The sequence below is a fragment of the Mus caroli genome, chromosome 4 (genome assembly GCF_900094665.2).
Source record: "Mus caroli chromosome 4, CAROLI_EIJ_v1.1, whole genome shotgun sequence".
NCBI classification, from domain to species: domain Eukaryota; kingdom Metazoa; phylum Chordata; class Mammalia; order Rodentia; family Muridae; genus Mus; species Mus caroli.
In genome coordinates this window covers 87,155,987-87,206,941 of record NC_034573.1, presented here as the reverse complement: position 1 = coordinate 87,206,941, position 50,955 = coordinate 87,155,987, and the positions used below count along the sequence as shown (strand labels likewise).

Below are 50,955 nucleotides of genomic sequence, written 5' to 3'. Positions count from 1 at the left end.
GATCTCTCTTCTTCTCTCCCCTTCCATCCCTTTTTCTAAGCTCTCCCAGGGCATTTTTTCCCTTATATTTCATTTCCTCGGGCTCAAGGCCCGTGGAAAGGCCTTTATTCTTCAGTGCATCTTGTTTCCTCTCAGCTCTTACTCTCTGTCTCTGGTAGACTGTCTTGAATTTTTTCCAAAACTTTCTGCCCCGCTTCAATCATTTGCTGACAATCCTCGTCTGCTAAGCACGATCTTACCAGTTTCCACAATGGCATGGTCCCTGCTTTAAGTTTGCCGTTCTGCTGTTCCCTAACTAGATCTCCTTTCAGTTTGTCCCATGAGGTGACAGTTAATGACCCTGAGCAAGCATACCATGGTGCCACATGGTCTATCTCCCTGACAAATCCCTCTATAGTCTTAGTGGCGATTTTCAAGCCACACTGCTTCAAGACCGACCGTAAGGCCATTACTACACAGTGGGAGATTCCCATACTGGTTGCTGTCCAGGCCTGACCGTGACTGAGAACCAGTCAGCAGTTCCAGCGGTGGAAGCAAAACGAAACCGAAAGGGAAGGAACAATCGCCGTGAAAACAATCAAAAGGGTGTCAAAAGGGCTTTTAATATTCTTTCTTTTTCTGCATTTGGTGTTTTTATTATTATTATTATTATCATCATTATTTTGGTTTTTCAAGACTGGGTTTCTCTGTATAGCTCTGGCTGTCCTGGAACTCACTTTGTAGACCAGGCTGGCCTTGAACTCAGAAATCCGCCTGCCTCTGTCTCCTGAGTGCTAGGATTAAAGGCGTGTGCCACCACGTCTGGCTGGTGTTTTTATTATTATGTGACAGAAGAAATTTCTTTTCTGGTCCAATCTATTTGGAGTTCTATAGGCTTCTTGTATGTTTATGGGTATCTCTTTCTTTAGGTTAGGGAAGTTGTTTTCTATAATTCCGTTGAAGATATTTACTGGCCCTTTAAGGTAGGAATCTTCACTCTCTTCTACACCTATTATCCTTAGGTTTGGTCTTCTCATTGTGTCCTGGATCGTGGGTTAGGAGCTTTTTGCATTTTGCTTTTTCTTTGACTACTGTGTCAATGTCTTCTATGGTATCTTCTGCACCTGAGATTCTCTCTTCTCTCTCTTGTATTCTTTTGGTGATGCTTGCGTCTATGACTCCTGATCTCTTTCCTAGGTTTTCTAACTCCAGGGTTGCCTCTCTTTGTGATTTCTTTATTATTTCTATTTCCATTTTTAGATCTTGGATGGTTTTGTTCAATTCCTTCACCTGTTTGATTGTGTTTTCCTGTAATTCTTTAAGGGATTTTTGTGTTTCCTCTTTAAGGGCTTCTACCTGTTTACCTGTATTCTCCTGTATTCCTCTAAGGGAGTTATTTATGCCTATCTTAAAGTCCTCTATCATCATCATGAGAAGTGATTTTAGACCAAAATCTTGCTTTTCTGGTGTTTTGGTGTATCCAGGGCTTGCTGTGGTGGGAGAACTGGGTTCTGATGATGCTAGGTAGCCTTGGTTTCTGTTGCTTATGTTCTTGCCTTTGCCTCTCACCATGTGGTTATCTCTGGTGCTAGCTTGTCTTGCTGTCTTTGACTGTGGCTTGTCCCTCCTGTAAGCCTATGTGTCAGCACTCCTGGGAGACCAGTTCTCTCTGGGAGAAATTTGGGTATGGAGAGCTGTGGCACAGGGTCAGCTCCGGGGTGCAGAAGGAAACCCCACACACTTCTTATATATGTATCCTGTGTTACTAGTTCTTTGATATAGTCCCAGCTTCATTTCCTAAAACAATTTCTTTCTTGAAGGATATTCTTTAATATATATTTAAAAAGATTTATCTATTCATTATGAATACATCATATAGCTTTCTGCCTTCATGTATGCCTGAAGGCCAAAAGAGGGCACCACATCTCATTATAGATGGCTGTGAGCCCCCATGTGGTTTCTGGGAATGGTACTCAGGATCTCTGAAGAGCAGACAACGGCTGAGCCATCTCTCCAGTCCATATATATATATTGGTCTTTTCGAGACAGGGTTTCTCTGTATAGCCCTGGCTGTCCTGGAACTCACTTTGTAGACCAGGCTGGCCTCAAACTCAGAAATCTGCCTGCCTCTACCTCCCAAGTGCTGGGATTAAAGGCGTGAACCACTGGCCTGGGAACAAGAACTTCGTTTGACCCTACAGCAAGCTGGAGAGTGTCCTTGAGATGGTTGGACTCAAACTGCTGTCTCCTTACAACTTTCCCTGAGATGACTGGACTCAGACAATTGTCTCCTTCTAAGTTGTCTCTGAGATGGCTGGACTCAAATAGCTGTCTCCTTACAACAGAAGCTCCCCCAGGACCTGGGACCTTGAATTTAGTTTACCCCTATGATTAAATGGAGCCTGAAAAGGACAAGGTAGTACTTAATAAAAAAAAAAAAAAAAAAAAAAAAAAAAAAACAAGTTTATTTTGCGGGGCGTGGTGGCGCACGCCTTTAATCCCAGCACTTGGGAGGCAGAGGCAGGTGGTTTTCTGAGTTCGAGGCCAGCCTGGTCTACACATTGAGTTCCAGGATAGCCAGGGCTATACAGAGAAACCCTGTCTCAAAAAAATCAAAACAAAACAACAACAAAACAAGCTTATTTTGCTTGTTCCCAACACACTTACCTGTCCAACACAGCTCCGTGTGAGACACTGTGCTGAACGCAGGCAGTGTAAGGACTACCAGACAGGCTTTGTCCTTAAAGAAGTCACAGTCTGGTCGAGAAGACAATGAGTCAAGGATTCTAACTGTATGAGAGACAGATTTGAGGGCAGAGAAATGCAGAAGCAAGACTCTGGTTTCTTGGAAAACCGTTAAGTTCTTTGCTTCACAGATTCCCAACAATGATTTGTATGTATATGGCAAACACTCAGGGCAGAGTTTAAAAGATCAATCTACCAAGCTCTCTGTTTGAACAATCACGTCAGTTTTATGAGTCTATTTACTTATCCAAAAGATAAAATCCGTGAAACCTGCATCCATTCCACTGGGTGAGTCTAATAATTCACCGTGGCGGGCGGGGCGGGTAGGCGTGTGTGTGTGTGTGTGAGTGTGCGCGAAAATGAACCAGAGACAATGGATGCCACAAAGCAGGGTCTCTCGCCTGAATGGAAAGATATCTGCTGTGAGTAAGCCCACGTAAGACGTGAGAGAAGTGAGATAACCCATGCGGTCCTTGGGGAAGCAGCTTTCACGCAGTCTCCCGGTCTCACACTCCCGAGTCCCCCGGAAGTGCACCATACCAAGGTCCCGCCTCCGGCCCTGGGCCTGCCCCCGGCCCCGCCCCACCGCCTCTCGCGGGATCTCGCGAGTACGCCTGCGTCAGGTGCAGTCATGGAGGCGGAGGAGGCGGATGTGGATGTGGAAGGAGATGTAGCGGCGGCTGCACAGCTGGGGTGAGGCGCGGAGCTGGGTCCTGCGGGCCGGGCTGTGCTAGGCAAGGGTCGGAGGATGCGGTTGGCCGGGGGGTCCGTGTGGACGGCGTCGGGACCCGGGGTGCTCCCAGCCGGAAGTCGGCCGGATCCGGGCGTGGACCCAGTGCCCCTGGTTGGACTGTTTATCTCCACTTCCTGGGCTGCGATGGACAGTGTTTAATTCGGATTCCTACCTGCATTCGCGCTGTCTCAGGCGCCTCACAGCAACTTGAACACTGGCGTCTCGTCTACAGGACCTGACTTCGTAGACATTTAGTCCTGCGCCCGCTAGCGACCTGGTCCAGTCGTTTGATTCCTCCTTCTCAGAGCAAGTTGTTGAAAACTTGGGGGAAAGGCAGCTTACCCCAAAGGATGCAGATTTTAGAGTTGGACAAGTCATATTTGCCTTCTGCTTTTGCTCGTCCTGTTTACTGTCACTCTGACCGTGGTCAAGGCATTTGAGGCATTTCCAAGCAAGGCTCCGCTTGCTTGGAAACCAAGAATCACTTGTCGATCTTACTGTTGTAAGCATCGAATGAAATAATTACGAGAGATGTCTTAGCATATGGAAAATGCTCGGCAGATGTTTTCTTTGCTGTGTTAAGATAATGTAGTGAAGACCCGGTGAGGGATTTCATGCCAGTGCCTGCAGGACCAGCAGTGTGATTTTAAACTGAACCTGATTTGACACGTGCCTTTAGGAGGAAGCGGTATCCCTCCTTTTAAGTAATGGGGGCCAGATAGGACCTCACGTAGAAGCCAGGTACATTACCTGTAACTTGTCAGCGACTTCGTTAGAATTCTGCTGAAGTACATACTGTTACTAGTACTGCTCCATTTTCAGCCCATATAGTTCATTTGACAGGAGGCCTGCTCCACTGTAGACTGCCAGTCCTCCTCTATAAGGGACCAGAATAAGAAGCATTTTAAAATAGCCAGTGAGTTCTTAAAATGTGATGAAAATAAGGGGTTGTTAAGTTCATATAATTATTTTCTCAAATTCTCTTGGGCAGAGAAGTTCAAAAGTTACATGGATAGCCTGAGATAGCAATAACTCTTTACACCAGTATGATATATCAGACTTGAACAAGTGCTTGTGAGTTTGTGATGTTTGAGAATCGGTGAGCTCAGTGGGCGAGGGCAGTGTGGAGTTCATAAAGGAATTCACCTGGTGTTCAGTGACCATCACCTGAAAGCTTTGGCTCTGTGCCTCTCTCAAGGGTTCGTTTTAACTTTCCTGGTTGTGTTTAGTTTTTCGTCCCTTTTTCTTGTACCATTTTCTTGACACTTGAGACTACTGGTGGCATGTTGTAATGTTAACCTCATATGTTAGGTCTCAAAGAGACAAATGATTACCTGAGGTGCTGTATTACAGTGGACCTGGCCTCAGGTTCTTACAGCATCCTTCAGTCTTGCCTGTTGCAGGGTATGGCTGGCATACCCTGCCTCCTACCCTATTTTCTTTAGCCCTGAAGTTAGGCTGCTCTTCTCTATATAATCCAGCCATTTTGGCTCTCTGGCCCCTTTGGTCTGTCCTTTACTCTATTGGGCTGTCTCTTGGCCCAGGCAGCCTCTCTCTGTTGCAGCTTCTCTCTGCATTCTCTTTACATGGCCCAGTTCAGGGTCATATTCTCTCTGGATGTTCCCCACCACTGCGTATGCTCTCCCTTTTATCTATAATAAACTTTCTTCTCCGCCATACTTAGGAGCAGTCATGTCCTGTGTTTTCTTTCCTTCCCTTGCCTTTCCCCTTTTCCCCTTTCCCCCTTTTCCCCCTTTTCCTATTTCCTTTTCCCTTCCCTTCTCCTCCGCTCCCCTTCCTCTTCCTCTCCCCCTTCCCTCTGTCCCTCTTTCTTTCTTTCTTTCTTTCTTTCTTTCTTTCTTTCTTTCTTTCTTTCTTTCTTTCTTTCTTTCTTTCCATGCAGCATGCAAGCAGGAATAGGAAGGGTCCTCATGTCAGCCACTGCTTATGGAGCATCATTGACATTATGTGGAATGGTGCCCTGTAATGCTGGAGTTCAAATCATGTTGAGTTTAGTGTGCCAAGTGCCCCTTGAGGTATTGTGTTACAGGGGACAATAGCATTTAAGGAACTCTTGAAGATTTACCAGTTTTAAGCATTTACTGAAAGCTAGATATGAAAATCAAGCATTGCAATTTGGTTTTCTTTCAACTGTTATTTCTTCTCATCTTCCTTTTCTGAATGCTTTTGAACCCTCGTTGAGGAAATGTGTTTTGCCATAAGAGTTGTGCTCAGTGGCCATTCCTAGTGATATCTCCAAGCCTGGCATCTCTCCTAATTTCTGTCAAGTTGATGTTTTGCTACCCTGCCATTCTAATGTATAAACCTAACACTCAAATTCAACCTAACACTTGTTTTTATTTCCCTAAACCCTCACTGACCTGTGTCTGTGAGCTTCCGATCAGAACTCTAACTAGAACCTACCAGAACTTCTGTGTCTCACAAGTACCTCAGCATCACTGTATCAGCTTCCCTCTTTCAGATCTGTCTCTGAACTGTCCCTAGTTCAGTGCATGATGGCAGCATCCACACAGTCTCCAGGCATAGACCTGAACTCTCTCCTTTTTCCTTCTGTCATCTTTCTACCCCCCACCCCCAAAATCTGGTCACTTATTAAGTGTCCTTTCAGACAGCACTCTTCTTGCTCATACTGCCTTTTTTATAGATATAAATTATTGCTGTGTTTCTCTAGTAGTTTTATAATTATGTTCTCTACATCCAAATCTGATTATGTTATTACCTTCTGTTTCCAATAGGCTTTGATAAGGCTGGCCAGGAATTTGCCATATATTGGACTCCTGATCCTCCTGACTCTATCTCCTAAGTTCTGGTATTACAACTAAGTACTACCATGGTGGGTAGTTTTGTGATAAAGTCTTCATTCTTTACTACAGTCCTCTGTCCATTACCCATTTGTCTTTATTCATTCACCCAACTGTTGATTACATTCTGTGTCATCCCCTGAGTGTATATAGCAGTTGTGAAAATGAAGTCCCTGCTGTCATGAAACTATTAATTCTTGTTGGGTAGAACAGACATTAAACTTTATGTCTGTGTTCAATGAAGGTAAATAGACAAGGGTGAAGGAAGATGAGAAGCTGGCTTGCTAGCTTTTTCTCCTGCAATGACCCAGGTGTGAAACAAAGAGTTCCAGGACAGTGAAAGAAAAGGGGCAGATTCAGAATTGTGTCTTGCACCGCTAGGGAGATTGATGTTACAAGGGCTAAGAGAGGATACAGTGGAAACCTGACAGGTTTGAGAGGAAAGGTTATTTTAAGCTTAGCCATGTGGTCCTTAAGGAGATTCAGGTAGGTGTTCCGATGCATTTATTAAGTGTGAATGTTGCAAGTCCTCACTATGATAGACCACATGAAAATGTTTCTGCAGTGAACTTGAAATGATAGTAGGCTCTTGCACTCTTAGCAGACTTAACTGTAGTGTTTGTGTGTGTGTGTGTGTGTGTGTCTGTCTGTCTGTCTGTCTGTTGTGCTGCATTATAGTTCTCTCCTCATAGGCTGACAGGGCAGAGCAGGTATTGTTGTGTTCAAATCTTTGTTAAGGAAAGAAAGTGCTTTGTATCAATAACTGGCCAGGCCCTGTCTTATGTGATCTGTAGCTGAAAATGGATGCAATATCATTTATTTTTTGTATATTTTGTATTGCAGAAATGATGAAAGTACAGCATCAGTTTTTCAAGATCACTATCTTGATTCAACGTGGAGAAGGGAAAATGGCTGTCTTGTAAGTAAGCTAAGTCAGGTGACAAAACATTGCAGCTAGTTGCCCAGAGTGCCTCTTCTCCCTCTCCCTTTTATTATTTTGTTTGTTTGTTTGTTTTAACTAAGGCATAATTCTCCAAAACCACAGAGGTAATATATGGAGACACTTCCTTTAAAAATAGAGGAACCTGCCAGGCAGTGGTGGTGCATGCCTTTAATCCCAGCACTTGGGAGGCCGAGGAAGGTGGATTTCTGAGTTTGAGGACAGCCAGGGCTACACAGAGAAACCCTGTCTTGAAAAACCAAACCAAACCAAACAAACAAACAAAAATAGAGGAACCTGCCAGGCAGTGGTAGTGCACACCTTTAATCTCTGCACTTGGGAGGCGGAGGCAGGCGGATTTCTGAGTTCAAGGCCAGCCTGGTCTACAGTGTGAGTTCCAGGACAGCCAGGGCTATACAGAGAAACCCTGTTTTGAAAAACAAAAACAAAAAAACAAAAATAGAGGAACCTTTTTTTCTTCAACAATGACAAAATGATCTCTTGAGAAGTAAATTTAGATCCAGCTGATTTAGGGACAGAACTTTAGCACTTCACATTTGTCAACTTTGATTTCAAATGGAAGATGGATACACATCCTAGAGTTCATGTCTTCATGTAGCAGTAACTGCATGTTCACTTGCCATGCCAGACAGTAGGGTAGGTTAAAGCACTCCAAGTGCTGTCAAGACACACGTGGCTCTGCTAGTGTGGAATTCATAGATAAAACCCAGTTGGGCAGTACCTTGGCAAACAAACCATTTGTAGATTGTCGATTGAGGGAATCCTTAAGGGAAAGTCAATAAAGGACACTTGAGGAGGTGACATTTAACTTGAAATAAAATGGAAAAATGAATGGTTACATGAATTATAAAAATTAACATGCTAAGCAGAAGAAATAGTGAGTGCAAAAAGCACTGGCTTATGCTGACAAGTTTACATTTTAGAAGTGAACCAAGTCATTGAAGCATAGAGCCTTCAGTACAGACCAGTGGATTTGTGTTTGTCAGATAGGCTTTGGCTACTGTGGTAAAGAAAGGACTAGAGGGAGCCGTGTGTGGGGGCGCACGCCTATAATCCCAGCACTTGGGAGGCAGAGGCAGGAGGATTTCTGAGTTTGAGGCCAGTCTGGTCTACAAAGTGAGTTCCAGGACAACTAGGGCTACACAGAGAAACCCTGTCTCAGAGGAAAAAAAAAGGACTAGAGGGAATTAGAGCAGAAACAGAGGGACTGGTTAGGACCCATTTGTCATAATCCAAGCAAGGTTTTAAATAGTGGCTTAGCCCTGCATGTTCCAGAAGAGGTATAAGGGGACCAGTTTGAATTATACTTTAAAGGTATAGCTGTTCAGTAGATTGCATTTGGGGATGGAAGAGAAAGGAAAGAATCCACAGTGATTCCTGGCTGGTTAAATGGTAAGTGGTGGTTGACAGTGCTCTCTGCAAAGTTAGAAAGCCAGATGAGATACTGAATTCTGTTTTGCATGTTTCATTTGAGAAGCCAAATAGATATTCAAAGGTATTGTGTGGGTAGTGACTATAATAACATGGATCTTAAAGAAATTGGAGTTGGAAATTACATAGCTTTAAGAAGTGAAATGAGTATGATTATTTACTCAGGTTCTGGTCGAAGAAAAACAGTCTTGAGTTTTGGAAACAGGTTAAATAAATGTTTAGCAAAATGCCTGAAGCCTAGGAGTTTTTTTGTGTACGGTGGCCGTTAGTACCGCATGAGCTTGGAAATCCAACAAGCTTTACCGCAAGGTTTCTTTGCTTCCATTTAACATGCCACCAGTGCTTCAGATACCTTTGTGGACTGTTTATGCCTGTCTCAGGGTGATTGTGAAAATCAAAATGTATCTGTATATTTATCTAGTGAGTTGTAGCTGTTATTGTTTGTATCATGTCTTTCACTCAATGAAGTAAGATAGCTTTTTAAGTAATAAAATATATAGAGAGAGTTACACATGCCATCCTTTTGTTTTTAAATAGCCTTGGACTCTGGATAGCAGCATCAGTGATGAGAACAGAGCTATCATTGAGAAAATGCTGTTGGAAGAAGAGTATCCTTCATCGATTATGAGAAGAGTAAAGGTTTTAGGGCTAAAAAAAGGAATTGGTGCAAACATTACAGAAGAGGCCACTGTAATTATTAGATAAAGATTGTTTGGCCACAGATTTTGATTGTGTGTAATTTCATGTCACTTATCTGTGCAAAAAGCATGGTTTACTGGGAATCTGAGACTGACACAACATTTCTGAGTTTTTGTTGTTCGCCAACTCTGCATGCAAAGTGTGCATAAATGCTTAGGAACGGTAGAATATTTAAGTCAGAATCTTAATTCTAAGTCTCCCTTTTCACAACAGTATAAGCTAAAACTGAGAAATACTTATCTATGCATGGCTCAAGAACATGTGGAAATTTTCACATTACACTGTGCAGCTTACAAATGTTATATGAGAAGAATTTTAATGAAAAACAAAATAGACTGATTTTTATCTCAGAGTTTGTAGGTCCTTATCTGTGGCTCAGCAAAAAACTGTGTATCCTGCGTCAGTTTAACTTCGAGGCGCAGTTTTCTTATATATATTTTTCTTTTATATGTATCTTATATATGATAGGCTTAAACAGGAATTTCTGATTTTTCTGGCCTTTAAAAATTGATTACTAACAAATACTGGCTTATTTTTGTCTTTTCCATATTCATTTTACAGATTTCTGTCCACTATTGTTGCTGCTGTTGTTGTTGTTATTATTATCTATGTGTGTTTTTGTTTGCATGTATGTCTGAATCTCTTGTTCCTGGTACCTATGGATACCATAAGAGGTTGTCAGATCTCTGTTGAGAGCTGCCATGTGGTTTCTGGAATCAAACTTAGGCCTTCTAGAATAGCAGTTAGTACTCTTAACCACAGGTCTATTCACTATCTAATCCAGAATTTCTGTTATGTATTCCCAACTGCTTCTGTTTGAAACTTTGAAAATTTTTTCCGTATTTTTAATTGCCATTGGTTAGCCCCTTTTACCAAATATTACAGTTTCTGCTTAGATTATTTATTTAAATGAGAGGCACATATAATCTCCAATTTTCTAGTACCCTCTTTTAAAATAAAGTGAAATAAATGAATTTTTATAGCATAAACTCTTTTATAGTATATCTTATTTAAAGTATTAGCTTATATGGAAACATTGTTTCTTTTTATGTGTGTGTGTGTGTGTGCGCGCAGGGGTATGTTTGTGTGCACATGTGTATGCAAAGTCAGAGGTTGACTGTGGTTGTTTTCTTTATTCACTATCCACATTCTTTTTTGAGGTGAGAATTCTTACGAATGTGAAGATGACTGATTTGGCTAGGCTAGCTAGCCAGTCAAATGCTCTTGGGAGCCACTGCCTGCTGCCCGTGCTAGGATTGTGTGTACACAAACTGTTGTACCTAGCTTTGGACATAGAGCCTAGGGATCCTAATTATATTCTCATGATTGTATAGCAGGCACTGATTGAGCCATTTCCCCAGCCCCAAATGAAAACATCAGTGTTTCATAGTAAGTCTTTGGAATCTACAGTACATTTTATTTTAGCACTAAATATCAGTTAATGCTAGTTGTGTTCCAAATGCTTGATCCACACATGTGACTAGTAGCCGCCATATTGAACAGTGCAATTCTAAGTTATTGAACAGGTAGTCGCTTGTTCACTTCCAAATGTAGAAATAAGTAGAGTAAGAGTTACTCATAAGCATTTGAGAATAGAGAGAAATATATGTGTTTGTGTGTATGTCTCTAGTACATAGCCTAATGTATGACATGTAGTTGATATTTGTTAAATGAAGAATAGTTCAGACTTAGGGAAAAAGCTTTGTAGCAGGTTAGTTCCAGCATCTCCGAAGGGAGTTTCTTGGTAAATTTGATGTTACTTGTATTAATGTGTAGAAGAACTTGGTTCCTAAATTACCCTACACAACACATTCATCATTTTACTACTTGTATTTTAGAAATGAAAAGGATTGATGCTATTCTTTCTTGGCCACTTGTGGGAGGGAAGAGAAGGGAAACCAGCATTGCTGTGGTGCTGACTGTGCAGGAACTGTGTGATGTGTTTGCTGTGTTATTCCTACTGACACTATGGAAAGCACGAGCTTGCAGCCCTGGACAAGCTTGCAGCAGGATAGCTTTTGATTACATTTGATGTCTTTTACAAGTCTGTCTGCTTGATGTCACATAAGAATTATATGGCTTTAATATTGTTTAAGTTTCCTTAATAATATATAGGTATTATTTATCTAATAAATCACTTCCAGGAAAATTCTGGGTTAATCAAAAGGAGGATAATAAAAAATACACGAACAGGTAAAAATCAGTTTATAGTTCCATTAAAAGCTTTGAATTGCAGTTTTAGAAACTTACCAGTTTCCTGTTTTCTGTTTTTCATGTGCAGCCTGCAGAAATCATCAAAAACCATGTATGTATCTATATTTTTTAAAAACTTTTTATTTTAATGATGTGTGTTCCCTTTTATCTCTGTATGGTTATGTGTATGAGTGCAGGTGCCCATGGAGACCAGAGGTGTCCAGTCCATTGGAACTGGAGTTACAGGCAGTTGTTGTATCATGATATGTGTGCTGGCAACGGAATACTGTAACTACTGAGCCTCCAATCCCTTTTAAAACTTTTTTAGTTCAATTGAAAATTACAAGAAAAATTTTAAAAATAGATATGGTCAGTGGAAAAGCCCCCTTGATTCAAGAGAGGATTTTTTTTTTAAAAGATGGCTTTGGCTTTTATGCCATCTTTTATTTGCCAGGCTTTTAAGAAATGTCTTATCAGCAGTTTATCACATAGAAAAGAAAGGCAGTTTCCTAAAGATTTATGTAGATGCTGCTGTGAATTATATTATGAATTGAATTGATTTATGTTCTGTTTGGTAATTTTAAATGTGTTATGTGCAGTTTTATTTGGATCTGTGACTTATAAATATTGCCTAAGAAAGAGGCCAGGCATGCTTCTAGTCCTAATAGTCGGAAGGTGGCATCAGGATTTCCCCAAGTTCAAGGCCATCTTGCTCTATACAGTCCCAGGCCAACTAGGGCTGCATAGCAACATTTGTCTAAAAACTTTCTAGAAAACTTAAAGGTTTCCAAATACTGTTTTTAATTGGAAAAAAGATGGTCATTATTCATAAGTGAGCACTGAGCAACCTCTGCTTTTATATTTTGCTGAACAGCAAAGTGAAGTTAGTGAGAAGATGGGGTGGCTTGTTGAAATTAGAGAGCTTCCTTCGTATGCTTTAATTTCTTGTGATACAGAATTTAAAAGCAGTAAATGAGATGCCATAGTTTTGTGATTTAAACTCTTAGATTTTGGGAATATATTACTGCCTGGTGTTTACTTTCAGTCTGAAGAGATCTACTTGCTATCAGGCTGACTTCTTTTGATGTCTTTTAGTGTTGTGTTCATTCAGATCCAGGGCTTGTATTGTTTGGGCTCCTGTCATTCTGATAGAGCTAGAGAACAGGGTAAAGCTTACTGTTTAGGCACCAGCTGCCTCAGCTGCCTCCTTCCCCTCCTTCTGTAAGACTAGGAAGTCGTGGTTTAACAGCAGTTCCCAGTCCCCTTTCACAGGAGTTGCCCAGAACCATCAGAAAACAGGTATTTACATTACGATTCATAACAGGAATAAAGTTATAGTTATGATGACATAACAATGAAATGATTTGATTGTTGAGGGTCACAACAACATGAGGAACTGTATTAAAGGGTCACAGCATTGGGAAGAACCACTGGTCTATAACCTTTAGCTGCATAAATATGGAATGTTCCATTTCATTTTTTTTTTTTTTTTTTTTTTTTTTTGCAATTCCTCTTTTCCTTCAGGGTACATTCTCCTGCAAAACCAGCCAGTTATTCAGTAAAGTGGACAGTAGAAGAGAAAGAGCTGTTTGAACAAGGACTGGTAAATAGAGAAAATTTTAACTTACTGTAAAATTATTCTAGAAGCAAATAAAAAAAAATTGTATATTTGAATAGGAGCTGGATTCTTCCTTTTTTATCTGTTTGTCCTTGTGCATAATCCATACTTTTCACACAGATCTTTGAAGGCCAGAAACATTTTTTTGTTATGCTTCAGTGAAATCTCTTTCAATATAGAAGTTTAGAAGTATAAAAAGTGTATGTGTTGTGGTTCAGCTCTTGAAAATACTTCATAACATGGAAAACATTTAATAAAATAACCATTAACTTTTAAACTATCAAGAGTAGATTGTATATTTTTCTTTTAGGGTACATGTAACTCAGAATTAACCTGAGATGATTTTGAGACTGTATATATATTATTTAGGTAGTATATAATATTTATGGAAGGTTTTTGAATAAAATTGAATTATTAACATAGAAATTATGAGAAGTAAAATATGTATTTTTTATTCAGTAGCATTAGAGCTATGTGGTGTTTTAATACAAATATGTAAACTATCTGGAGATTTTTCAAACTTTTCAACATGTGATTGAATCTAAAAGTCATTTCACTATAAACCCAGTGTAGTAGGTTTGCTACAGGACACTTACTAGGTATTGTGGAATACAAACTCTGAGTTTAAAAGTTGCAATTAGTGCAGAAGGTGTCCAGTTGATTCTGTAAAAAAAAATTATATATACACATATATACGTATATGCATACTATATAGCTATAGATAGATGGATAGATAGATGGATAGATAGGTAGGTATATATAACTTACCTCACTTCTGGACTGTTGTAAGTTTCCAGAACTCCAGAGTCAAAGAAATGTGGGCTTTGATTTTCAACACATGGTCTAATAGATCAGGTTTCATTTTGTGCTTTAGAAATATAGATACATTTTCTTTTAGTTGTTTTCTTTAATGTGGCAGCAGCTTGAAATATTACTAAGTAAGGTACTATAAAGCAAATTTGTTTCCGTTTTGGTAACAGGCTAAATTTGGCCGAAGGTGGACCAAAATCGCAACACTACTTAAAAGTCGCACAGTTTTACAAGTGAAGAGTTATGCCAGACAGTACTTTAAAAATAAGGTAAGCAGAGTACAGATGCATGCCCTAATTAATGACGACATTTAGGAGAGTCGGTGAGCATAATTACTTAATGCAAACTGTAAGTATAGTCTACATTGTTTTGGTTTTGATTTTGTTGTTGTTGAGACAGGCTCTTAATACTCAGCTCAGTCTAACCTAGAGCAATATTACAATCCTGCTGAGTGCTGAGATTGTAGGCATGAATCATCTCCTCCAGCTAAGTAGTCTTATTGCTAAGAGTTTCTATAGTTAAAGTAGTAAATACTCATATAATTTTATGTGTGTACGTGAGCATGCATGTATGGCGTGGCAGGGATATGGAGGTGGGAGGACTCGGAGTAGGTTCTCTCCTTCTGCCATGTGGATCCTGGAGACTGAACTCATGCTGTCAAGCTTGGCTTACCCACTAAGCCCTCTGTCTGGCCCACTAGCTCATTTGTTTGTTTTGTTTGCTAATTTTTAAAATCACTTTGGGGCAGCTGTGTGCAGGCTGCAGCCAAGTGCAGCGCACCTGTGCTAATATATGTGCTGTAGAGTTTCAGCAGCTCTTCCTTGTTCTGAGTGATGCTGCTGTAAAGTCTAGAAAGCAGTAGTATTCCTGGGAGGAAATGGTAAGCAGCCTTAACGCTTTCTCCGGAAAATACCAATTTTAGAAATATTTGCACTGTGAGTGAAACCTGTGGAAATTTTAGAATTTAGGAGATAGAAATACTTACCAATGTAATTATGAAATCTGTTTACAAACAAAAGGGTTTTTATTATTGTTATAAAGAACTGTCTGAAAAATGTATTAACCCTGTTCAGAAAGATGTATTCATGGTCAAGTTCCTTAATTTTTCAAATAATTTGTTCTGTATTTAGCTGTGTACATTTTTTTGAGTTAGGGTAGTTCATTTTTATCATACACACACACATGCACACATATATGAATGTTGTGCCTACATGAATCTGTTTACCACAGTGTATTCAGTGTCCTCAGAGGCCAGAAGGGGTTGGGCATTGAATCCTTAATTGGAGTTACAGGTGGCTATGAGTCTCTGTGTGGGTTCTAGAAACTGATCCTGTCCTCTGGAAAAGCAGCCAGTACTCTTTAATTGCTGAGCCAGCTCTCCAGACCACTGTATTCATTTAAGCTCTAGAAGCATAATTACATAAAAATTGGAAGTGCCTTAAGTGAGATCTTTTTTTCCAATGTAAATAATGTATTCTACTAGTTGTGCTTTATTCAGTATAGCAAAAAATTGGAATTATCCTAGTTGTTCATCACCAGATGACTGAATAATGAAACTTTGATATATATATATCAAATATATACATATACATATATGTGTGTATATATATATACATATGTATATCAAATATATATGTATGTGTGTGTATTTGTGTGTATATATTATTAAGCAAGACCACATTCTCTCAGAAAGAGGGTGTTGTCTCTCATATAGGCAATCTAGGAAATTGGGTACAACATAACATGTAGAAAAGAGCACAAGAAAACACCAAAATTCTGTCAAGTAGTCTTCATTTTTGGTGGTGGATAAGAGCATAATGTATTCAGTCGTGAAAGTGTAAAATCCAGTGTGAAGCTCCACAGCTTCAGGATGGCTGTTCTGACTATGTGGATGTTCACTGAAGTGTATAGACTTTGGGTCTGGTTAATTGGGTCTAACATTGAAACTTTGGTGTGTGATGTTTATTTTACTTGGCAAGTTTTTTTTTTTTTTTAAATGTTTATAAGATTTTTTTAAAATCAAGTGAAGGTATGTATGTCTGTTAACATGTACTTAGTTTAAAAAATATTTTATCTATTTTGTGTGTGTGTGTGTGTGTGTAAGGTGATTAAACTTTAAATCTTAATATTATGTGTGTGTGTGATTTTGATTCTTTATAAGGTAAAGTGGGATGTGGAGAAAGAAACACCAACTCAGAAGAGCAGCAGTGATCTTCAGGTTAAAAACAAAGATGACATGACGAAGGCGTGGGCAGCAGCCTGTTTAAGGGGGCGTGCTGATCCCTGTCTGAATGCTGTAAAGATTGAGAAGTTATCTGACGATGAAGACGTAGACATCACAGACGAGCTGGATGAGTTGACTTCTCAAACATCACAGAATTCTGGCAGCCATCTTACTTTAGATGTTCCTAATAGTAAAATGTATACGACCAATCAAGGAGAATTATGCCAAGAAGGTCCATTAGCTAAGTCTTCAGGAGAGTCTCTTCAGAATGTGAAGCAAGGTGAAGCAGAAGCATGTTCAAGCTCAGAAATTGCATCATGGGCTGAAAAACAAAAAAATACTGACAAAAACTCAGTTGAATTAAATGAGAAATACAATAAACTGGTTGAAGAATACACTCTACACAGAGGAGAAGTAACAGAGGAAGCCAAGCACTCGCCTTCTCCAGAGCCCTGTGAGAGGCAGGACTCAAGTGGAAATGAAATGCTTTTGCCTCCTTGCCAAATGGAGGAGGAAAACCATGAAGGAGAAGAGCTTAAGCCACCAGAACAAGAAGTTGAAATAGATAGAAATGTCATTCAAGAAGAAGAAAAGCAAGCGATTCCTGAGTTTTTTGAGGGGCGCCAAACCAAAACACCAGAACGCTATTTGAAAATTAGAAACTACATTTTGGATCAGTGGTAAGAATTACATTGTACATGTTCTGAAAACTTGATACTCTAAAGTATATTGATTCAGCCCATGCAGAATTGTGGATTTGCTAGAGATCCAAAGAGCTTTTGCGTGTCTTCCTTCAGTAGTCATGATTTAAAGTTTCTCATAATGGACCTCTTAAAAACTTGGGTAAGCATGGTCATCCATTGCTATCCCAGCACATCATCCCACTGTAGAGTGGAAGCCTGGCAAGAAGGGAGTGACCATATTTTTTAGGTGGCAGCAGTTTCTTGGGGCAGTGTTGGGAAGCTTTAACTATAGAACATATTGTCCTGGGAAAGGAGAGACTTTCCAGTTTTCACATGTATTTCAGAATAAATAAGGACAAACTTAGAGACAGGAATATAGTTAAACATGGCTATAGTGCAGAAATTGTCTGAAATAGCTCTTCAGTACTTGCAACTTTGTGGAATGAGCACAATTACTTATTAAACCAAAACCCTACCCTCCTTATTCATTAGCCTAAATACCCCGAAAGTAACTGGACTTGTTCCTGATAGCTTAGTAAGCCTCCTTTAAGCATCCATAGTTGCTATTACTGTTGTAGAGAGCTTTCTAGTTCTTTGGGTGGGAATTCTGTGTTGTCCTTTATTTTCTCCTCTATCAAAGGTTTCTCTGTCCTGTTTCAGTGGCTTTCTGCTAGAAAGATTAATATGCACATTGTTAAATAACTCATTTTACTTAGATAACATTAATTTACTTGGCTTTTAAAGCCAGCCATGTTCTTTAAAAAAAAAAAAAAAGTTTGCTCCTGCTTTTCCTCATCAGCGCTAAAGAACCATCTTGTAGCTAAGGATGTCGTTAGAGTAAGGAATACATAAGAGAAACAACTGACGTTTACCTAGTGCTTTGTGGTTTACAGAAAGCTGCCCTGGATCATCTCCTCTGAGTCCTCACAACAGTCCTGTGAAACAGCAAATGGGATCTTTGCTGTTTGAAACAGATTAGCACAATTCTCAGATAGAGGTTTAGGGTACCTGCCTTCGATCTTTCAACCAGCCACTGACCCACGAACTGTGTCAGTCCAACTCATTCTGTTATTCCACATTGCCTAGTTGATAGCTTTTAAAGAGAAAGTATAAAGTACAGAACAATATATAGGTGGTAATTTTTTTTTTTAAAAGGGAAGATAAAGTTTTAAAAACAAAGAGACCTACCAGACCTTTCTTTTCCATGAGAACAGGTACAATTGGTTTTATTTAGGGGTTGTGTTTTTATTAAAGTGTTAATAAACTGTTAATAACATAATTTGACCTTATTCTACTACATACCATACATTATATTTAAACTGACTTTAGTTCCCTTGACTTTCCTTACAAATGAAAACCAAGTACAGAGAGGATGAAGACCTGTTTACAGGTCCCATGAGGTGTGAGGGCAGCTTCAGCTTCAGTGTTGGTTCAGTAAGCTCTTTAAAAGAGCTGTAACTCCAGCCTTACCTTCTACTCCTTCAGAGCTTCTGGGGTGCTGGCTCATTGGCTCTTTGGTTCTGCTCAGGGAAGGTGATGTGTGTGGCGATGCTCCTCCCTGTTCTAGCATCCTGTATTTGTTTTTGTCATACAACTTAATACCACTGAAAATGCTACCATTTTGTGAATTGTCACCTACCATAGTCCTTTAAGAAGGCAGGGAATGTGAAGATGGTTCTGTCTGTTTTATCAAGTGCCCACTGCTTAAGATAGTGCTTAGAAGACAGAAGGCATTTTGTTGTTGGAGGAAGAAGATTGAGTGTCTTTGGTGAACAGACATATTTACTATCTAAGTCATGAGTAGGTCTGTTGATTAGAGAAGACAGATGTAGGCAAAGCCGGTTCTCAGACACCTGACATCCTTTAGGAGCTGTGCTCTTTTCTACATTCCTGTCATGTTTGCATAGTTTGTGTGCTTTCATGAAACACTGAAGTCTCAGCTTTTCTGTGGAAGTTATAATATTTTCTATCACAATTATTTTCACCTTCTATGGACCTTGCAGATTTATGGATTTTAATTTTGTAGGTTTAGCAAGGCCTTCCCCAAGCACCCCGATCTAAAGTAAAGTAGTCTATGCCTGTTTGTTTCACTGTCTCCATTTAGGCTTCTCTTTCTGCTTAGAGCTATTGTTTGATAACAAAAATAGATATTATGCCTGTATGTATTGATAATCTCCATTGGAATTTAAGGTCTTTGAAAGTAGGAACTTTTCATTGCTCTTCTCCCAGACTCTTGTTCCTACAGCAGTGTCTGGGACATGGAACAGATACTTACAGAATAAAATGTGAACAAGTCATGTCTGTGCAGTCAGTTAAGACCTGGTCAGTGTCTGCATCTGGATCTCACCACTTCTTCATGTTAAGTAGGTGCTGTAGTGATTCTGGCCAGCTTGTGTGCTCCCTTCTTAGATGAGATTGGTAAAGTCGTTCTCATAGAATTGTGAAAGTTGAGCCTGTCTACCTAACAGTGCAGCATTTGGCTGATCAGTAATTGATTTCTAATATTGTAAAGTTCTCTGTTCCTGTTCAAAGTACATTAAGTAAATAAGATTATTGTATGAATCTTTAATTTCATTGGCAGTTTCTTGATTTCCTTTGGAATACCCTAGAATATGTGTATTTGTTTTCCTTTGTAGAGTAAGTTCTTACAATTAAAAATAAATATACAATACTTAAGTATTTTTTGAGAGAGCTAATAGTTAACAGCATTGGCAAAGTTGGGAAAACCTTGGGACTAAGAGTGTAACTCAGTGTTAGACCAGCTGCCCATCAGCAGGAGGCCAGTACTGTAAAAATGGAATGGTAGGGGGTGTCTCAGTACTAAGTCTCCGAATTCCCAAAGTGCTCTTTTATTCACTGATGCAGATGTGAATTGGTTTTGTACAAAACAAGCTTCTAATTTCAAGGTTAGGGGATACCTGGGATCTGTGGGGCTTAGTTTGGGGGAAAGAATACTTGTAACACAATCATTCTTACAAATACTTGTAAGTTGTTGAATCCTTTAAAGATACTTTATATGTGAAAAAAAGGACACTTGGGTATTTATTTGTTACACAGTTAGGTGTTGAGTGAAGGTAAAATTTTAATATATTTCATATAATTAAAAGTTTTCCCCAGAAATCCTTTTTAAAATGTCTATTCATACAAAATAATTGTACTTCCATCTCTTAATTAGGGAAATATGCAAACCGAAATACTTAAATAAGACCTCAGTACGTCCTGGCCTGAAGAACTGTGGGGATGTTAATTGTATTGGACGGATTCATACATACCTCGAGTTGATAGGAGCAATCAATTTTGGATGTGGTAAAAATAAAAACCCAACATCTTTTACTTGGCATTTTATCCTTATAGCACCCATTAATTTTTATGATGGTTCAAATTCAAGTGGATTTAAGTACATGAAATTCAGAGAGAGAGAGAGAGTATAACATGAAATAAGTGTATCATTAAGATTTTGATGTTAAAGAGATTTCTGCTAATTAAACAGGTTCACTTTGAAGATACAATTTTAAAGGAAATTATTTTATCTTCATAATAGAAATAATTCATCAAAAGAATTCTTTGTCAAGTAAAAGTAAATAACTTCATGAGAAATCTAAGAATAGCATGTTTACTTTACAAAAATGAGTTGAGACGAGCATAACTGTTAAAAAAATTTAGATGTTGGGAACTTTTTTTGCACATATTCCAAGATCGAACAAAGTCTGATATTTGAAGTATATTTGTTGTAATATATTTTGAATAAGGATTACTCACCCTGTACTGTATTCCTGCTAGAACCTGTATATTTAGTTATAATAAAAGCACAACATATTTTTATGAGACTGGTGAAAAGGCTCAGTGGAATTTGCCCCTGAGCCTGGGACTTGAGTTTGATCACTGGGATCTACTTGGTAGGAGAGGACCTATTCCCAAAAATTGTCCTATGACGTCAACATGCATGCACCTACACACATGCACACACAATTGCTTTAATTAGTGAAAGTCTGTCATTCTTGATTTTTCTGATTCAAAGTTGATGAGTATACATATGTCAGTGTGAATTCTACCCCATCATTGAATTTACATGACAAAGCTCTGCAGTAAGCTGATGGTGATAGGAACCAGAGCTTTCCCTCCCCTGGTTTTGGAGTTGATCTAAGAGAGCTAACCAGAAAGTCTCTGACAGATGGATGATTTAGTTTTTTGTGTGTTGAGAATGCACAGTTTACCTTAGGGTTACTCTTTCATGTAAGTGGCTTTTGTGCCCCAAGCTCTGTGTAGAGACTAGCTTTATAGGTAACTAAGTTACTTTTAGATGCAGCCACAAAGAGATGACATACTGTTTTTTGTATTAAACTGCCAAAGTTAGCAAAATGAGCTAGGTGCTCATTTAACCAGAAGTTATACATACACATTACTTATTTTTTAGATAATTGCTTTCATTGAGCATAACAGCGCTATTTAAAAACGAAGTGGCACATCAAATCTATGATTGTGGGATAAGAATCATGGGGTTTCAGGTGTAGTCAGTATAGTATGTCTTCCTAATTAACAGATTGTACAGAATAATAGATTGTTTTATCTTTCCTGAATTCCAATAGAGCAGGCAGTATATAACAGGCCACAACCACTTGATAAAGTACGAGTGACCGACAGAAAAGATGCAGAAGCAGCATACCAGCTTGCCTGGCGCCTGCAGTCTATGGTAAGCAGCTGCTCATTGAGTGGCATCTGTGATCATCAAATTGAGTAGAGTCTATGGAATTTAAATGGTCATTGAGTGGAAGAACATGTTTTCTCTTGTGTTTCACCTTAGCCATTTAATTATGAAACAGAGACCAAACAAACTAGGAAACCCTTCAAATTAACTGGCAAAGTATGTAAAAACATGTTTTACCAAAGTGGTTTTGGGCTACTTGGTTTTGATTTATAAACCTAACATGTCAGGTGCTCCAGAGAAGGCACAATGGTTAAGAGTACTTGTTGCTGTTGCAGAAGACCCAAGTTTGGTTCAGCACCCACATCATGGAAACTACAGGTGTTTGTAACTCCAGTTCCAGAGGATCTAACATGCTCTTCTGGCTTCCTGGACATCAGGCATGCATGTAGTGCACTGACATACATGTAGGGAAAACAACCTAAACATCAAGAAAAGAGAAAAACAGAAAAGCACAGCACCATACACACTAGTTGGGTGTGCTGGCATGTGCATTTAATCTCTGCATTCAAAAGGGAGAGAGAGGCAGGCAGATTTGTGTGAGTTCAAGGGCAGCCTGATTATCTCAAAAACAAAATAACAGTTGTCCAGCAAGTTTCCTGTAAGCCAGTCACAATAAGATCTCATTAGTTTCACATTAAATTGGTGACAGATAAAATACAATTTCTACCCAGATTTGCTGTTTTTAAGAAAGGTTGTTTTCAAATGGCTCTTTGGATTGTACAAGTTACACACCTCTGGTCCATTTTACACACCTCAGGTACAATGTTAGCAAATCTAGCTAAGTCATAGAGTCTTACACATTTTGTGGCTTCTCAGTGTTTGTATTAATTTAGCACTGACCTTTCTAAAGCTGGGATAATCTTTTTTTTTTTTTTTTATTTTCACTACACCTTTTGCTATGTGTTCTTTTCTACCACAGATAAATGGAAGCAAATCCATTTGCTTTGTTCTTTGTGGTCTTAACATATTTTTATCTTGGTGTTTAGCTCTTAAGTGGTAATGGAAAGGAAAGTAAGAAGGAAATCAAATCAAATGCAGAAAATTGTTAGTGCCATGCTTTTTAAAGTGGTCCTTTGATGCCACCGCCTAGGTCTGCCTTGCCAGCTGCTGCTAGTGCCCAGGAGAATTTGGTTGGGTATCTAAGCAGAGAACTCACTGGTACACCTGGTCAGGAGAATACAGTTTATTGAGTTAATGATCAGACATTACTTAAGTAGTTATTGTTTAGATGTTGTGTGTTAAAGATTTTGCCAGGCTAATTTTGTTATGTTTGCCTTTATTTTTGTTCTTAATGTAGCGAACGAGGAGACGCAGGGTCCGAGATCCATGGGGAAACTGGTGTGATGCAAAAGACTTAGAAGGGCAAACATTTGAGGTAATTTGGCTATATTTGTGGTTCATCCATGAAACCTTGTTTCATTATTTTAATTCCTATATATTATGCTGATTTCATTGTTACTGTGTGTATGATCTTTCCTATGTTAATTAGTTTATTGAAAAATTACCATTAACCAAGCCAGAGGCAAATGGTAGAGTTAATTAGAAGTCTGACTTGTGCTGAGAATTTTGATTCTCAATCTCCACATTGTTGTCTCTTAAGTCAAGATGTGTAGCATGTAGTTACATAAGCACGCACGAGCAAACACACACACACACTAAACCGGCTAAGCACCAGCAATAGGCAATGGTGGTCTCACTCGCCACCATGGTTCCTGTGACTAGCCTGCAGAAAGCCAGCAACAGCTCGCTCTTCCCTTAGCCCCATTAAATGCTTGCGCTCTCTCTCTCTCTTTTTCTCTCTCTCAAATGATATTCTTTTGAATGATGTTTGATAACCAATTAGAATACTGTTCTAAATATTATACATACTGAATTCTATATATTAAGTGTTATTTCTACTAATAGAAGTTGGGATCCTGATAGGAAACATAGGCAACAAATATTGTACATCTATACACATGCATACGTGTGTACACATATAAAATTTGTTGTCAGTAATTAGTGTGGTAGAGTGGAAAGAAAGTATTTATTAGTTTTGTTATCTCAAGTAGCTACTTAACTGTACTAAATCTTAAATTTTAATTTATGAAGTAAGGATGATAGACCTCTGAAAGAATTTTAAAAGAACTGAGAGGAAGTATATTAAGATCTTAGTATTAGACATCCAGTAAAGCTGCTCAGACGAGGTACTCAAAAATGTTACCTTTCTCATGCCCCCTACCTGCCCCTAGCCTTACACCTGAACCCTTTTTTTTTTTTTTTTTTTTGATTTTTCGAGACAGGGTTTCTCTGTGTAGCCCTGGCTGTCCTGGCACTCACTTTATAGACCAGGCTGGCCTCGAACTCAAAAATCCGCCTGCCTCTGCCTCCCAAGTGCTGGGATTAAAGGCGTGCGCCACCACGCCCGGCACACCTGAACTCTTATTGGCATAATAACAAGTAATATATGGTTCCTTCCCATAAGGTTGGTCTAAGGATATGAGGTACTCCCAAAGAGTGTGATGAGGAAAGAGTTCATAAAAAGTAAGATGTTTGAACCCAAGGATCAGGAGAAGAATCACCTCAAAATGTAGATGGAAACATTCTAGGCTGAGAGAGTTGCACAAGCAAAGGCACAGATATAGGAAAATACTAATATTCTGGGAAAGGTGCATAGTATGTATAATTAGAGTGTAGAGGTGACTAGATTATGAACATTAACGTATTTAACTGCACAGCACACATGACACTATTATTACTGCTGTTATTATTTGCTTCATAAAGATGTGGAAACTGAAGCATGAAGGCTCCAGAGCTCGGTGATGGTCTCTCAGCTAATGATGTAGTAGAGCTGTACATTTCTGCTCCAGAATTTGTTGATTTTGAGGACCCCAGTCTATGGTGCCAGAGATCAAAGCGAGGCCTCGTGCATGCTGGGCATGCTTCACCACGGAGCTACCTCCTTAGCCCTTGGAATCTTCTCGCTTGATTGTCATACATTCTTGATTATCACACTGTGATATCTGAGTTGTGAAAGAAAATTCAGCCACCTCAGCCCTGGAAACTAAAAATGGGAAATGATAGACTGGAAGGTTTTTGAAACTTAATGACTGTTACCATTGATTGAAATGGGCAATTCAGAAGAAGCAAATTGTCTGTCTGATGGGGCTATATAATTTGATATAATTTTAGAAGTTATTGCCCAGTGCTTATTAGTAGCAAGGAAACAATGTATACCAACTTGTTTGGTCTTGTTCTCACATGTCCTTAACTGTTATATTTATTCTGCCTGAGTAGCTGATAAATCCTTTGATTGGCTGTTTTAGCATTTGTCTGTGGAGGAGTTGGCAAGAAGAAAAGAAGAGGAAAAGTGCAAACCTATTAAATTTTCAAAAGCTTCAAAACTTCCAAAAAGGTACAATGTTACGTTACATAATGTATTTTTTTTAACTTACCACACATGTATAGAAAGGACATGAAAAAAATGCCCAGTAGTTGCATGTATCCAGGAAATATAGTTTTTTTTTCTTTTTCCCATGCACACGTGTGTACGTGTGCACACACGTCCGTGTGCATTCGTGTTAATGTCTCTGTATGCATATGTGAGCCTCAGGTTCATGTCAAGAACATCCTCTATTATTCTCACACCTTATTTGTTGAGGCATGGTCTCTATTAAAACCACGACTTGCCTGTGTTGTTAATTTTGCTCGTCAGCTTGACTGGAATTACAGGTGAGCTACTATGCTCACACAGCATATGCATGGGTTTCCGGGACTCCAGACTCCAGCTCTCTTGCTTACAAGACAAGCACTTAACCACTGGACCATTCTCTTAGCCTTGCTGATTACATTTTGGAATTTTTTAAAAAATTATTTTATTTCACAGATTAATAGTTTGGGAAAATTTGAGCTAGTGCTTCAAAGCTCTGGCACATTGAGTATTGGGGATTATTGCCTAGGGAACCTGAGTATAACAGGAGTCATTCAACCCTGGACATGGTCAAATAGTCTCATTTTCTGGTTGAATTTTGACAAGTTGTCGTGGAGTTTGTTGTTTTTAATGTGATACAGTAAGCTGAAATTTATAATTTGCAATATGGTCTTAGTAAATTGAGTTCCTTGATTTTTCTAGGCCCCTTACTTCCTGCAGCTGCCCATTAAGTAGACTTCAGTTTTGGCTTTTCACTTTTCAAAGCAAGATGTTAAGAAATACTGTTGCAGTTATGTTTCCTTGGCAGGGCTTGGGTCCTCATTTATAAATTAATTAAAGCAGCTATCACTGCTTGCTATGTATAAGGTCTTTATGTGAACACAGTTAATCCCTTGACAGACCTTTGCAGCGTTAGTGTCACACCCATTCACCTATAAGATAATGGAGTGGCAAAGAGACATATTATATTTGGTCATGCTGCTCAGTGTAGAAATTGTGATTTAAGCCCAGGCTTAGAAAGGCCCAGGAGTCCTTAGACCTGGTACTATAATTCTGTTTCCTCTTCAAAAGGGAAATTTAACCTTACCCTATGGGAAAAATAAAAAAAAAATTTAATAAGCCTAGACTCCTTACAATGTTTAGACAGTTAATATTCTGGATCTAAATGTGAGACTTTGATTTATTGTGATTTTTAAATTATTCTGTGTTTCCAGGAACCTTTTAAATCGATGCATGGTTTTCTCAGCTTTGTGCTTTTAGCATTGATTGATTGATTGATTGATTGATTGATTGATTGATTTAGCAATTTAGCAACTTAGTATAAATAAAGGTACTATTTCTCCTATTGATCACCAAATAAAAAGGTCTGCTGGAATAAGCCTTGTATATCATTGTTTAGTCATCTAATATACTTTAACACAGTTTCATACACAAATCATATATATCTTGCTTAAAAATCAGATTTACAATTTGTAGTGTCTCGTTTTCAATAGAGCATTCCCACTAAAAATTTCTGTGCAGTTTACTTGTAATGTTTATTTTTCATGGCACGTTAATATTAGTCACCTTTGCTTTTCTAGACTTTGACTGGTATTCAGTTTCTAATGCATCTGTTTGCAATATCTACTCTTGTGTTCCGTCCATTGTCTGTCTCTCTAGCTTTCTGATCCTCCATGTTCCGCAGCCCTTCAGGAAACAATAGCCTGCTCCTGTCTGTGCAGGTTAAATTCAGAGACATCAGTCTATTCACTCTTCAACATTTATACATTCCCACTCCATCTCAGTCTGCATTGTTATTTTTCGTTTGATTTTATTTGTTTTTATGTGTAAGTGCATGCCTGATAGCCTTGACAGCTATAGGAATCTGCTGGATCCCTGGAACTGGAGTTAGGATGGTTGTGAGGACTGTGTGGGTACTAACAGTCAAACCTTGGTCTTCTGGAAGAGCATCTAGGCCTCTTGGCCTCCAAGCCATTTCTCCAGCTCATAAACCTTGTAGGAGCGGGGGAGGGGGTTGTCATTTTGTGTTGTTGGTTTTTATCCACTTTTAAATTAGTTTAAAGATCTTTATTCTTTTATTTTTATTTTTAAATTCTGCATGTTTTGGGCCCTGGGGCATAAGCCTAATAAGACAAAGTACCCTCACAGATTGCTCTTGTCAGTTGGGAATCCAAGTTGTCTTAATAGAAATATTTCTGATTGATTTTCTTTCTATAAACATTGTTTCAGTACATGGAGATAAGGTTCAGTTCCCAGCACCCACGGTGACTCACAACTGTCCATTAATCCAGCTCCAGGGAACCTGACATTCTCTTCAGACTGTTATGGACACCAGGCACATACAAACTTATAGACCTGCATCCAGGCAAAATACTGAGACACATAAAGCAAAATTTTATAAATCTAAAAAATTAATAAATTTTAAAAATTGTTGCGCTGTTTTTAGTGGTCAAACCTTTCTTAGTGTTTCTTTCTGGTTCCAAACATGCTTTTAAATCTACCCTTGCTTAGATTCTTTCTCCTCTCCATTTCTTTACATTTTGAAATAATATAGGGCTTTCTTTTTACATTAGTTTAGCAGACTTGTTACTCAATAATTTAAAAAGCATTTATTGAATCTCCATTGTAGTGGATCTATTATGATAGTGTTGGTGTGTGCATGTCTTCCTTTCGAGACAGTCTCAATATATAATCCCTGGTTGGCCTAGAGCTCACTGAGAGACCAGGCTAACCTCTGCCTCCTGATTAGTGGGATTAAAGGCATACATCATAACACTCAACCTGACCAGCTTTTATGAGAAACTTCTTACTTGAACTTTCTGTTGGGTCTCATGTCAGGGAAACAGTTCTTTCACTGCAGTGTTATTATCTCTTGTCAGCTGTTCTTGTTTATCATAAACATTTGGTTGCTAAAAAAATATTAATTTCCTGCTTTCTATCAGATCTAAAAGCACATCTAATACCTTATAAGGGATTCTCCTGGTCTAATAGTTTTCCTTCAGGCAAAAGTTTGGATTTATATTATTGCTAATTTTTCTAATTAATGATTAATACTTTTTCTCAGTCTTCTTGAGATTATATTAATTTTTTTCTCTTTCAGCTCACTTGATCCTTTCCAATTGATACCTTGTAATTTTTTCAGTGAAGAAAAGCAGGTACTTATTATCAATAACTGCTTATAAATAATGCTCCAATTGGATGGGAAATACCCTTTATCTCTGTGTATGAGGCATGTATATAAATGAATTGGACATGGCAGGCTATATTAAGGATCTGGTAAATGAGTCAGGCAGAAAATGAGAGGAAAGAGAGTAGTTTGCTGCTGGGGCTTTGAAGCTTAGGTGTTTTAAAATCTAGTTTGCATTGGACTTTGATGAACGGTGAGACCTTGGAGGGGTGGGTAAGGAGAAAAGATGGGTATTGCTATCAGGGAGAAGAAAAGCTCTCTCTTTATGCTTTCCTTCTCCTTATATTTCAGGAGCCATTTCAGGTGAAAGTAGCTGCAGAAGCACTTTTAATAATGAATTTGGTAAGCATAACACAGTGTACTTTATTTCTTTTTGTTTTTGTTTTTGTTTTTTTTGTTTTTTTTTTGTTAAGTATTCTCTTTACAAGAAATTGAAATTTTCTTTTGAAGAAAGGCCAGACAATTGTATATTTCCATAGTTTAGAACAAAATGAATTGATATGAGTTTTGCCAACTGACTACCATTATTAATCATTTACCATATTGTAATACCAATGCCTGCTGTCCGGTAGATGACCAGAACTCTACCATGTCTAAAATGCAGAGGCTCCGTGTTTGTTCTTAGTAACTGCAGACAGACACCTCTACCAATTGTGTGTGCTAGTGTTGGTTTTCTACAGGAGGTTCTATAGTGACTTACTTGTGTCCCTAGAATGCAGATTTGTTAAGTGAAAAAGCTCCACCTTCCCAAGCCTCTTAGGCAACAGGAAGGGCCTGAAGTCTATGCCCACTGCAGCTCCCTGCAGTGCCTCTCCTTCAGAGCAGTAGTCACTGCACTGACACAGTATTCCATGATAGTGAGGGGGATTGACTTGGGAGCTGTGTTGTAGATGTGGTCTGAGTCTGCCCTCATGTTCCCTTTAGCACGCCCACGTGTCTATGGCAGAGGTGATTGGGCTTCTAGGAGGAAGATACTCAGAAGCTGATAAGATCCTTGAAGTAAGTCTTCTTTTAAAACATTTCAGTTACCAGCTGCTATACCAAATATTTTATAGAATTTAGAAAATATAATGAAAATATTGATTGATATCTTTATGTGTGAGAGTATGCAAGTATAGAAAGTTATATGTTCAGAAATGACTTAGCATTCCATATACTGAGCATCTGTCTTCTATCAGAGGGAAAGGACGCTGCAGCCTTGGCTACACGCTACCTTCACCAGAGAAAAGCTACAACTAAGGGAAGGAATATATGCTAGTCTGATGGGGAAAAACTGATATTCATCATTCTGCTGAAATTATTTTCATATGTAATAGGAACTGTTGAAAATGCAACATTTAGGCATCTGGAAAACTAACCATTATCATGCCTTTTAGATTAGAAAGTGCTAGCTAAAGTCCTAGCCTACAGTTACACTTTGGGAGTTTAATTTATTTGGCAAGTAATACAGTTGGTTTCACTATAATCCTTCAAGAACAATCTTTTACAGGTCTGTGCAGCAGAACCATGTAACAGTCTGAGTACAGGACTGCAGTGTGAGATGGATCCTGTATCACAGACACAGGCCTCAGAAACCTTGGCTCTTAGAGGCTACAGTGTCATTGGCTGGTACCATTCTCATCCTGCATTTGATCCTAATCCATCTTTACGAGATATTGACACACAAGCCAAATACCAGGTGTGTTTGTAGTGTTACAACCTACATTTTGTAAATTATTACACATCCTCTTGTTGATTTCTATGGAATAACATTATTACTTTTAGCTTTACAATTCTAACATTCTTTGCATCTGCAGTTTTGAAATAATTTGCTTTTTTCCATGAAATTACATTAGTAAGCATTTGGAAGGTCAGCAGTTGAGTATAAACAGGGTTGTTGTTGTTGTTGTTGTTGTTGTTTTGGTTTAGACAGACTTCTAGAGCCTTTAAAAACTGACAATATGCAATAGGACAGGACTTGTAACTGTAGTAGCTAAAAGCATTGATACCTCTCTTGGGGAAAAAAAAGTTTTGTTTTTATTCAATTTTATGTTTAATGTGTATTTTCTATGTAGGTAGCTATTTGTAAGTTATTGCCATGTTAATAAGAATTATAGTCTAATGATGTCACATTATGGCATGTGAACACATTTGTAGTACTTGCTTCATTTTGTTTGACAATGACTATTACTCTGTAGCCTTTGCTAGTCTGGAACGTGTGGTAATTCTATCTTGACCTCTGGAGTACTGTAATAGATACATACCAACATACCTAACTTATATACGTGAGACCTTTTGCTGCCTTTTGTTTTCAACTTTCTATATATGTGTGTTTGGTGAGGTGCACACTCCTATGTGCTTGCACATGAGCCAGAGGAGAACATTCAGTGTCCTGTCACTTTGCATTTTATTCCCTTGAGATGGGATTTCTCATTGAACCTGTAGCCAGGCTGGTACTCAGCAGTGCCCTGTCTCCCCATCTTCCTCCCTGTCCGTCCCCAGCACTAAGGCTATAGGTTACATGTCCGTATAACTCTATACCAGGTTTATTATGTGCATTCTGCATAGGTGAGTCCTGTTCCTCCTGCTTGCATAGCAACTACTATTATATACTAAGCCATCCCCCCAGTCATGCTGCATGTAGTTTTTAAAGATCATTTCTGGTGAAAAGCAAAAGACTTTGGGCCTGAAAATAATACTTAAGGCATTTCATTGAGTTGCTGCTGTTTGGATGGGGCCCCTTTTTGTTTTCTTTTCTCCAGTTAGCTGTGTATTGCATTGATAGTTGAAATTAATTATAGTTCTCTTATCATTGCAGAGTTACTTCTCCAGAGGAGGAGCAAAATTCATTGGAATGATTGTTAGTCCATATAATCGAAGTAATCCTTTACCATATTCCCAGATAACCTGCTTGGTTATAAGTGAAGAAGTTAGCCCTGATGGTACCTACCGTAAGTTTTCAGCAATAAGTTCTTGCTATCTCTATTCTCAAATGAAAGAACTTAGAACTGTAAAACTATTTAATGAGATAGATTGTGAATCAGCCAAGGACTTGATGGATGCCACCTAGTTAAATTAGCCTCTTTCCTTTCATCCTAGTGTTACTGTGGCCTTAAATAAAAGGAAAAAATGTAGAGCAATGTTAGAGCAGGCAGTGTATATACTGAGCACTGTGTTCACAGGCTATACATTCTGGGCACTATAAACATCACATGCATAAGCAGTGTATATATACTGGGCACTGGAGACATTGTAGTACATTAAACATAGTTCTCATATCATGAAAATAGTTTCATAAATGCAGTCTTGCTTTCCCTGCTATGCCATGTAAATAAAGAAAAAACAAAACCATAACCCCAGCTTTCTATTACCTCCCAGGATATTAGGCTTCCCAAAGACATACTGACTTCATATTCCCTTAATCCCATCTGTCTTAAGAAAGAATTAGTTTGGCATAGCCCATTACCCAACTTGATTTCTCTGGGATGTGTGTCTCCTGTGTGCCTCCTTGTGGTTGTCCCAGTCAGCTCTGTCTACATAGGAATTAATACAGCAGACTAAGAAAGGCAGGGAGGGAACGTTGGTGGAAAGAAAGTAGTTGGAGACTCAGATTTTCTCTGTGTATAGTTGTGTGTGATAGGGACTTGCAGTGTTCCCGTCCCATTGAATCAGAACATCTTTGTCATACATGCTGTACTATACTTGGTTTTCTCTCCAGTTTCTAGCACAGAGCCTGGTGTACAGTGGATTCTAAATGAATGTTTGCTTAATTTAATTTCTCTTTATCCTTAATCTTCTTTAGTGTCCTCCACTTCATAAAGTCTTCTCACTCCTGTTGATCTGCAGTGTTTTTTCTGCCTATGTCTCTTAATGAAATTTATTTATTGTTTTTGTATTCCTAGTACCAACTAGTCAGCACTGAAATTTTATTGAATGAATAATAATATCAGTAGTAGTCCAGAATGCCCTACTGAGTACAGCACATAATACACATAATTTTTCAACTTAACTCAAATATATAAAGGTTATAAAAGAAAGCATCACAATAAACTTGCCTTTTCTTTAAGTCGCATCTCAGTCTTCTGAGTTTTGATCATGATCCTCTCTATTCTAGTCATTTCTAATACAGTTAGTTGATACTGGGTACATGTGACTTACCTTTAAGTATTATAATTTAATAATTTAAAATGTATGTAATTCTGCTCCTGACCAAAATGAATTAATAATGAAGCAACCAAAATAATAGGCAAAATATGCAGAACAGTATTTTATTTAGAATATAACTCAGGCTGTGATCTTCGAGTCATTTGCTTTGCATTTTTTAGAACCCATCTGGGACAAGAGTTGAGGTTGTCTAGAAGCTTTGAGATGACTGTACTTCCCTACTTCTAACCCAGGCTCTACTTTAGAATGTCTTTGATAGCTAAGCATTTTCTGAACTTTGATCAGTTACAAAATATACATATTGATTAGTTATCTGATACCTTGGTGGATAAAAATATTCTGAATGAAAGGCTGTTTTTACTTAGGTGCCTTTTTTTTAACCACACTACGTAGTTAAGTACGGTTTATCTATACATGTAATGTCTTTTGTCAGCCCTACCCTGTAGTATTTATTCCCACTTTCAACATTAATTAAGAATAGGAATTATTCAACTGTTTTTATATCCTGGTTCTGACATTCACCATTTATTTTGTTGGACTTACACTCTCATTTGCCTCTGATATCTTCTGTTAATGAGGAACAAAATTACCTTGCTTACAGAGTCAGTACTTGAAAGGATTGTAGCATGCACCAGGGCTTCAGTAGGTAGTTACTGTAGCTGGCAGCTGTGCTCTGTAGGTAATCCAGGTATGCCAGGTGTTGTCCTCACCAAGGCAGACTTGCTCAGTGACCCCGTACTATGTCATTGCTCTTCACTTGCAATGAGAGAAATAAGAAGAGAGGAGAGGAGATCTGAGAAATGAAAAGAGCTCTAGTTATCCTTAGGCTTGCTGTTTCTTTCCTCTCCCAAACCTCTTTTTTGTATATTGATAGTTAGGCTGGCCTTTGTTTCCTTGGGAAAGTGCCATTGTCCTCCTAGTCAGGCCTGGTGTCTTCTCAGTTTTCAGATAAGAATGCCACCTGCTGATGTAGCATTGTCACTGGCTTGATGACTTGTTCTAAAGATGCCTTGCACTGCTGAGAGCAGTCCCAGGTTGGCACTGACACTGCCTCTACTGCTCAGAAGATTCTTGGCTTGGAAGATAACTGAGAGGACATCATGCCTTTCTACAGAGCAATCAGAAAAGGGGCACTGTTTACTTTTCATTATTAGTAATAGCTTAGCATAAACATGCGTAGAGGGGCAAATATAGTCAGGCAGTAAACATTCGATGCACACTCAGTGTGTTCAAAGAGCCTACCAAGCTGTAATCTAAAAACGCTGAAGAGAATTTTAATCAGAAGGGGACTGGAGAAATAGTTGATGAAAATGTTTCTCTTTAAACTTGTCTAGGTTTACCTTACAAATTTGAAGTACAACAGATGTTAGAAGAACCTCAGTGGGAATTAGTATTTGAAAAGACAAGATGGATAATCGAAAAATACAGGCTTTCTAATAGGTATGTGCTGAGGTTTGTGATAACACCACATTGGCAGTCTCTCTCTTGAATCAGAGAAAGCAAAGCCTAGATTAATAATAGGATACTGGTGTCTGAAATTATTGATAGCTTATTTCACAGCCAATTGTTATATTTATCTCATCAGTTGCTTCTCAAATTTCTTCCTGTAGCAGCATCCCCATGGATAGAATCTTTCGCCGGGATTCTGACCTAACTTGTCTGCAGAAAGTAAGTTGCCTTAATTTTTAATTGGTTCCATTATTCAGATTCCAAAGCTGGTCATCTTGCTGTGTTTCCCACTGTTCTGTGGATATATTTCCAATTTTTCCATTATTGATTCACTTTGTAAAATTAGTGTGTTATACTGACTAAGCGTATACATAGAAATAATTCTCTTTTAGAATGCATTTGTTAGTGTTAACTGATATATTGCTCAACAGGTTATTATTGTGTACAGTGAAGCACATTTTATTATTTTTTTTAAACTTTATAAGTACCCTGTTTCCCTTTGAACTGTAATGGTCACTTGTTTTTAAGAAATATAGTATAAATGTAATTTGAATTTAAACGGTCATTTTGTTCTAACTTTGTACTTGAAAATTCTAAAGGTTTAGAATTTTTTTTCTACTTCTGATTAAGATGAATAGATTGTTAATTAACATCTTTGGTTTGTTTTATTTAGTCTTTTATTTTAGTTTATTTAGTCTTTTGGAAATAATCCCAAAAATTAAATTTCCTAAGTTCTTTCTGCTGCTTTTTTCTATATACTATTGAAAGACCAATGTGTGCATCCCCAAAAAACTGCCCACGCACTATGTACTTAGTGCTCGTTTGTTCCTTTGGTTGTGGTGGGTTTCGATTTGAACCTTGCACTCTGTCTGGGCACTGTGCTTCATCTCTAAACCCACAGGCTTACGTGCTTTGTTTTTGTGTTGTTTGCTTTTAAAACTTTAGAGATAATTTGCCTCTGTAAATGTAACTGCTAAGAGGGCCAAAATCACAGATATGTACAAAGTAAGGTGAATTCCTTGCGCATGGTTTATTTCCTGCGGAGTTGTTAGGGAGCTAAATGTACCTTCAACAGTGATTCCAGTGCCCTCATCTGAGATTTGTGAGGACAGTGTTTCTCATTTGAGTATTAAGAAATCTGAGGTTTAAAAAGAAATAGTGACAGTTATGCAAGCCCTCTTAATACTAAATATAAAGCTTTTCTTTTATACTAGCTTTTGGAGTGTCTAAGGAAAACACTGAGCAAAGTAGCCAATTGCTTCATCGCTGAGGAGTTCTTGACTCAAATAGAAAATCTGTTCCTTTCCAATTACAAAAGCAAGGAAGAGAATGGACTGGCAGAAGAGGACAGTACAAAGGAATTGTTCATGTAATTATTTTAAAGTAAGATGTTCTAATCTTGGCATGCTACTGTAAATAATTGAGATTTTAAAGCAATATAAATTATGTTTTTTTTCTTTTAATCCATAAAACTCTAAACTTTCTCACATAGATAATGTGAGAAGGAAGAGAGAGCCCTTGTTCTCATAGTGGTAATCAAGAGTGGTAGAGCCCTGCCTATGCTAAGCTGTGCAGTGGGCATGAAAGCTTGAGCTCTGCTCTGCCTCATGGTTGTGCAGCTTGATAACTAGGAGATATGACCGAGCTTCGCTTTTTCCCAGAGGGAGTGTGTTTCTCACTTTGGCATCTCATTAGACACACTTTCTTCCCATATGTTCTGGTGGTGAGATTGTGTGTGTGTGTGTGTGTGTGTGTGTGTGTGTGTTATTTGGATGTTGCAGCCTAGGTGTGAAACATTAATGGGGTTGAGAACTACTGACTAATAAATATAACAACATGCCAACACAGCAAAAGGGGACATCCTTAGTAATATTCAGACAGGAGTCCAAAGGGGAGAAGAACCAATTTTCAGTCAGCGGTGTCTGCTTCAGTCTTACTGTGTACACTATACTATAGGACAGTCAGCCTCCTTGGCGACTTAAATGTTTAAATGAATTTCACAAGGGAAATAATTAGCTCCAACTCTGTCCAATTGCAGTAGCATGTGACAAAATGTCATTGAACTAGACTTGGTAATGTAGCCCTCAACCTAGCTTTTTTCCCTACTGTCAGGAGAAAGAGAAAAATGAGTCACATATTAATTATAATAGGAAAAAAAATGCCATCTGGTATTTTACATAGCTTAACACAGTTTCATGTACTTGCTGAATATGAAAAGTAAACTTTTTTCATGTAAAATTCAAATTGTTCATGTAAGTATTAGTGAATATTTCTGCTAGCTGGAGAACTGGTGTTTGACCCTGTCCAGGCCTTCTTATTAGCGACAGTTTTGTTATATTGAAACTGAATGTGAGTTTAGAGTTTTCATTTTTTTGCTGTAGTTGTAGCCAAAGGAGGAGGCAGCACTGGATGGAATGACTGCAGTTGTAGGTGACCTGAATCTGATTTGGGCACTGTGATTTGAAGAGAAGGCGTTTGCTTTCTCTAGCCAAGTTTGTTTTATGTAGCTGAGGCTAATCCAGCCTGAGTGTTGCTCCTAATCTGATTTATCTGCTGGCTTGTTAGGCTGCACCTTTGGAACTTTATAAGATCGGGTAGTTGCAGAATTAATGTGTAGCTTTAAAAGAGAACCAGCAGTTTTTCCATTTCCCTCTGTACATTTAATACGAAGAATGAAACATACTTTGTAAAATCCTCTTGAAGTCTGGAAGTGCAAGGACTCCAGAGCAAAAATCAGGAATCCTGAGCTCTCAACCTAATCTGCTCAAACTTTGGTAAGGGGCCTCGCTCCACGCTCAGCTCTCTAAACTCATCAATTGAGATTCAAAGAGCTGAATTCTATCACTTGGTGTCTCTTCAAGCACACAAGGCTACAAAAGTCAGTAGCAATTAATTCATTCCTTTCTGTTTCCCTTCCTCTTCACCTGTCTCTTCATAGCTGTTGGCACAGACCTGAAATGGATGATAATTTACTTTCTTGAAATTTTCCTAGAATGTTGTTGAATTTTAAAAAGTTCTTTCTCAAATCTGGACTTTACACACGCCAGTGGTTAAGGGTATTCACTACCCTGAGCTATACATTGTAAGGACCCAACGGGTGCCAATAGTCAGAGTGTAGGGCCTTGAGAACAGAAGTTTTTAAGCAACTATTGAGAAAATACAACTATTTTCTGATTGTAGAATATATTTGTAATTTATCTTATGAAATATTTTTAAATACAGTGAAATATATACAAAGTGCAAATATCTCAAACCTACTGTTGAGGAAATATTTTACATAGAAATCAGATTCTTAACCAGTTTTTAACAGCATAAATTCAGAATATTCAGAGTTATTGTTTGTCTGCCTTTGTTTCCTGTCTGTTCTCTGTGCTGCCTTCTCTTCTCTTGTCCTAGTGTCTACATGCTCTGGCAGCTGTAGGTGGCCCCTCTGCCAACCTAGGCCTCCTGAGACTAGTTAGAGCCAAGACCTTAAAGAAGCACAGATGAGTCTGGAACTTGAGGGGACATGTAACACAGAAGTTCATGAAAGGGAGGGAGGGAGGGGGGGAGGAGGGGAGAGAGAGAGAGAGAGAGAGAGAGAGAGAGAGAGAGAGAGAGAGAGAGAGAGAGAGCCCGAGCCCTTCCCAACAGTGTTTGCAGAAGTGGAGGACCAGCGATGCCTGAGTCTCTTCATCCTGGGTTCTGTTTTTATTGGTGCATAAAAATGTAAATTGAGCTTAAATTTTGTCTCTTATTCTGACATGGTTAAGGACACTTAATAATAGTACTTGTCTTATACTAGACTTACTGTTCTTCAAAACTAATACTCAAGAAAGCAAAATCAGTGAAACAAGACCAGTAAAGTAAAACTCGCTGGCCATTGTTTAACCTTGGCCCTTCTTCTCCACTCCTTTTAAATGGCTAGGAGCCCCCAGTCTTGGAGTTGGTTTGGCCACCTGCTCAATGCTCATGAGGTTTTAGGCACCAAGCACTTTAGCTCACTTTGACCTCTTCCATATAGAATTTAAAATTACATTTTATAATTGTGTTTGTATAACATGACAGTATTCACATTTTGGATTAAAATATTCCCTTAATCTAAAAGTTGAATTATTTTTCCTAATGAAATTAAGTAAAATGTTTGTTATACACCCTTCAAAATTCTGAGAATTTGAGACTGTACCTGATGAATGGTTTATATTCTGAGAGGGTTGTTGGAAATATGCAGAACATGTTCTCCATCCCTTACCACCACTCAGGTGTTTGTTTCACTCCAGCCAGGAGCACTGCAGGTCCTCCTGTCACAAGCCTGGACATCTGAACTTCGTCCTTCCGATCCTAGCCAGAACTCAGTATGGCTTAGATCATCCATGGGAGGCGGAGATGCAGTAGTTAGAAATCAGTGGATAGGAATTTTATTTTGGTTGTGCACTTTTACAGCTTGTGGGCCACCTCACAGGATGAGGTACCTTTCTTCCCTTTTCTGTGAAACCCTCATATTCATCTAGTCATCCATTCTCACAGCTCATAGGTACAAGAGCTTTATATCATTCATTGAAAGTAATTAAACAGACCCATTCAGAAAATGTCTGCAGTCATTTATTGTTTAGCATTGGTCCAGGCTTCTCCACAGAATGTTCCTCTCGGGCTTGGGTAGGTGAGGTTGGTAGCATGCAGACTGGAAGCACCTTTAGCCTCTTCGTTTCTCAGGACAGAGAAAGCGGCAGCCTCAGCATTCCAGCCTAAGCTGTCCTACTGCTCTTTTTTTTACCTTTTCCCACGTACACTGCTGAGTCCTGACGGAAGGAAGGAAGGTGCTGGAGAAGCCAACAAAACCTGTGCACGCTTCCGCTCTGTCTCTGCTCTGTGCCAACTGAAGACACCCAATTGGCCACCTGCTTGTGGACACACTTGAAGTTCACTGGCAGACATCCCATGTTGGTTTCTCAGCAGGAGAGGTGGCCACCCAAATTTCCCTTTTCTACTTACCAGCAAGTAGTACTTAGCAAGGCACTTAATCTGGTGTCACATGACACTCATAGAGGAAAGCACCTACACAGAAGCACAAGAAGAGCACACACATTCTGATGAACATGGTCTGTGTTAGCATTAACAAACTTAACGAAGAAACTTGATCTCTAGAACTGCATCTCTAGTTTTGTATTTAGCTCTTATGACAATATATCTTATAATGTATCCAGAAAAATCAGAATAATGTAATATCCTTAGATTATTATTTCCTGACCTTTTCTGAAAAAGTCTCATGCATGCTTTCATTTCCTGTAACTTTGTTTTCTGTTATCTCTTCTACCTTATTCCCTTGCTGCCCCCACCAAATCAGGAGGAAATAAAAGCATCCAAGAGGAACTTAAAAGGTTCTAAATGAAACTAAACTTTAAAGCTGAAATTAATTCACAGCATCTGCATAGCTTTTATTTTTGTCCTTTGCTGTTTCTGTCATATATTCATGTGCGTTCCAGGGAAAATAACCTGCTTTGTTGTGTCTGAGGGTTCCTAGTAGCTTATCAGGAATTCAATAAATTCATATTTCCGGTGTATATATTATCAAAAAATTGAGGCCTGCGTGGTGGTGCACACCTTTAATCCCAGACCTCAGTGGCAGAGGCAGGGAGCTCTCCAGAGTTCAAGGTTAGCCTGGAACAGGACTACATAGTAAGACCCTGTCTTAAAAATAAAACAAAAACAAGACAAAACAAAGCTGGGCTTGGGGCGTACGCCTTTAATCCCAGCACTCAGGAGGCAGAGGCAGGCGAATTTCTGAGTTCGAGGCCAGCCTGGTCTACAAAGTGAGTTCCAGGACATCCAGGGCTATACAGAGAAACCTTGTCTCAGAAACAAAAAACAAACAAACAAACAAAAAAACAGAAAGATTATCTGCTTCAGCATATGAGTACTAAAGTTGTAATTAGATTTTAGCATGATTTATGTAGATGAGTCTTTTATATTGCCTTTAAATGTGTAGATTGGAGTTGATTTATACAGTTGTGTTGTATATAAGATATTGCATGACAGTTTATGAACTTGTTGCTATTTTCCCACAATATTAACAGTTTTGTGAATTTTTTCACTATGCATTTACAGTGTTCTATAACAGCATATAATGACTTAAAACTATTTTATACATTTAAATGTTATGTTGTATATATCTACATTAAAGAATATTGTAAATATCAATATTTGTAAAATTATGTTTTCCAAAAATATAAACTCATTTTTCCATACCTACTTGTGGCATATTAAAAATACCAGTTTTTAAGCTTTGACGTATTATCTTGTAGTGATCATGCTGTCAATTCAATGTAAGCAAATGTTGAAAATAAAACAGGTAGTTTTTGATGTCTTTGTAAATTATTAGCAATAATGTTATTGAATTACAGAAAGAAGGCACTTAGTTACCGTGCTATTGCTGTAACAAAACATCATGACCAAGGCAACTTACAAAAGAGAGCATTTAATTTGGGGTTCACACTTGGATCCAGAGGGTCCATATCAGGGAGTATGGCAGCAGGCAGTTACGCATGGCATTGGAGCAGTAGCTGGGACCTTTGACACCCTATTCCCAAGCAGAAAGCAGAGAAAGAGAAAGGCTTTGGAAGCTGTAAGGCCTACTCTTCTGTGTCACCTCCTCCCACAAGGTTCTGCCTGCTAATCATTCCCAAACTGGTCCACCAATGGAGACCAAGGGTTCAAATGTCCAGGAACATTCCTATCCCACAGCCACATTCATTCAGCCAGGGTTCGCTGACCCATCTCTTACACTGCTCACCGTCAGGGAAACTGTACCTTCTTTCTACAAGAATCTGCTAAGTGAGAAATGTAATACAAGCAGTAGTTGGATATAAAATAGACAAGTGACAGGTAGAATGGTGGTGGGGAGAATCCTCTGGACTCGAAGCTGTGAAATGAGTGCCTTTAGAAGAAATGGCAGGAGTTGATCATGTGATGTTTAGGAGATGTTGGAAGTAGCCTTAGCATAACTGGATGTTAGAAAAAATATTTTGATTGGAGACGAGGGTATATGAAAATGATAATTGCGAAAGCAACATAGAACCAGCCCACTAAATTTTAAGTTACAGAAAATAGAAAGTAGAGGCCAGTGAGGTAGTAGGTAAAGGCATCTGCTTTGTGTTGGGTGCCCAGCCTGGGGGGATAAAGCGAGTGGGAGAAAACCCCTCGTCCCTCCAGAGTTCCGGTGCTCTGGGCAGGCGGAGGTGGAAGACTACTGCAGCTCTCCACGTGGCCCCAGGTGGGTGTCTGGCTGTGGGAAGCTATGGACCCAGCCTGCGGGGGGGGGGTGGACAAGGGGCAGTCCTAGGTAACAGATTCTCAGTCTCGGGCAACCCGATCACCGCTGGATACCGCAGAAGAGCTGAGAACAAAATGGCCCCCGGGGCAGCTCGGTCAACCCTGGGGCCAAAGGGAGGAGAGGGCAGGGAGAGAGGGGGCATGGTTCCCACACTGGCAAGAGTCCTTGGTCTGGTTGGTGGCTGGAGCTCAGGAAGGCCTTCTGGTGGGAGGTCAGACACCGCTCAGGGACAGTCTCTGGCTTTAGAGCTTTATTGTAGTAAGGCAGAGAGGAAAAGAGAAGGTAGAAAGAAAGGACGGCCATGGCCATGTGGAGATGGGGTGAAGGCAGAGAGAGAAGGAGGGCTAGAGATGAGAGTAAGAAAGGTGGGAGCTTAAGAGAGAGAGGACGGGCCAAGCAGCCCCTTTTATAGTGGGCTGGGCTATCTTGGCAGTTGTAGGGTAGCTGTGGGGAGGAGCATAAGTAGCTGCTATAGTCAGGTAACTGTGGGGGTGGAGTCTAGCCAGAATGCCAGGAGCTCAGGGCTTTGTCTGCATGACTGATAGTCACAGAATTATGGAGTTGGGGGCTCTGTGGTATCAGACACCTTTCTCTGGGAACGTGGCTCACTGTTCTGTCCCTTGTAGAGTTTTCTACTGGGTCACCAGAGCAGGCCGCATTCAACCAAAATAGGCTGCCTTTCACGGCCCCACACCTTCACCATGTCAAATGCTGATACATGCATGCACAGAAAACATTCTAAAATTTTAAATTTTTCAAGTAAGTACAAAGTGAAACTCTCACTTCAAAAAAAAAATCAGTGTAAAGTATAAATATTGGTTTAACTGATTTTGAATGTTCCATTTTTTTTCCTAGCATGTAGGAAATACATTGTATATAAAGTAAGGTAATAATCTTTATATTATTCTCATTAAAAACGCCCACTTAGGGATGTAGCTCAGCATTATCTTGCTAGATGTGTGAGATCCGTCCATTTGTTAAGTATGTGTATGGCATCCCATGCTATAGTCTGTCCTAGTGGAGAGTCACATTGTTCCCGTGTCTCTCCTGCAGGGTTTGGTTTGGGTCGGCTTTTCTGTTGTTTTATCTCCTATCAGTACTTGCAGGAGAGATTCCTAGTGATTGCTAAGCCAACAGTTTTGTCCCTTTTACATTTTTTAGTGTCTTGGAGAAGTTTTTATTTTTTATAGTAATTTAAAGTCAAGTACCCAAGTAAAAATGATGATTTATTTACAAGATAATAAAATCCTGAGAGTCTTAATTCCATAAAGCATGTATTTCAATGGAAGTTCATTCCTCCATAGAACTGTTAGGGATTCTTACGATTAAGCATTTGGTTTAACTTTCCGATTACAGCCATGGTATTAGAGGTCAGCATTGTCTCACAGTCCTGTTTGTGCTTGCATGGTTTTCTGCATCACTGAACCTCGAGTTTATCTTCTGACAGAATGCTGGTTTAAACACAGACTTACACCACATACATATTCATTCGGAATCTTGCATTTTCAGAAAGATATACTAAAATAGAATGCTTGCTTTTGTCTTCCATATTTTTCCTCTTATACTACTAGACATATTAGGGCATAAAGGATTTAGTGGGTGTAGTGGCTATTCCTGGTTGTCAACTTGACTATATCTGGAATGAACTACAATCCAGAATTGGAAGGCTCACCAGTGACCCTAATCTGGAGGCTGGGAGATAGAAGTTTCTGACCTGGATCTTGGTATGGAGATCTTGAGGCATAGTGGCTATGGATTCCAGAAAATTAAGACAGGGAGATCTCCAAATTCAAGGTCATCTGGGATTAAAGGCACACACCTTTAATCTGTGCTACACCTTCTGCTGGAGACTATATAAGGACATTGGAAGAAGGATGCCCGACATTGAAAGCTGGGGTCACTTGCTACCACCTCATCTGTGCCAGGTGACGTTTCCTAGTTCTCAGATCGGTTCTCAGTTCATTGGAGAAAGGCTGAGACATGGGACATCTTGAGCTCTGGATGGCTTTAGCATAGGCTAAGCCATAGGTTCCTTTTAAGGATTAATGACCTAGAAGCTCCAGGTGGGCTGAAAAACCCAGACAGGACAGTTGACTGGTAATGCCTGTGGGCTGGCAGGATATGGGAGCTTCTGATTTGATTGGTATACCGGCCTCACTGACCTGCAGATAGAATCTTCCATCCCCAAAGTCCTCCTTTCTGCCATGAGACTCCCAAGTCTCCTGCACCAGGCCTCCCAGGCTCCACTCCCATGTATCCTTCAGTTATTCTGATTAAGGGGCAGTCCTACCGAAGAAGCTGGTCTCTTTTACTTCCAAGCTGTTTCCATCAATACCAGTCTACCAACTTCCCCAGTCTCCAACCCCACATGTGCCAACAGCCCATAAAATATACCTTATGTTCTCTGCTCCTGGGCCTTTCAGCAGGGTCTGGAATCCAAGTAAGAGCCCAGAAATTTGCTGTTGCTGCTCCAAACCTCTCATATATACTCAGGTGTTTCCACACTGGTCTACCCAGAGCTAGAGACCTACTTTCACCACAAAATACCTGTGGTCAACAAAGGTTACAGTAACCAAGTTGTCCTCACCTGAAAAACGTGGTGCTTCACCCGTAAGAGAAGGAACACATTCCACCCGAGACCATCGTTTCAGACCTAAGCAAGCTTCTGCTCAGATTTTGCCTTTCTGGAAGTTTCTTGGACGACTTAAAGGCTGGGTGCTGATTTCTCCTTAATGGCAATAGATACATTTCCCTGTTGTCCAAGTTTAGTGTATTTAGGAAAGGCCCTCTCTAGAGTTAGCCGAGCCAGCATTGCAATGTAGGTCCCGAGAAGACACAGGATGAGTCATGTAGATAATAGTAGTTTTCCCTGAGTAACTCAAACACTTAGAGTGTCAGAGAACAGGGGACCAGGCCTAGCCCCAGCTGGGAAAGTCAGAGAAAACATCTAAGATACATCCTGACTGGTGTTATTTTGTGGTGGTGTCTAAGTGGTCTAGATGTAATCTTCCACCATTATAGCCCATCTCTCTTTGTCTTAATGAATCTGAGGTTGCCGCAAGCACTAAACAGTTAACCCATGAAATTACTTAATGCACTGCCTAGAGTCGAGCAGGAACTCAGGGCTATTATCTTTACTAATGAGGCTGTTAGTATTTCATTTAAATATTGTGTCAGTAGGTTTCAGTGGGAAACAAGCCACATGAGGAACTGTATTAAAGGGTAGCGACATTAGGAAGGCTGAGAACACTGTCCTAAAGGGTTAACTAAGCAGTAGAGCTTCATTAACATACAGAACTCTGATAGTCTGGAAACCAAAGTTGTTAGTTTCCCAACTATTCCAACTAGAAGAAGAAACCATTGTACAGGTAGAGCCGGTCACACAGCTCATTGTTGGAAGCTGTATGTGAAGGCTTACGAAGCAGGAGGCATCCACTTTATAGAGAACAGGCCACGGAAAAAGAAAAAGTCATGGCTGAGCTCAGTACACTGGGCAAGATGGCATGAGTCTCTTAGATGAGAATGGAGGAGGACAAACGCACAATGCAGCTTCAAAGAGAAACTGTGAAGTACACAAAACTGGAGATCTCCAGGCTTTGTGAATTTAAAATTCCCCATCTTGGAGAAACTCTCAGGCATTCTCAAAAAAGACGAAAGGGAGGCTAGCAACAGCAATCCATGTGACATCAGAAGCAAGGGCTGAATAATTAGATTTCGGTACATTTGTATATATGAAGTTATTTTAGAATGGAGAATCGGCATGGAAAAAAAAATCTATGTCACTGATAGGAGAGTACTGCAGCTCAAGCTTCAGGAAAATGAACGCTGAAATCAAAGGCACCTTTGTGCCAAGTTCACTGGGAAGTACTCTTCTGGGTACTTGTGAGGGACTGCACAATGGAAATATGAAATGCTCTATAAATCTCAGACATTTTGAACCTCACTGTCATGTCACAGACCTTGTGGTCAGCCATACTCAGAACACAGGCACACTAGAATACTTCACACGATTGGCTTGGGGCTATTTACATATAGGCAAGATGAAGGAAGCATTAATGAATTTCATATGTAAAGTAGGAAAGCACATCAAGATACAGGTGTCTGCCTCCAATCCTGATGACCTAAGCTCAACCCACGGAACCCACACGATAGAAGGAGAGAGTTGACTTTCACACGTGTACTGTGAAATGTGCACACAGCATAATACACAACATAAAATGTAATAAAAAGTTTTTTTCTTGTTCTTGTTTTTTATAATTTCTTGTTTTTTATTTTATAGTTTCTTTTTTTATTAGATATTTTCTTTATATACATTTCAAATGCTATCCCGAAAGTTCCCTATACACTCCCTCTGCCCTGTTCCCTTACCCACCCACTCCCATTTCTTGGCCCTGGCATTCCCCTGTATTGGGGCATATAAAGTTTGCAATACCAAGGGGCCTCTCTTCCCAGTGATGGCCGACTAGGCCATCTTCTGCTACATATGCAGCTAGAGATACAAGCTCTGGGGGTACTGGTTAGTTCATATTGTTGTTCCTCCTATAGGGTTGCAGACCCCTTCAGATCCTTGGGTGCTTTCTCTATCTTCTCCATTGAGGGCCCTGTGTTCCTTCTTATAGATGACTGTGAGCATCCACTTCTGTATTTGCCAGACACTGGCATAGCCTCATATGAGACAACTATACCAGGGTCCCTTCAGCAAAATCTTCCTGGCATTGTGCAATAGTGTCTGGGTTTGGTGGCTGATTATGAGATGGATCCCTGGGTGGGGTAGTCTCTGGAAGACAAGGAGGGGCACTTCAATAAAAAGTATTTTTATTTAAAAAGTCTAGATATAGGTAAGAGCTTTCTGAGTACTACTTAAGTCACTCAGGAAGTAAGGCCAGTTGTCAACAGGTGGCACCTAATGAAAGGAAGTAGCTAAATAAAAGAGGTGGAGTGCGGGAGAGAGACTGCAAGCTGCCTTCCTAGTTAAAGCTGGAAGAGCTGACATGGGAAGCCAGGGGACTGGAGGCAGCTAAGTATCTGAGTGCAGTTTGCACAGCAAGACTCATTGTTCTTATCACACCCCCTTTGATAACAGTTCAACAAGTTTACAGTTCAGCAGAGATGCTCACAGGCCACCATGTTCAAGGGTACGTGAAGCACAACAGTGTTATTTTTCCTTCACAAAAATGATTAAGGTATGGGAAAAACCATTTACTATAACATTCTCTAGAAATCAAGGAAGACTCAGGCATTCCTAGGATCTTTTGTTGCCATTCCAGATTCCCTTTTTGAGAAGTATCAGCATTGGGTGTTCCTGTGCCTGTGTCATGAATTCATTTTACTCTCACATAAGCTTATAGTTCACACCTCAGTACTACAGAATGAGAGAAAATCCTGGCAAAAGAATTATGCTTGGAATATACAAAGAAACTCAAGAGACTAAACAGGAAAACAAGCACAAGACGGCAGCCTACAGAGTGAGAAAGAGCTTCACCAACTCCACCTCTGACAGAGGGCTAATATCCAAAATATATATATAAAGAAGTCAAGAAAAAAAGACATTAACAAGCCAAATAACCCAATTGAAAAATGAGGTACAGATCTGAACAGAGAAATCTCAACAGAGGAACCTATCATGGCCAAGAAGCACTTAAAGAAACAGTCCAGGTCCTTAGTCATCAGAGATATACAATTCAATACAACTCTGAAATTACATCTTACACCTGTTAGAATGGCTAAGATCAAAAAATTATGCAACAGCTCAGGCTGTTGAAGATGTAGAGCATGGGGGAACACTCCTCCATTGCTGGTGAGAGTGCAAACTTGTACAACTACTTTGGAAATCAATTTGGCAGTTTCTCAGAAAATTGGGAATAGATCTATCTCAAGACCCAACTTTACTACTCCTGGGTATACACTCAAAAGACGCCCCTCCATATCACAAGGGCACTTCCTCATCTGTGTTCATAGCAACTTTATTCGTAGCCAGAAACTGGAAACAAACTAGATGTCCCTCAACTGAAGAGTGGATATAGAAAGTGTAGAATATTTAAACAGTAAACTCAGCTGTTAAAAACAATGATATGAAATCTGTAGGCAAATAGATGGGTCTAGAAAAGATCATCCTGAGTGAGGTAACCCAGACCCAGGAAGACAAACATGGTATGCACTCACTTATAAGTGGATATTTGTTATAAAATACAGGATAACTGTACTACAAACCACAAACACAATGAACCAAAGTAACAAGGAGAGCCCAAGTGGGAGACACTTGTATCTCACTGAGAAGGGGAACTGTGGAGAGCCGTGCCGTGAGCAATCGCCATTATAAGATGGCACTGGCTTCTGCTGTGCCTAACTAGTAAACAAGCCTTGTGCACAAGTACAAAAGTGAACTCACGCCTAGTCACTGCCTATCTCGGGGCGTAGTAATGAGGTGATGGGCGAGCAACAAATCAGGAGCTGACATGCCACATCAGGTGCTGAAACGCCATACTGAGGGCTATATAAGCAGCACCATTTTCCAGGGACGGGGTCTTCCCTCCTTAAGAAGCAATAAAGCTTGCCGCAGAAGAATCCGGTTGTCCAAGTGTGTTCTTGCCGGCGACGGGACAGTGAACTAGATAAGACATCAAGGGTGGATGGATGGATGGATGGATGGATGGATGGATGGATGGATGGGGCTGAGTAGGGGAGAGGATGGGAGCAGGAGGGACAAGGTGGGGGGAAGGATGGAGAGAAAGAGTACTGGGAGAGACAACTGAATTGGAGTGGGGGGGTCACCTCTGTGACAAGCTAGAAACATAGGACAATGGAAAATCCCAGGAATCTGAGGGTGACCCTAGGTAACACTACTACCATTGGAGAATATAGAGCCTGAACTAGCCATTTCCTATAACCAGGCAAGACTTCCAGTGGAAGGATTGGGACATCAACCAAGCCACAAAACCGTAGATCCAAAATTACTCCTTGGAGGATGGAGCAGAATTTAAGGGACGAGCCAACCAATGATTGGCCCAGCTTGAGAACCACCAATTCATAAGAGGTTGCCCACCTGGACACTATTAAATCTAGGAATTTATCAAGATGGTCAAGATGTAAGGAACACTTCCCCAGCTATATTTATCTTGAGCACACTTCCTTGTCCTAGCCCAATGTCAAATATTCTTGCTGGTATCATTGAAGAGGCACCAAGAACTCTCCACACGAGTTCTTGTAAAGCATCACATGTATGTGGGAGTAAAACAGTACACAGATTACTGTTACAGGGGTGCACAAGAGTACTGCAGTCATTGTCAGTGTACAACATAAACACACATGGACCTACTAGCAGGAACATACAAGGATATACTTCTATATCACTGCACATGCGTATACTAATACAGCAGCGCTGCACCAGGGCATCTTGATGTGGTTTTACCATGAAGCTGATGAATGGACCTGTGCAGCTCTGCAAATGCCTGACTCACAGCCACAGTGCATAGGTCTTTAGGAGTAGAGCAGTGAAGTGCAATAGAAAAGCACACAGTAGTTATGGAAGCAGCAGTGGTTGTGCTACCAATGCAGTGCACGGAAATGTCCTGTAACTGAAGTGATCATAGGTTTACCAGAAAGCAGCATACATGAATGTTGCATGCAGTTTTACGCTCTGCCCCCGCCCAGCTTCCTTTGAGTCCTTGGACAAAAAACACACATGGTTTCTTCCTTTACAACTTACCTTAGGACACAGTTACTGGGTGTTACTATCTCCTGCCTGGAAAATTGTGCCCTTAACAATATACTTATCTCCACTACTCCCACCTGCCCTAAACTTCAGTGGCTAGTCCCACTTAGCCCCTGCCAAACATCTCTGACCACCTGCCTGTAGCATTGGCCACAAGCCCCAGCTCCTCCCAAGACCTCACATGGCTCTGGCTTCTTCTCCAAAGCATGGCAGAAAGACTCCCCTTCCTTACAACTGCCTTTTCCTCCTGGAACCTGGAAGTCTCACCTCTACCTTTCTCCCAGCAGTTGGCCTCCAGATTTCTTTACTGACAGATCAAGAACCAATTGGGGTACCGAACCTTAGCATTGGAACAGCCCTCTGCACATGAATATATTATGAGAACAGTGCATCTGGATATTTACATAATAGTGCAGACACAGAGCAATGCTCCCTGCTGCCCTAGTGTGTCCATGTATTTACTAGGTGATCAGAATTCATAGATATCCCAAAATCCATGTGTACGTGATAATACAGCAGTGTACCTGGAAATACAAATAAAAGTGTGCACATGAACTCAGTATTAAAGGAGTGATCACACATATTCTGGCAAAGAAGCACACATGGATTTTGGAATACACATATGTGAAAATAATACTACATTAGGATTCATGGGTTTTCTATATCAATATTCAGGGAAGTACTTTACAGAAACACACAGGATATACTAATGCATCCCTGACATGAATGCACTAGTAGAGACAACACACCTAATACTAAAGCGCCACACAATGGAATCTTTGTCAAAATCAGTGTACTACTACTACAATGTAAACTGATGCACACTTACCACACAACAGATGGATGGACTTGTAAAGTCCAGAGCACGCCTCAACAAGGGCAACAGCATATCTGTTTTCAGGAGTAGAACACCATACTAGAATGAACATAGTGCAAATGAGAGTAATGATTCAGCCTCAAAATGATTAGACTACTAATGTACCACATACAGATCTGTTGCAACAAACAGGATCATAGACTTACTAAAAAGCAGTGCACACGATAATATTATTATACAGTTACACATGAACATTGAATTCCAGAAGAGCAATGGACACTGTTATCCTAGTATTGGTGTGCCTGTGTATTTTCTAGCATATTAGAACACATGGATGTACTCCTGGATGCAGGCAGATCTCTGTGAGCTTGAGGCCAGCCATAATGAGGGACTTTCTAAAAATAAAAATATCATAGATAGATAGATAGATAGATAGATAGATAGATAGATAGATAGATATGATAGATATGATAGAACAATAGATAGATAGATAGATAGATAGATAGATAGATAGATAGATAGATAGATAGGATAGATAAATAGGTAGATGATCAATCGTTAGATGATAGATACGACACACTTCCCATCATTGCTCCAAGTGCACAAAAGAGAAACTTCCAGCACTCCGTCTCCTAACCTGTGTCACTGATGCAGCTTTTGTCTCCACCCACCCTCTTCTTCTGCATTTCAAAACACCGAGGGCTGTACTCTGCACCAGAAGAGAAGAGGTCTCCAGACTTCACCAATATTTCCTAAAGAGACTCTGCCATTTGCTTTCCTCCTTCATAAAATCCTATTTTACTTTGTTGCTGAAACTGGAGATTTTCAGTGCCATAACCTTCTGGTCTCAGTGATCCAGCTTGCCTTGGTTCCCTGTTGACTAGCAGACTGTGATTCCACTCATGTTTTTCATCTTCTTTCCACTTGTAGTCTCAGCTCTAATCTTGGCAACTTTTGAAATGCTCAGGGTTTGGACTTCAATATATAAATTTGAGACAGACGCAACTGAGTCTACAACACCTGCCAACATATTCTAGAAACAATACTGATCCTGAGACAGAAGAAATTAGGACCATTTTTTAAGCAATCTTAGTTTCATGAAAATATATATCGTGATATATTTTCAGTCTTTCAGCTCAGGTACCTATGGAAAGTGTTCAACACTTCCAAAAATTAAAGGGACAGCATGCAGGAGGCAGAAGCAGGTGGATCTCTGTGAGTTTGAGGGCAGCTTGGTCAACATAAGTTCCAGAACAGCTAAGGCTATGTACAGAGACTCTGTCTCAAAGAAAAAAATGTTTATCCTGGGAGGACTCAGGGGGAGAGG

General features: G+C 39.6%; 1 protein-coding gene across 5 annotated transcripts; it reads left to right on the top strand.

The window, feature by feature from the left end:
- The first annotated feature begins 3,351 nt into the window (after window positions 1-3,351).
- Mysm1 (Myb like, SWIRM and MPN domains 1) lies at window positions 3,352-37,336 on the top strand. Of its 5 annotated transcripts, none has more exons than XM_029476116.1 (20): window positions 3,352-3,417; window positions 7,123-7,198; window positions 9,209-9,279; window positions 11,486-11,563; window positions 11,652-11,675; window positions 13,088-13,166; window positions 14,162-14,260; window positions 16,153-16,895; window positions 20,074-20,204; window positions 21,485-21,588; window positions 22,901-22,978; window positions 24,909-24,997; window positions 28,113-28,167; window positions 28,491-28,541; window positions 29,124-29,198; window positions 29,689-29,877; window positions 30,997-31,129; window positions 33,677-33,782; window positions 33,956-34,010; window positions 35,006-37,336. In XM_029476116.1, exons 1-20 carry the CDS (start codon window positions 3,356-3,358, stop codon window positions 35,162-35,164), a joined length of 2,457 nt encoding a protein of 818 aa, XP_029331976.1. In that variant the 5' UTR covers window positions 3,352-3,355; the 3' UTR covers window positions 35,165-37,336. The 5 variants fall into 5 exon arrangements, with proteins under 5 accessions (XP_029331976.1, XP_021016428.1, XP_029331978.1 ...); XM_021160769.2 differs by having other exon boundaries at window positions 33,953-34,010; window positions 35,006-37,335; XM_029476118.1 differs by lacking the exon at window positions 3,352-3,417 and adding an exon at window positions 3,441-3,959 and having other exon boundaries at window positions 33,953-34,010; window positions 35,006-37,335.
- Window positions 37,337-50,955: the final 13,619 nt, after the last annotated feature.

What these genes read in the sequence shown, in the direction of transcription:
- Mysm1 (XM_021160769.2), top strand. Translation starts at nt 3,356, where the DNA reads ATGGAGGCGGAGGAGGCGGATGTGGATGTGGAAGGAGATGTAGCGGCG. An exon ending in AAAATGCTGTTGGAAGAAGA is followed by an intron (nt 9,280 to 11,485) that starts GTATCCTTCATC and finishes AATAATATATAG; the next exon opens with GTATTATTTATCTAATAAAT. An exon ending in TTTTCAGTGAAGAAAAGCAG is followed by an intron (nt 28,168 to 28,490) that starts GTACTTATTATC and finishes CTTATATTTCAG; the next exon opens with GAGCCATTTCAGGTGAAAGT.